This window comes from Triticum urartu, chromosome 1A (genome assembly GCF_056163025.1).
Source record: "Triticum urartu cultivar PI428250 chromosome 1A, HENAU_Tu73, whole genome shotgun sequence".
Classification (NCBI taxonomy): domain Eukaryota; kingdom Viridiplantae; phylum Streptophyta; class Magnoliopsida; order Poales; family Poaceae; genus Triticum; species Triticum urartu.
Genome location: NC_141873.1, coordinates 436,487,860 through 436,548,807, shown reverse-complemented (window position 1 = coordinate 436,548,807; position 60,948 = coordinate 436,487,860). Strand labels below are relative to the sequence as shown.

General features: G+C 45.7%; 2 protein-coding genes across 2 annotated transcripts; both read right to left on the bottom strand.

The window, feature by feature from the left end:
* Window positions 1-2,888: 2,888 nt before the first annotated feature.
* Window positions 2,889-20,994, bottom strand: LOC147991589 (uncharacterized). The gene is made up of 2 exons (XM_087538736.1): window positions 20,781-20,994; window positions 2,889-3,964 (listed from the first exon to the last, which is right to left on the bottom strand). The coding sequence occupies exons 1-2, from the start codon at window positions 20,992-20,994 to the stop codon at window positions 2,889-2,891; spliced, it is 1,290 nt and encodes a 429-aa protein (XP_087394862.1).
* Window positions 20,995-33,331: 12,337 nt separating this feature from the next.
* On the bottom strand, window positions 33,332-34,451 carry LOC147991588 (uncharacterized). The gene has a single exon (XM_087538832.1). It carries the CDS (start codon window positions 34,299-34,301, stop codon window positions 33,597-33,599), a length of 705 nt encoding a protein of 234 aa, XP_087394958.1. The 5' UTR covers window positions 34,302-34,451; the 3' UTR covers window positions 33,332-33,596.
* Window positions 34,452-60,948: the final 26,497 nt, after the last annotated feature.

Here is a 60,948-nt window from a genome sequence, read left to right as displayed (position 1 = left end):
GAAAACCGATCGGTTTTCCGTCGGTTTTTTTCTAGTTTCGGTTTTTTTAAATAGATCGGTTTTTCCGGTTTATTTAAATAGTGAGCGTTCGTCCGTTCGATCGTTCTAGCGAACGTTCGTCGTTTTTCTTTTTCTCAGATTAAATCCGTGATTTTTCTGATCGCGATTCCTGATCCGATTTTCGTTTTAGTTTAACTTTTCGCCCGTTTATCGGAATCAGGCGATTCAAGCGCCTGGAATTTTGTCTCGAAACCCTCTATCTGTTTAACCAACTTAAACAAGATTTTGCTACTGTAAAATTTGCACTAGATCCAGATTAGTAGAACGAAGTTGTTTTCTTTCGCCGTTTGACTTTCGTTGCTTCGTTCGATTTGATTCTTTTTGCCAACCGGAGTTCTTAAGTTGAACCTTCTGGTTAGATCTCTTATTTGCGTTTTACCCGTGAATTAGATGAGTACTTATTGTATGCTTGTTTGTTTGTCTGCGATAGAATACCCGGAGTGCGCCGCCTGTTACTTCGAATCTCTAGGTTTCGCGGATCATCAGCAAGGCAAGGAACACTTTGATCATATTTTTCCTACTACCCAGTTTTATTGCATTAAATCAATCCTCACACATTGCATGATTAGGATCTAATTAAATTGTGGGATGGAAAGTAGTTGAGGTAGTACCTATTACCTGTTTATTATCAAATCTTTGAGAGTTACTTCTACGTTTGCTTATTATGCCATGCTATGCTAGTAGACGTGGATTGGGTGAGTGATATCCATGACAGATGTGAGTTTGTTAATTAATGGTTTATCTAAGGTGGCAATTTAAACACACATCTGGGTGGATTGAGGCACCTGGGTATTCCAGGACTTGCCTGTTTTCTTTTGGACCGCCACCCAGGCTCAAAGGGATCATGAGACTATTCATACTAGAAACTTCCGTGTGCAGCCACAAGCTATTATGGGCTCTAGCATAGTTGACTAAGTCGTGCGAACTCTTACAGTGGTAGACTAGCAGATGTAGGGGATGTAGGTGGTACGGTCTACCCGATCGTAAGATGCTAGTGCTTCTGAAAGACTATGTCTCGGTCATCCGTCTTCTCAAACACCATGTAGTGCGAGAAACCAAACGGAGGCGATCGAGTCTTGTGGGGAAAAGTGCGCAAACCTCTGCAGAGTGTAATAAACTAATCATGATTAGCCGTGTCCCCGGTTATGGACATCTTGAGTATCTAGTACCTGGATTATCATGTGAATCTCAACATGTTACTCTAAATTAATTTTATTGGGTTTTATTTAATGATGATGCTTAATTGGGATTGAGAATGCTGTCAACCATTCTCAATGTTTAACAACTACCATGATAGATACATAAATTTTATTCCTTTGAAGTAGGGAAAAATTGGCTTTACGCAAAACTGTAACCATAGAGCTTTTCACCAGCCAAATATGCATATAGTATAGCTGTTTCATTCCATTACTCTTTATGTGTTACCTTGCCAGCATATTCCATGTGCTGACCCGTTTTTTGGCTGCAACGTTAATGTTGCAGACTTTTCAGACGATGATTAAGGAGTTTTTAGGTCGTGGTTCTATACTCAGTGATGCCGTTGGAGTTGATGGACTCACTTATCTTCCAAGCCTTCCGCTGTTATCGTTATTAGATGGCCTTAAGCCATATTTATTGTAATAAGTTCTCTATGAGACACTCGATGTAATAAGTGTATGATTGTTACTCTGCTATAAATTCTCCGAGTACTGTGTGGTGTCAGCATTACTGATCCAGGGATGACACCGGAGCACAGAGATCAGACTGTTTGAGGTCTGGTCGCTACAGCAAATCTGAAGCTCACCAGCTCTCGGATGCCGCGACGATGGCTGACGCGCCATGGGAGTGACCGACGTGCGCGTGATGAGACAGGGTGGCCTCCACGTCGTCGGCCCCGATGACAGCCACAACCTTCTTGGCGTGCGTGGCGCGATGGGAGTACCCCGTGGGAATGGTGTCGACGACGAGCGTGACGATGGTGTCAATGACGAGCATGGCGATGGTAGCGAGCATGGCGACGAGGCCGGCGAACAGGAACTTCTGCCACGGCCCGTCGACCCCCGCCGCGAAGGCCTTGACGGAAAAGAACATGTTCGTGTCCAGGCTCAGCGGCAAGAACCTCTGCCGCAGCGACGGGATGGCGCAACCCACCGCGCTGGCCACAAGGATGCATGAGACGATGACAGACTGTCGGCCGTAGCCCTTGTGAGCTCGTGCGCGAGCTCCTCGCCTTACATGGGATGCGGCAATGGGCGGCGGTAGGCAGGTGTGCCGGGGAGGGGGCCGACAGCGGGCGGGGGTGCTGGGGAGGAGGGGGTAGAGGTGGGCGTGGGCGAGGTGGGGAGGGGGGCTGATGGCGGGCGAGGGTTCGAGGAGGGGGGCGGCGGTGGGCGGGGGTGCCAGGGAGAAGGTGGGCGTGGGTGAGGGAGCGCCAGAAATTTTACTCCAGCGCCAATCGACTGAGTATATTGATGGAAATGGTTAGGGCCGGAGTATAACTTTTACTCCATTCTACAGATTGAGGATTGGTTAGGTGCACGTTAGAGGAGTAAAACTAATTTTTTACTTATCTAAGAGCAACTCCAACGGGCCGACTCAAACGGACGGCGCTTTTGTCCGTTTTTGTCTATCTGGGTCGGCCCGGCGGACACAAACGTCCAGCGCCGTGTTTGGGTCGGCGCGAGCGCCCAACACTGGCCCGACCCATTTCATCGGCGCGTCAAAAAATGTATTGTAAGCATTTTGAAAATAAATACATGCATTTAATTAAACATAAAAGCCGGCCACGAAGGCCGGCGAAAGTCCACATTACATTAACTAAAATACTAAAAACTAGACAACGCGCTGCCCTAGGCGTCCTCGGCGGCGGCGGCGGCGGCTGCGTCGGGACCGGTGAGGTCGATCAACGTCGGCGCAGGGCCGGCCCAGGGGAACGCCGTGTTCCAGACGGCGGTGATGTCGGGCTTTGCCGCTGCTGCCTGCGCCGCCGCTGCCTGGGCCTGGCGCGCCTCCTTTTCAGCCTCGCGCTCGAGCATCTGCAGGTGCTGGCCCTCCCGGAGGTCCTCGGCAAGCCGAACGCGGCGCCAGTGGGCGAGGTAGGCCGCCTCCTGCTTCTCCATCGCCCCGAGCCAGATCGGCGGAGCGCTGACCCACTCGCGGACTACTCCGGTCCAGGAGTAGCGCTCGATGTAGGCCGGCTCCTCCGGCTCGGCTTTGGGCGGGGACGACGGGGCCACCGGCGGCACGACGCAGTCGCCCGCCGCGGAGAGGGCCATGGCCTCCGCCATGGCAGCCTCGAAAGCCGCCTCGTCCGCCTCCCTCCATCGCTCCTCCTCCTCGCTCTCCTTGATGGCCGCCTGGTAGGTGGCCTCGGCCTCCTGATCCTCGTCGCGGACGACGAGCGCGGGCGGCGGCAGGCTGTGGTCGACGCCGCGGACGCCACGTCGCCTCGCCTCCTCGTGCTCGATGGCGAACCATCGAGCCCAGTTGAGTGAGTCGACGGCGAAGCGCGGGTCGGCGCGCTGCTCCTCGCTCAGCAACGCCCGCCGGCGCCGCACCTCCTCCGCATGGGCCCTGGCCGTCCGCGGCGCCGCCGGCACTGGGATCCTCTCCGGATCCAAATGCCAGTCGTGCGGCAGCGTCACGTCCGGGTACGGCAGAGGCACGCGGTGGTGCCGGTGCCACTCGGCCTGGTGCAGCGGCACGCTGATGCGCTGCCTCTGCCGGGGAGCGCGCGCCGGCGGGGGGAGGGCGGGGAGGGAGGGGGAATGGCGGGCGGGGGCTTTGCCCTTGCGGCTGCTGCCGACGCCGGAGAAGAAACCCTTGCTGGCGGTGACTAGGGTTGTCGCCGGCGTGGGGGCAGGGGTGGCCAGATGGGGAAAGGGGTGAGTGGTAGTGGATGAGGACGGCCCCGCCGCACGCCCGGCTTAAAAAAAGACGACCGCCGTCGCTGACGCATGAGCCCAAGGTGGACGGTTGTCATAAATTATGTTGACCGTAGCGGTTGGACAGCCACTTGGTGAGGACGCGGCGGACGGCGAGGAGACGCGTGACGCGTCTGCTTCGCGTCCGCGCCGACGCATTCTAGGCGCAATTTTGAGCCGGAAATGGATCGACGCGGACGCCGGGCAGACACGATTTGAGTTTGGGTCGGCGCGTTGGACCGGCATTTTTGTCCACGCCGACCCAAACGGACGCGGGCGAACGAAATTGATCGCTCTATTAAAATTGCTCTAACGCCGGATAGGGGACCGGTTAGAAATGCCCCCGAAACGAACACACCAACCAACGGAGATGCCAGCCAGCCAGTCGCACCGGCCTGTGTGAACCAAGCGGATAAACTCCATCATGCCCCGCCGACCTGAGCAGAGCAAAGCACGCTCCCCGACATGAGATCGCCCATGGATGCCCCGATCCACCACCACCGTAGCAAAGGTACAAGAAAGTGCAGAGGTTTGATGGCATGGAGTGCAGAGATGAGCTGGGTCGCGCGTAGAATGTCCAACGACACGACACGACATGCAATAGCAACCTTGCCGCGGAATGGTGGCCGAAACCGGTACGGCCGGCCCGAGCACGAGTGCTTTGCCTCCTCTCATCGCACAAAGTTGCTAATTAAGTTGACCTGAGAAACACAACTCGTTGGACCTTTTGACAGTCCTGCTCTTTGGAGTACTCCCGGTATTCCCAAGTCCAAAAACCCTAATCATATATTTTTTTCAAAAGACAAGGTAAAAAAGACACAATGTATATCAATCATGTTGCAAATTAAAAACACGAATATAAAAAAAGACAAATCCATCTGTGAATAGTTGCTAATTCAGTTGTAAATCTGGAAGATTTGTTTTGCAGGAAGTAAATTCAGTGATTGACGAAATTACCGTTGGATTTGTCTTTTTTGTTTCCCGGGCTATATGTTGAATTTGAAGTCGATACTTTTTGACATGATAGAAGCATGTAATATTGGTGTTGTGTTTTTTTAATAATCTATAATAACCTTAAGATGAGCCAAAATGCATTGATGCGCCGGAAGAAATAGGTGTATTGGATATAGTCCAGGTTTTTTAAGCAATGAACATAACTTTATTTATCAAATACCACAGTTTGTGAGATACAACGAGGGTCGTGAGGTTGAGTAAGCCACACATGGCGCCCCTGAGATAAATTAAGGATATAGTCCACGTTGATGGTAGAGGTATGAGGTTGATCCACGCATGGTCCAGGTTTTGTCGCACGTTTGCCATGTCAGCAGGGTTCAAAGGCCTCAACTGATGGTTAGCTAGCAGTGGGAGATCTTGCACACTTGGTCACAATTCAAGATTCAATGGCCTCAAGCGCTGGTTAGCACTCAGCGCTAGTGGCCACAATAATGGAAGATTCTCATTTGGTTCCGGAAAACGTCACCATACAACATCTCGCTTGTCTCCTGCACAATTTTTAGCCACTTCAAATGAAAGGGACACAGATGCAAATGCTTATACTGCATAATAGAATATTAGAAAAAAATTGCTACAGTTGCATAATACTTCTTTAAGAATAGGGCAACTTTGCCTATATAAATATGGTAGGTATAATGAAAAAAAAACTCCCTTCATTCAAAAATATAAGATGTTTTGGACATTTTAATATGATCTATGTCCAAACTGAAATGAGTGAACAAACATATTAAAATGTGTCTATAGGGTAACGCTATTCTAAGCGTGAGTGTAGAATAGCTTATTCTACACCCCCTAGTAGCGCTAGGTACAAAATCTAGTAAAACGGTGTACAAAATGTAGTAATTCGGAAAAGATTTTTTTATCATCTATGTTTGTCATTTACTACATTTTCACGAAAATTACATTTTACATAGTGTGTTACTATATTTTGTATATACCGTTACTGGGGTGTAGAATAAGCTATTCTACACTCACGCTTAGTTTAGCGTTACTATATACCATTTCGGACACCTAGGTGCCTGGGCACCTTACCTACAAATCATTGGATTACGCTGAGATATGTGCACTTGTACTAGTACTAGAGCGTTTCATTAGGAAAGAATTATTTGCTAATTATTGCTTGATATGAGACACTTAATGCCCACATTAGAATGGAAACCGAGGATGAATAATTAATGGTCATATGCATGGCATTTTTTGCGGGAATATGCATGGCATTGGTACGTGGACTTTTCTACAGAGAACAAGAATTCGTATTGTATTGATGTTTTATACCTTTTTGGAGAAACGTATGTCACATGACACCATATTCATGTTATATGTTTGGAGAAAATAGTTTGTCCGTAAAATATCTTTGGTACATATACATATCCCCAAAAAAGTATATCATTATTAGGTATGTCCCCATTAAAACTATATTATTTTTGGATATGTCTTCAAGGCATATACATGTACTAAATAATGAGTTTGTGTGTACAATATCTTAGGTATATATACATACCCTATATATTAGGTATATGTAAATTATACAATTTTGGGGTATATCTCGAGCATCAGTTACAGGTATGTCTCAACAGAATATACGTGTAATAAAAAATAGTGTTCGGGTATGTAGCGTCCAAAGTATATCAATTTTGTTTATATCTACAAAGCATGCGTATAATGAAAATGGGTATGCCGGCATTATGTCTTAGGTCAACATAGACATGGGAAAAAATTATGTGTGGGTATTGGCACGAAATGTGCATTCCTAAAACTAAAAAGAATCATGTGTGGGTATTTGTGCGCATGAAACAAATCATCTGTGGGTATCAGCATGCATCATATTTTCCTAAAGGTAAAATAATAATTCGGGTCACATTATATTATATGGTCATCTTATTTTGTATAGAAATATTAGGCGTTAAAAAGTGTGACCCGGCCGTATATTATTTTGTCGTATCTGATACCTAAAAAATCAGAGCGTACATACATACCCTTTTTGTTTGGAAAGAAATCATTGCTAGGAAACAATAGTATATTTGTTTTCTGGAAAGCAATCAATGAGGGCTGATGATTGTAGTGCATGCAAATAAATTTGGAAAGTCATTTTGTTGTGTATTATATATCATACACTATAAATGTGAGTTGCCATATAATGGGTCTAGGTGCCCCAGACAATTTACCTATATATATATATATGATTCACAAAAATGATAGAACATCTTATATTTGTGAACGGAGGGAAAAGAATTGATGCCGAATGGAGGGAATATTTGATAGATTTAATGTTCACTCCGTCCAAATGTTTTCCTTTTAGCTTTTACCATGTAGAGGTTTGTACCAGAGGTATTGCTTTTGTTTTGTGTCAATATGTACAAGAGATATAGTTAGACAATTTTATCAAAGAAACGTCCATGGTTGAAATTTAAGGAATGTTTGCGTATATATTTTATTTTATGTATTTAAAACATGCTTATGTGAATTCACATAAGTACACATTAGAATGGTATAAAAATAATTTGCTTGAATTTAATATGGAATAAATAAATAAATACTGATTAACATAAGTATTTCATGTACTTAGGTAATTTTGTATATAATATGGTATACATTTATTTCTACCAAAGACATTTTTATTTGAAAGTAGGAAATAGTTGTAACGCTCACGATGCGGCTATTGTTGGGGAACGTAGCAAAATTTTAAAATTTTCTACGCATCACCAAGATCAATCTATGGAGTTATCTAGCAACGAGGGAGAGGGGAGTGCATCTACATACCCTTGTAGATCACGCGCGGAAGCGTTCAAGAGAACGGGGTTGATGGAGTCGTACTCGTCGTGATCCAAATCACCGATGACCTAGCGTCGAACGGACGGCACCTCCGCGTTCAACACACGTACGGTTGGAAAGACGTCTCCTCCAACTTGATCCAGCAAGGGGAAAGGAGAGGTTGATGAAGATCCAGCAGCACGACGGCGTGGTGGTGGAAGCAACGGTGATCTCGGCAAGGCTTCGCCAAGCTCAGGGAAAGGGAGGAGTGTCACGGGAGGGAGAGGGAGGCGCCAGGGGCTAGGGTGCGGCTGCCCTCCCTCCCCCCACTATATATAGGACCCCTAGGGGGGCGCCGGCCCTAGGAGATGCAATCTCCAAGGGGGGCGGCGGCCAAGGGGGGTGGAGTACCCCCCAAGCCAAGTGGGTGCCCCCACCCCTAGGGTTTCCAACCCTAGGCGCAGGGGAGGCCCATGGGAGGGCGCACCAGCCCACTAGGGGCTGGTTCCCCTCCCACTTCAGCCCATGGGGCCCTCCGGGATAGGTGGCCCCATCCGGTGGACCCCCGGGACCCTTTCGGTGGTCCCGGTACAATACCGATTACCCCCGAAACTTTCCCGATGGCCGAAACTCGACTTCCTATATATAAATCTTCACCTCCGGACCATTCCGGAACTCCTCGTGACGTCCGGGATCTCATTCAGGACTCTGAACAACTTTCTGGTTACCGTATACTAATATCTCAACAACCCTAGCGTCACCGAACCTTAAGTGTGTAGACCCTACGGGTTCGGGAGACACACAGACATGACCGAGACGACTCTCCGGTCAATAACCAACAGCGGGATCTGGATACCCATGTTGGCTCCCACATGCTCTTCGATGATCTCATCGGATGAACCACGACGTCGAGGATTTGATCAATCCCGTATACAATTCCCTTTGTCAATCGGTACGTTACTTGCCCAAGACTCGATCGTCGGTATCCCAATACCTCGTTCAATCTCGTTACCGGCAAGTCACTTTACTCGTACCGTAATGCATGATCCCATGATCAACCACTTGGTCACATTGAGCTCATTATGATGATGCATTACCGAGTGCGCCCAGAGATACCTCTCCGTCATACGGAGTGATAAATCCCAGTCTCGATTCGTGCCAACCCAACAGACACTTTCGGAGATACCCGTAGTGTACCTTTATAGTCACCCAGTTACGTTGTGACGTTTGGCACACCCAAAGAACTCCTACGGTATCCGGGAGTTGCACAATCTCATGGTCTAAGGAAATGATACTTGACAGTCGGAAAAACTATAGCAAACGAACTACACGATCTTTGAGCTATGCTTAGGATTGAGTTTTGTCCATCACATCATTCTCCTAATGATGTGATCCCGCTATTAATGACATCCAATGTCCATAGTCAGGAAACCATGACTATCTTTTGATCAACGAGCTACTCAACTAGAGGCTCACTAGGGACGTGTTGTGGTCTATGTATTCACACATGTATTACGATTTCCGGATAACACAATTATAGCATGAACAATAGACAATTATCATGAACAAAGAAATATAATAATAACCATTTTATTATTGCCTCTAGGACATATTTCCAACAGTCTCCCACTTGCACTAGAGTCAATAGTCTAGTTACATTGTGATGAATTGAACACCCATATAATCCTGGTGTTGATCATGTTTTGCTCTAGGGAGAGGTTTAGTCAACGGATCTGCCACATTCAGGTCCATATGTACTTTACAAATATCTATGTCTCCATTTTGAACACTTTCACGAATGGAGTTGAAGCGACGCTTGATATGCCTGGTCTTCCTGTGAAACCTGGGCTCCTTGGCAAGGGCAATAGCTCCAGTGTTGTCACAGAAGAGAGTCATCGGGCCCGACGCATTGGGTATGACTCCTAGGTCGGTAATGAACTCCTTCACCCAGATTGCCTCTTGTGCTGCCTCCGAGGCTGCCATGTACTCCGCCTCACATGTAGATCCCGCCACAACGCTTTGCTTGCAACTGCACCAGCTTACTGCCCCACCATTCAAAATATACATGTATCCGGTTTGTGACTTAGAGTCATCCAGATCTGTGTCGAAGCTAGCATCGACGTAACCCTTTACGATGAGCTCTTCGTCACCTCCATAAACGAGGAACATATCCTTAGTCCTCTTCAGGTACTTCAGGATATTCTTGACCGCTGTCCAGTGTTCCATGCCGGGATTACTTTGTTACCTTCCTACCAAACTTACGGCAAGGTTTACATCCAGTCTGGTACACAGCATAGCATACATGATAGACCCTATGGCCGAGGCATAGGGGACGACACTCATCTTTTCTCTATCTTCTGCCGTGGTCGGGTATTGAGCCGTGCTCAATCTCGTACCTTGCAATACAGGCAAGAAACCCTTCTTTGACTGATCCATATTGAACTTCTTTAATCTTGTCAAGGTACGTACTCTGTGAAAGACCAATGAGGCGTCTCGATCTATCTCTATAGATCTTGATGCCTAATATGTAAGCAGCTTATCCAAGATCCTTCATTGAAAAACACTTGTTCAAGTAGGCCTTTATGCTTTCCAAGAATTCTATATCATTTCCCATCAACAGTATGTCATCCACATACAATATGAGAAATGCTACAGAGCTCCCACTCACTTTCTTGTAAATGCAGACTTCTCCATAAGTCTGCGTAAACCCAAACGCTTTGATCATCTCATCAAAACGAATGTTCCAACTCCGAGATGCTTGCACCAGCCCATAGATCGAGCGTTGGAGTTTGCACACTTTGTCAGCATTCTTAGGATCGACAAAACCTTCCGGCTGCATCATATACAATTCTTCCTTAAGGAAACCATTAAGGAATGCCGTTTTGACGTCCATTTGCCATATCTCATAATCATAGAATGCGGCAATTTCTAACATGATTCGGACGGACTTCGGCTTCGCTACGGGTGAGAAAGTCTCATCGTAGTCAACCCCTTGAACTTGTGAATAACCCTTAGCGATAAGCCGAGCTTTATAGATGGTTACATTACCATCCGCGTCTGTCTTGTTCTTAAAGATCTATTTATTTTCTATGGCTCGCCGATCATCGGGCAAGTCAGTCAAAGTCCATACTTTGTTTTCATACATGGATCCTATCTCGGATTTCATGGCTTCCAGCCATTTGTCAGAATCTGGGCCCGCCATCGCTTCTTCATAGTTCGAAGGTTCACCGTTGTCTAACAACATGATTTCCAAGACAGGGTTGCCGTACCACTGGTGCGGAACGTGTCCTTGTGGACCTACGAAGTTCAGTAGCAACTTGATCTGAAGTTTCATGATCATCATCATTAACTTCCTCTCTAGTCGGTGCAGGCACCTCAGGAACAATTTCCTGAGCTGCGCCACTCTCCGGTTCAAGAGGTAATACTTCATCAAGTTCTACTTTCCTCCCACTTATTTCTTTCGAGAGAAACTCTTTCTCTAGAAAGGATCCATTCTTGGCAACAAAGATCTTGCCTTCGGATCTGAGGTAGAAGGTATACCCAATAGTTTCTTTAGGGTATCCTATGAAGACGCATTTTTCCGACTTGGGTTCGAGCTTTTCAGGTTGAAGTTTCTTGACATAAGCATCACATCCCCAAACTTTTAGAAACGACAGCTTAGGTTTCTTCCCAAACCATAATTCATACGGTGTCGTCTCAACGGATTTCGACGGAGCCTTATTTAAAGTGAACGCGGCAGTCTCTAAAGCATAGCCCCAAAATGACAGCGATAGATCGGTAAGAGACATCATAGATCGCACCATATCCAATAGAGTGCGTACGATGTTCGGACACACCATTAGGCTGAGGTGTTCCAGGCGGCGTGAGTTGTGAAACTATTCCCAATTTCCTTAAGTGTGTGCCAAATTCGTGACTCAAGTATTCTCCCCCACGATCTGATCGCAAGAACTTGATTTTCCTGTCACGTTGATTCTCAATCTCACTCTGAAATTCCTTGAACTTTTCAAAGGTCTCAGACTTGTGTTTCATTAAGTAGACATACCCATATCTACTCAAGTCATCAGTGAGGGTGAGAACATAACGATAGCCACCGCGAGCCTCAACACTCATTGGACCGCACACATCAGTATCTATGATTTCCAATAAGTTGGTTGCTCGCTCCATTGTTCCTGAGAACGGAGTCTTGGTCATTTTACCCATGAGGCATGGTTCGCACGTGTCAAATGATTCGTAATCAAGAGACTCCAAAAGTCCATCTGCATGGAGCTTCTTCATGCGTTTGACACCTATGTGACCAAGACGGCAGTGCCACAAGTATGTGGGACTATCATTATCAACCTTACATCTTTTGGTATTCACACTATGAATATGTGTAACATTACGCTCGAGATTCATTAAGAATAAACATTCACCAGCGGAGCATGACCATAAAACATATCTCTCATATAAATAGAACAACCATTATTCTCGGATTTAAATGAGTACCCATCTCGAATTAAACGAGATCTTGATACAATGTTCATGCTCAAAGCTGTCACTAAATAACAATTATTGAGGTTTAAAACTAATCCCGTAGGTAAATGTAGAGGTAGCGTGCCGACGGCGATCACATCGACCTTGGAACCATTCCGGACGCGCATCGTCACCTCATCCTTCGCCAGTCTCCGCTTATTCCGCAGCTCCTGCTTTGAGTTACAAATGTGAGCAACCGCACCGGTACCAAATACCCAGGAGCTACTACGAGTACTGGTAAGGTACACATCAATTACATGTATATCACATATACCTTTAGTGTTGCCGGCCTTCTTGTCCGCTAAGTATTTGGGGCAGTTCCGCTTCCAGTGACCACTTCCCTTGCAATAAAAACACTCAGTCTCAGGCTTGGGTCCATTCTTTGACTTCTTCCCGGTAGCTTGCTTACCGGGCGCGGCAACTCCCTTGCCGTCCTTCTTGAAGTTCTTTTTACCCTTGCCTTTCTTGAACCTAGTGGTTTTATTCACCATCAACACTTGATGTTCCTTTTTGATTTCCACCTCCGCTGATTTCAGCATTGAATATACCTTAGGAATGGTCTTTTCCATCCCCTGCATATTGAAGTTCATCACAAAGCTCTTGTAGCTCGGTGGGAGCGACTGAAGGATTCTGTCAATGACCGCGTCATCCGGGAGATTAACTCCCAGCCGAGTCAAGCGGTTATGCAACCCAGACATTTTGAGTATGTGCTCATTGACAGAACTATTTTCCTCCATCTTACAACTGAAGAACTTGTTGAAGACTTCATATCTCTCGACCCGGGCATGAGCTTGGAAAACCATTTTCAGCTCTTCGAACATCTCATATGCTCCGTGTCTCTCAAAACGCTTTTGGAGCCCTGGTTCTAAGCTATAAAGCATGACGCACTGAACGAGGGAGTAATCATCAGCACGTGACTGCCAAGTGTTCATAACGTCTTGGTTCTCTGGGATGGGTGCGTCACCTAGCGGTGCTTCTAGGACATAATCTTTCTTGGCAGCTATGAGGAGGATCCTCAGGTTCCGGACCCAGTCCATATAGTTGCTGCCATCATCTTTCAGCTTGGTTTTCTCTAGGAACGCGTTGAAGTTGAGGGCAACATTAGCGTGGGCCATTTGATCTACAAGACATAGTGTAAAGATTTTAGACTAAGTTCATGATAATTAAGTTCATCTAATCAAATTATTCAATGAACTCCCACTCAGATAGACATCCCTCTAGTCATCTAAGTGAAACATGATCCGAGTCAACTAGGCCGTGCCCGATCATCACGTGAGACGGACTAGTCAACATCGGTGAACATCTTCATGTTGATCGTATCTTCTATACGACTCATGCTCGACCTTTCGGTCTTCCGTGTTCCGAGGCCATGTCTGTACATGCTAGGCTCGTCAAGTCAACCTAAGTGTATTGCGTGTGTAAATTTGGCTTACACCCGTTGTATTCGAACGTTAGAATCTATCACACCCGATCATCACGTGGTGCTTCAAAACAACGAACCTTCGCAACGGTGCACAGTTAGGGGGAACACTTTCTTGAAATTATTACGAGGGATCATCTTATTTAAGCTACCGTCGTTCTAAGCAAATAAGATGTAAAACATGATAAACATCACATGCAATCAAATAGTGACATGATATGGCCAATATCATTTGCTCCTTTTGATCTCCATCTTCGGGGCTCCATGATCATTGTTGTCACCGGCATGACACCATGATCTCCATCATCATGATCTCCATCATCGTGTCTTCTTGAAGTTGTCTCATCATCTATTACTTCTACTACTATGGCTAACGCTTTAGCAATAAAGTAAAGTAATTACATGACGTTTATGTTGACATGCAGGTCATAAATAAATTAAGACAACTCCTATGGCTCCTGCCGGTTGTCATACTCATCGACATGCAAGTCGTGATTCCTATTACAAGAACATGATCAATCTCATACATCACATATATCATTCATCATATCCTTTTGGCCATATCACATCACACGGCACATGCTGCAAAAACAAGTTAGACGTCCTCTAATTGTTGTTGCAAGTTTTTACGTGGCTGCTATAGGTTTCTAGCAAGAACGTTTCTTACCTACGCCAAAACCACAACGTGATATGCCAATTTCTATTTACCCTTCATAAGGACCCTTTTCATCGAATCCAATCCGACTAGAGAGGCAGACACCCGCTAGCCACCTTATGCAACTAGTGCATGTTAGTTGGTGGAACCAGTCTTACGTAAGCGTACATGTAAGGTCGGTCCGGGCCGCTTCATCCCACGATGCCGCCGAATCAAGATAAGACTAGTAACGGCAAGTAAATTGACAATATTGACGCCCACAACTGCTTTGTGTTCTACTCGTGCATAGAAACTACGCATAGACCTAGCTCATGATGCCACTGTTGGGGAATGTAACATAATTTTAAAATTTTCTACGCATCACCAAGATCAATCTATGGATTCATCTAGCAACGAGGGAGAGGGGAGTGCATCTACATACCCTTGTAGATCGCGCGCGGAAGCGTTCAAGAGAACGGGGTTGATGGAGTCGTACTCGTCGTGATCCAAATCACCGATGACCTAGCGCCAAACGGACGGCACCTCCGCGTTCGACAAACGTACGGTTGGGAAGACGTCTCCTCCAACTTGATACAACAAGGGGAAAGGAGAGGTTGATGAAGATCCAGCAGCATGACGGCGTGGTGGTGGAAGCAACGGTGATCTCGGCAGGGCTTCGCCAAGCTCAGGGAGAGGGAGGAGTGTCATGGGAGGGAGAGGGAGGCGCCAGGGGCTAGGGTGCGGCTGCCCTCCCCCCACTATATATAGGACCCCTAGGGGGGCGCCGGCCCTAGGAGATGCAATCTCCAAGGGGGGGGCCAAGGGGGGTGGAGTGCCCCCCAAGCCAAGTGGGGCGCCCCCACCCCTAGGGTTTCCAACCCTAGGCGCAGGGGAGGCCCATGGGAGGGCGCACCAGCCCACTAGGGGCTGGTTCCCCTCCCACTTCAGCCCATGGGGCCCTCCGTGATAGGTGGCCCCACCCGATGGACCCCCGGGACCCTTCCGGTGGTCCCGGTACAATACCGATTACCCCCGAAACTTTCCCGATGGCCGAAACTCGACTTCCTATATATAAATCTTCACCTCCGGACCATTCCGGAACTCCTCGTGATGTCCGGGATCTCATTCAGGACTCCGAACAACTTTCGGGTTACCATATACTAATATCTCAACAACCCTAGCGTCACCGAACCTTAAGTGTGTAGACCCTACGGGTTCGGGAGACACGCAGACATGACCGAGACGACTCTCCGGTCAATAACCAACAGCGGGATCTGGATACCCATGTTGGCTCCCACATGCTCCTCGATGATCTCATCGGATGAACCACGATGTCGAGGATTCGATCAATCCCGTATACAATTCCCTTTGTCAATCGGTACGTTACTTGCCCGAGACTCGATCGTCGGTATCCCAATACCTCGTTCAATCTCTTTACCGGCAAGTCACTTTACTCATACCGTAATGCATGATCCCGTGATCAACCACTTGGTCACATTGAGCTCATTATGATGATGCATTACCGAGTGGGCCCAGAGATACCTCTCCATCATACGGAGTGACAAATCCCAGTCTCGATTCGTGCCAACCCAATAGACACTTTCGGACATACCCGTAGTGTACCTTTATAGTCACCCAGTTACATTGTGACGTTTGGCACACCCAAAGCACTCCTACGGTATCCGGGAGTTGCACAATCTCATGGTCTAAGGAAATGATACTTGACATTCGGAAAAACTATAGCAAACGAACTACACGATCTTTGAGCTATGCTTAGGATTGGGTATTCTCCATCACATCATTCTCCTAATGATGTGATCCCGCTATCAATGACATCCAATGTCCATAGTCAGGAAACCATGACTATCTTTTGATCAACGAGCTAGTCAACTAGAGGCTCACTAGGGACGTGTTGTGGTCTATGTATTCACACATGTATTACGATTTCCGGATAACACAATTATAGCATGAACAATAGACAATTATCATGAACAAAGAAATATAATAATAACCATTTTATTATTGCCTCTAGGGCATATTTCCAACAGCTATATCTCCTACGTGTCGAAGCATGACTTAGAGGCATAACCGCATTGTAAGAAATGTCGCAAGTGAGGTAATCTTCACACAACCCATGTAATACATAAGGGAAAGAGATACATAGTTGGCTTACAATCGCCACTTCACACAATACATGAATAAAGCATTACATCATCCAGATACAATCAAGGTTCGACTACGGAACCAAAATAAAAGAAGACTACCCCAAATGCTACACAGATCCCCGATCGTCCCAACTGGGCTCCACTACTGATCAACTGGAACGAAACAACACTACGAACAAGGTCTTCATCGAGATCCTCCTTGAGCTTGGTTGCGTCACCTGCACGGTATCATTGGCACCTGCAAGCTGGTTTTGGAAATATCTGTGAGTCACGGGGACTCAGCAATCTCACATCCTCGCGATCAAGACTATTTAAGCTTATAGGTAGGGTAAAAGGTATGAGGTGGAGCTGCAACAAGCACTAGCATATATGGTGGCTAACATATGCAAATGAGAGCGAGAAGAGAAGGCAAAGGCATGATCGATAAAACTATGATCAAGAAGTGATCCTAGAACAACCTACGTCAAGCATAAATCCAACACCGTGTTCACTTCCCGGACTCCGCCGGAAAGAGACCATCACGGTAACACACGCGGTTGATGCGTTTTAATTAAGATAAGTTTCAGGTTTTCTACAACCGGACATTAACAAATTCCCATTTGCCCATAACCGCGGGCACGGCTTTTGAAAGTTCAAATCCCTGCAGGGGTGTCCCAACTTAGCCCATCACAAGCTCTCACGGTCAACGAAGGATATTCCTTCTCCCAACACAATCCGATCAGACTCAGAATCCCGGTTACAAGACATCCTCGACAATGGTAAAACAAGTCCAGCAACACCGCCCGAATGTGCCGACAAATCCCGATAGGAGCTGCACATATCTCGTTCTCAGGGCACACTCAGATAGGTCAAGCTACGAGTAAAACCAACCCTCGAGTTGCCCCGAGGTGGCCCCTGATGTCTACTACACAACCTTCTTCGTGTAGACGTTGTTGGGCCTCCAAGTGCGGAGGTTTGTAGGACAGTAGCAAATTTCCCTCAAGTGGATGACCTAAGGTTTATCAATCCGTAGGAGGCGTAGGATGAAGATGGTCTCTCTCAAGCAACCCTACAACCAAATAACAAAGAGTCTCTTGTGTCCCCAACACACCCAATACAATGGTAAATTGTATAGGTGCACTAGTTCAGCGAAGATATGGTGATACAAGTGGTATATGGATGGTAGATAAAGGTATTTGTAATCTGAAAATATAAAAACAGCAAGATAACTAATGATAAAAGTGAGTGTAAACGGTATTGCAATGCGTTGAAACAAGGCCTAGGGTTCATACTTTCGCTAGTGCAAGTCCTCTCAACAATAATATCATAATTGGATCACATAACTATCCCTCAACATGCAACAAAGAGTCACTCCGAAGCCACTAATAGCAGAGAACAAACGTAGAGATTATGGTAGGGTACGAAAACACCTCAAAGTTATTCTTTCAAATCAATCCGTTGGGCTATTCCTATAAGTGTCACAAACAACCCTGGATTTTTTACTAGAATAACACCTTAAGATACAAATCAACCAAAACCCTAATGTCACCTAGATACTCCATTGTCACCTCAAGTATCCGTGGGCATGATTATACGATATGCATCACACAATCTCAGATTTATCCAACCAATATAAAAGTACTTCAAATAGTGCCCCAAAGTTTCTACCGGAGAATCAAGAACGTGTGCCAACCCCTATGCATAGGTTCATGGGCGGAACCCGCAAGTTGGTCACCAAAACATACATCAAGTGGCACGTGATATCCCATTGTCACCACAGATAAGCACGGCAAGACATACATCAAGTGTTCATAAAAGACTCAATCGGATAAGATAACTTCAAAGGGGAAACTCAATTCATCACAAGAGAGTAGAGGGGGAGAAGAAACATAAGATCCAACTACAATAGCAAAGCTCGGGATACATCAAGATCGTGCCATAGATGGAACACGAGAGAGAACACGAGAGAGAGAGAGATCAAACACATAGCTACTGGTACATACCCTCAGCCCCGAGGGTGAACTACTCCCTCCTCGTCATGGATAGCGCCGGGATGATGAAGATGGCCACCGGAGATGGATCCCCCCTCCGGCAGGGTACCGGAAAGGGGTCCCGATTGGTTTTTCGTGGTTCTGGAGGCTTGCAGCGGCGGAACTCCCGATCTATCTTCTGTTCTGGAAGTTTTAGGGTACGTAGGTATATATGGGTGCAGGGAGAACGTCGGTGGAGCTACGGGGGCCCCACGAGGCAGGGGGGCGCGCCCAGGGGGGAGGGCGCGCCCTCCACCCTCGTGACCGCCTCGTGGCTCTTCTGACATGGGGTCCAAGTCCATCAGGTGGGTTTCCTTCCAAAAATAACTTCTCCAGTTGATTTCGTTCCGTTTTGACTCCGTCTGATATTCCTTTTCCTCGAAATACTGAAATAGGCATAAAACAGCAAATCTGGGCTGGGCCTCCGGTTAATAGGTTAGTCCCAAAAATAATATAAAAGTGGATAATAAAGCCCAATATTGCCTAAAACAGTAGATAAAGTAGCATGGAGCAATCAAAAATTATAGATACGTTGGAGACGTATCAGCCCCGCAGGCTGCCCATTTCGGACCAACACTCAGAGGAGCACTGGCCCGGGGGGGGGGTTAAATAAAGATGACCCTTGGGCAGGCCTACCCAAGGGAAAGAAAAGGCTAGGTGGCAAATGGTAAAACCAATGTTGGGCATTGCTGGAAGAGTTTTATTCAAGGCGAACTGTCAAGGGGTTCCCATTATAACCCAACCGTGTAAGGAACGCAAAATCCGGGAACATAACACCGATATGACGGAAACTAGGGCGGCAAGAGTGGAACAAAACACCAGACATAAGGCCGAGCCTTCCACCCTTTACCAAGTATATAGATGCATTAATTAAATAAGAGATATTGTGATATCCCAACAAAATATACAAGTTCCAACATGGAACAAACTCCAATCTTCACCTGCAACTAACAACGCTATAAGAGGGGCTGAGCAAAGCGGTAACATAGCCAAACACCGGTTTGCTAGGACAAGGTGGGTTAGAGGCTTGGCTTAACAATATGGGAGGCATGATAAGCAAGTGGTAGGTACCGCAGCATAGGCAAAGCAAAAGAGCGAGCAACTAGCAAGCAAAGATAGAAGTGATTTCGAGGGTATGGCCATCTTGCCTGAGATCCCGCAAGGAAGAAGAACGAGTCCATGAAGAAGGCAAACGGACGTAGTCGAACGAATCCTCACAACACGACGTTACCGGATTACCGAGAAGAAGTACACCGGAAAGAAAGCAAACAACATAGTAAACAAACATCACATAAGCATGGCACGATGCGCAAACAAGTATGATGCATGCCGGTTTAAAGAGGCATGGCATGGCAAAGTGCACAAACAAAACTACAACTTAAGTGGAGCTCAATATGCAACGGGTTGCATATTGACGAAACACCACAATCCATTATTTAGTTCGATCTCGTTTATGTACCCAACAATATTAAATGTTGTTAAACATGGTAAGAGGGTGAAGCAAAAGAAAACTACCTATCTAGCCAAGTTTAAATGAGGCCGGAACAACAAACAACAATTCCGATAAATCCCCATATGCATATATTAGGTTTGGTACTGTTCTGTCCTAAACACAATTTTAGGGTTGTTAAACATGCAAATTAAAGCCACCATGTTAAACTAGGCATTTTTCTACCCCATTTACATATAAAGTTTGTTAGGTTTGGAACTACGGTTATTTAGTTATGATATAAATCATTTTAGCATGGCATAGGAGCAAATTTAACCAAACAACATTTTAAACATTTCAAACATGCATGAAAGTTGCATATTATGAAACTAGACGCAATTCTAAGCATCTTTCATATTTAAAGTTTTTACATATGATGCACGGATTGAGAGTTACGATATGCATGGACTAGAGGGGCTATACTGTAAATCTGTTTTACTGGATTAAATAGCAAATTCCCAGGCGTTGAAAAAAATATACGCAGGCTGAAACATAGGTCGGCACAACAATACACAGGGGCGGGGGGCTGCTCACCCATGGGATTCAGCCCATTGGTGGAGGAGGCTTGGCCGGATCGAGCGGGCACACTGGGCCTGGTCAAACGCGCTGGGTCTGCTGCGTCCGACGACTCGACCAGATCGAGCGTGGAGGCAGTCAACGGAAGTGAGACTCGACGCGGGGTGAAGCAGAAAGAGGATCCTCGGTTCAGGCGAAGCAGAGTCAGAGACGGTGGGGAGCTCTCCGGCGAGGGCGCAGCTTCAACGGCGACGCAGAAGAGGCAGGGGAGGTCGACGCGGTCGTCTCCCTCGAAAAGAAGACGCAACAGCTGGACCGGTGCACGACGACGCACGGGACTCCGGCGACGAGGCCTTGACGGCGATGCAGGGACGGGAAGTGGCGGGACTGTTGGACAACGACGAGGCCGCAGCGGAGGGCGACGAACTCGAGGCGGCTGACAACGGAGATGGCCGTGCTTGACGAATGGTGGCCGAAGGCGGCAGCGGTGGCGGATGCAAGAGTCGACGCGGTGCTGGACATGGCCCGAAGCAGAGGAGGCAAGCAGGGCGGCGGTGGTGGACTCGGGGCGTTCCTGGACGGCGACGAAGCAGAGGAACGACAACACTGCATGGCGGCGGAAGCTTCTGCTGCTGCTGCTCCAAGAGGGGAAGAGAGGTCAGGGAGGCAGAGAGAGCTTCGGCGAAGGAGAGAAAAAAATGGCAGGGCGGTGAGGACGGCCTGCTGGTTCGTGCGAGGAACGGAGCAACTCCGGCGAAAATCGGACGCCACGGCAGACTCCAACGAATTGGCGGGGCGACAGGTCGAGGTCGAGGGGCTCCTCCCCTCGATCTAAACAAGAGCGAGGGAGCAGGGAGGAGCATGACGATGGCGTGCTCCTCTCCTCTAGATCGAGCGAACCAGTGGCACGGGGACGAGGGGCTCCGCGGGCAGGAGCTGCGGCTTCGGAGGCTCCAACCAGTGAGGAGACAGGAGGGAAGTGGGTGAAATTTTTGGATCTGGCTGGTGTTGTGTGGTTGGCTCGATGTGGACTCCGAGGAGGATTTAGAGAGAGGGTGGCGGCGGAAGAAGTGGATGGATGGGACAACTCTCCTCAAAATTAGGGTTGCTTTCTATATATATGTTGTTGGATTAGGTTAGGGGGGGCATTCGGTCCGTCCGATCATAATCGGGCGGTCGAGAATAAATTGGTTAGGGAGTCCAAATAACAAAATGGAGACGTTTTGTAGATGTTTGGGGATGATCCGGATCCAACGGTGACAACTGTCCGGGTTGGGTCCGGGACAACTTTCGGACACGTGCGAGGGGTCGATGCACTGTGCAAAGAGGGAGTAGGTGGTTTGGCAAGAGGGAAATCGGTAACCCGATTGGTCTCGGAACGGTCAACGAAGGAGAGGGGTATGATGGCTCAGAAGAGAGATAAGAGAGATGTCCGACAGTAGTTTCCGGAGACCGAAAACGTCCAACGTTTTGACCGGCTATAATGCCGCTATAAGTTTAACGGTTAGGCTATCAAACGAGCTCTGAATGCGATGAAACTTGGCAGGCGGCCTACCTACAACATAACAAGACCACACGCCAACTCTCATCCAATTATGAGAACATTTTCCGGCCACTTATAAAATAATATTTCGGAGGTGCCGCAGGCTCATGCAAGTGTGGTTGGACTCAGAACGGACAACGAAAGGAACGGGGAGGCCGGGACGGATGTAAGTTTTGAAAACATGATGATGCAATGCACATGATGACATGATAAGATGCAACACGCAAGCGAATGACATGGCAACAACAGCGAATAATTGGAAGACACCTAGCGCAACGGTCTCGGGGCGTCACAACACTCCACCACTACGAGAGGCTCTCATCCCGAGATCTAGGATGGCACCGGAGGGAAAAAGGAAGAGAAAGAGAAGAGGTAGAACTAAGTTGCTTCTTTGACAAACGAGTGAACCACGAACCTTGCGAGGTTGAGCAAATTTGAAAGAAATAATACAACGAAGATTAATAAAGTTGAAAACCTCCGTTAGAAACGAGGAACAAGGAACATCACGAGAACCCTTTAGGTTGAAAGACATGAGAAAAGGGTTGCAATGGACAAGAAGTACATCCAAGCACTCCGGTAGAAACGAGATGTACAAGGAACGATAAGGATCAATAGCGATAACACTCCGGTTAAAACAAGATAGAGAAGGAATAAGACTGATGTAATTTGGGCAGCACTCCGGCTATAAATGGAAGGAATTGAACATGAACTTGACAAGATGAGAGGATACTTGATGAAATCAACAACATACTGCCTCCGGAACTATTAAAAGAATAGCACAAGGGGTAAGAAAGATTTCAGACGGCACTCCGGTTGAGAATGGAGGTAAAACTTGACAGAATGGGAAGAACTTGGAAAGAGGGCATGACACTCCGGTTAAATGGATAAGCACGAACAGAACATGATTTTTGACAAAACGAGATGATGGGTGAATATAGCAACAAAACAATGCCTCCGGATGAAGGAATAAAAGGTAGATCATCGGAACAAAAGAACGGAGAATAAAACACCATCTTCTAACTCAAATGAGCTTGAAAAGCATCTTGAAGAGAAAGGTCGAACAAAATTGTTGAAAAAACCAACAACAAAAGAATAAACTTGAAATGGGCTTAACGAATACATCTCAAATTATGAGGAGACAACCTGCCACTCACGGGAAAAAGAATTGGATTGATAAGAACAAGGAGACGAGAAACTATTTCACCGGGAGTACAAATGAAGAACTTGGGTCGCTTATAAGCACCATAAATAGCAACAATCCTTAGGGAAGGTTTTAGGTGAAGCATGACACAAGATAACTCCAACGAAGAGGTTGATGGATTTAAAATACCTCATTCTTAACAACATGTGAATCGTGAAACATGAACTCAAATTATCAAGAATGACATAATACCACCTCCAATGATACGGTAGAAAGAATTGCACTCCGGATTGCAAGATGAAGAATACTTGAGCTCCTTAGAAAAGAATCTCGATGAAAACTTTGAGAAGGAATTAAATCCTTGATGAACCATCATGTAGAACCTTCATGAAGAACTCCGGTAACAAAAGGATGATCAAACGAGAGGAAAGAGAAGTTGAAAACATAAGGTGAAGCCTTGGGATGATTTAGATGACTCTCCGCGACGAGAAAAAGTGGAAACTTGGAATACCGGGAGAAAAGATAAATCATCTCAGACCGAGAATGTGATATGGTGAACCACTCCGGAAAAAGAAATTTAATAAACTTGATGAAACAAGAATAAGAATTACATTATGCTTATCCTTCACCAATTAAATTGATGACAACCAACGGATTTGGCATATTACTTATTCTCATAGAAAAGATTAAGAGAGATATAACATAAACTTGAGAATGTCTTCCACGAACCACCGTTAGGATTTGAAAGAACGAAAGAATTGATATGATAAACGAAGGAAGAAGAAACTTGGAAGAAGCACCGTAAGAATTGAAAATGAACGAAGAGAAGATAAAGAAACACCGGGAAGAATTATGAAATGAACGAAGATACTTGAGGGGATTTGATACATGAGGACGAATAGATCGCGAACTTATCAGAGAATATTTGAATGATGCACCGGTAAGATTGGAGAATGATAACTGAAAGCTGAGAATGAATAAACCTGAATTAATGGACTCCGGATAACAAACTGAGAAGACTCTTGAATTGCTTCGGATGGGTGAAAAGAATTCCCACAATCGAAAATAATTATGAGAGGATGGCAACCGGCTAGAATCACGAATCTTGAAGAGAATGGAGCAAGATTAAAGAGAAACTCTTCTTCGGTCTTCAAAATCCGAGAATGACGACAAGAAACACCACCATGAATTATTTAGACACTCCGGAAGAATCAAAACGAAGAGGTTGAGCCAACGATGAAAAGAATTCGACAGATCTTGGAGAAAAACATAAGACTGATGATAATTCATTCTTACGTCAACTTCAAAAAGAATTTTTGAGGATATCTCCGGGAGAATTAGAAGAGTCAGGTAAGATCCTGGAAAAAGACCTGTGGGTTAGGGCCCACTCAAAAGGAACACCGTTGAAAAGGTCGCTTGGAAGATAGATTGCACCGGTTGAATTAAAAGGCTTGAATGAGAGAACATCCTCGAAAGATCTTGAACGAATGCAGAGTGGAAACACGAATCTTCTGAGATATCTTTAGCACTTCAGAACAAAAGAATAGCAAGCGGGGAATGGTTAAGAGGTGCACCGGCATGAGAAAGCATTTGAAACAAGGAAAAGAATATGATCAACACAGAAAACTTGAATTGAATCCACCGGAGAAGAAAAAGGAATGACGAATGATGAACTAGAAGCTCCGTTAGAATCTTCATTAGAAGCACTGGATAAGAACATTGATTGAAAAGAAAGAAGAGACTTCATAATCATAAGATAGATACTTGATTAAGACATCTTAGTCCTCGAAGAAAAAGGGTGGGAGGGCGGGAAAACAAAGGCAAGCTTGGGGCGGATGAAATGAACACCGTTGAGAAGAGCTGAGATTGGATCTTGCAAATAGGAAAAAAATGATAGGATCATCTTGAAGAGAATCACACTGGTTGGAAAGAATTGACGTGACAATCACGATGATCATCAAGTATTGGTATTCACATAGAAATATGAGAACACCGCTTAGGAAAGGTATGGAATCAACATTTGACTTTGAAGCAACTCGAATACCACAACTCAAAAACAACACAAAGGATTGGCTTGCAGAATAAGCCGGAACAAACATATGATAGAGATTTCGTCCGAAGTTTTCGTGGTGGGGCCTACACAGGCTCGATCGTACAACACCATCATGTACAAGGCAGTGCACATGACATACGAAGCATCCCCGAGTCGGCATAGCCAAGGACTCTTTAAGACAGAATGAGACCACTGTAAAACCAACCGTGGATAGGCGGACCACTAGACATCGAACCCCAATTTCATATCATACATCTGTCGGAAAGATATCCTAAGAGCTACTTGAATTCCCACTTATAAACTCCCGAAATTTTCCGGTTATGCAATCAGGTGTTGGGGATACAGGGGAAGCATAATATCTCACCCAAACTAACAAATCCTACATCCAGCTGTATCCATCCTTCAACACATAACCAAGAAACCTTCGGAAATCGTTTACCTCAACCTTCGAAAAGCATCTGTTATACGAGTTATGGCAATACTCCCGAACTCCCGCCCCAGTACTGGGTGGCGTCAAGGTTATCTCACCAACAACTGCATAAAAGAGATTTTCGATGTCGGCGAACTCAGGTATTCCAGAACTGCGACGATAAAATTGTGACGACAACACCTCAAAGCTCAACTCCCTGGGACACTGCCACAACCCCTAAATGTCAGGAGGCACCAAGAACAATGTTCTCGTCACAAAACCATCGAAATGATTCCAAGATACCCGTGTGATCCTAAATTTTTTTAGTGGAATTTGAGAAGAGAAGAGTCAAAACTCTATGCCAGGATGCCTCACTAGAGCGACGAAGGGACTGAGGAGTAAAAATAAGTCCTACTCTCCAATATATATAATCCTAAATGACTCAAAACATTTTTCTAGACTCAACAACGCCAACGATTCGATCAAGCAGGGGGGCTCCTAAAGTCGGGGAAGGCTCTGATTACCAACTTGTAACGCCCACGATGCGGCTATATCTCCCACGTGTCGAAGCACGACTTAGAGGCATAACCGCATTGTAAGCAATGTCGCAAGTGAGGTAATCTTCACACGACCCATGTAATACATAAGGGAAAGAGATACATAGTTGGCTTACAATCGCCACTTCACACAATACATGACTAAAGCATTACATCATCCAGATACAATCAAGGTCCGACTACGGAACCAAAATAAAAGAAGACTACCCCAAATGCTACACAGATCCCCGATCGTCCCAACTGGGCTCCACTACTGATCAACTGGAACGGAACAACACTACGAACAAGGTCTTCATCGAGCTCCTCCTTGAGCTTGGTTGCGTCACCTGCACGGTATCATCGGCACCTGCAAGCTGGTTTTGGAAATATTTGTGAGTCACGGGGACTCAGCAATCTCACATCCTCGCGATCAAGACTATTTAAGCTTATAGGTAGGGTAAAAGGTATGAGGTGGAGCTGCAGCAAGCACTAGCATATATAGTGGCTAACATACGCAAATGAGAGCGAGAAGAGAAGGCAAAGGCACGATCGATAAAACTATGATCAAGAAGTGATCCTAGAACAACCTACGTCAATCATAACTCCAACACCGTGTTCACTTCCCGGACTCCGCCGGAAAGAGACCATCAGGATAACACACGCGGTTGATGCGTTTTAATTACGATAAGTTTCAGGTTTTCTACAACCGGACATTAACAAATTCCCATCTGCCCATAACCACGGGCACGACTTTCGAAAGTTTAAATCCCTGCAGGGGTGTCCCAGCTTAGCCCATCACAAGCTCTCACGGTCAACGAAGGATATTCCTTCTCCCAAGACAATCCGATCAGACTCGGAATCCCGGTTACAAGACGTCCTCGACAATGGTAAAACAAGTCCAGCAACACCGCCCGAATGTGCCGACAAATCCCGATAGGAGCTGCACATATCTCGTTCTCAGGGCACACTCAGATAGGTCAAGCTACGAGTAAAACCAACCCTCGAGTTGCCCCGAGGTGGCCCCGCAGGCTACCCATTTTGGACCAACACTCAGAGGAGCACTGGCCCGGGGGGGGGGGGGTTAAATAAAGATGACCCTTGGGCAGGCCTACCCAAGGGAAAGAAAAGGCTAGGTGGCAAATGGTAAAACCAATGTTGGGCATTGCTGGAAGAGTTTTATTCAAGGCGAACTGTCAAGGGGTTCCCATTATAACCCAACTGTGTAAGGAACGCAAAATCCGAGAACATAACACCGATATGACGGAAACTAGGGCGGCAAGAGTGGAAAAAAACACCAGGCATAAGGCCGAGCCTTCCACCCTTTACCAAGTATATAGATGCATTAATTAAATAAGAGATATTGTGATATCCCAACAAAATATCCATGTTCCAACATGGAACAAACTCCAATCTTCACCTGCAACTAACAACGCTATAAGAGGGGCTGAGCAAAGCGGTAACATAGCCAAACAACGGTTTGCTAGGACAAGGTGGGTTAGAGGCTTGGCTTAACAATATGGGAGGCATGATAAGCAAGTGGTAGGTACCGCAGCATAGGCAAAGCAAAAGAGCGAGCAACTAGCAAGCAAAGATAGAAGTGATTTCGAGGGTATGGCCATCTTGCCTGAGATCCCGCAAGGAAGAAGAACGAGTCCATGAAGAAGGCAAACGGACGTAGTCGAACGAATCCTCACAACACGACGTTACCGGATTACCGAGAAGAAGTACACCGGAAAGAAAGCAAACAACATAGTAAACAAACATCACATAAGCATGGCACGATGCGCAAACAAGTATGATGCATGCCGGTTTAAAGAGGCATGGCATGGCAAAGTGCACAAACAAAACTACAACTTAAGTGGAGCTCAATATGCAACGGGTTGCATATTGACGAAACACCACAATCCATTATTTAGTTCGATCTCGTTTATGTATCCAACACTATTAAATGTTGTTAAACATGGCAAGAGGGTGAAGCAAAAGAAAACTACCTATCTAGCCAAGTTTAAATGAGGCCGGAACAACAAACAACAATTCCGGTAAATCCCCATATGCATATATTAGGTTTGGTACTGTTCTGTCCTAAACACAATTTTAGGGTTGTTAAACATGCAAAGTAAAGCCACCATGTTAAACTAGGCATTTTTCTACCCCATTTACATATAAAGTTTGTTAGGTTTGGAGCTACGGTTATTTAGTTATGATATAAATCATTTTAGCATGGCATAGGAGCAAATTTAACCAAACAACATTTTAAACATTTCAAACATGCATGAAAGTTGCATATTATGAAACTAGACGCAATTCTAAGCATCTTTCATATTTAAAGTTTTTACATATGATGCACGGATTGAGAGTTACGATATTCATGGACTAGAGGGGCTATACTGTAAATCTGTTTTACTGGATTAAATAGCAAATTCCCAGGCGTTGAAAAAAAACATACGCGGGCCAAAACAGAGGCCGGCCCAACAATACACAGGGGCGGGGGGCTGCTCACCCATGGGCTTCAACCCATTGGTGGAGGAGGCTTGGCCGGATCGAGCGGGCACGCTGGGCCTGGTCAAACGCGCTGGGTTTGCTGTGTTCGACGACTCGACCAGATCGAGCGTGGAGGCAGTCAACGGAAGCGAGACTCGGCGCGGGGTGAAGCAGAAAGAGGATCCCCGGTTCAGGCGAAGCAGAATCAACGACGGCGGGGAGCTCTCCGGCGAGGCGCAGCTTCAACGGCGATGCAGAAGAGGCAGGGGAGGTCGACGCGGTCGTCTCCCTCGAAAAGAAGACGCAGCAACTAGACCGGTGCACGACGACACACGGGACTCCGGCGATGAGGCCTTGGCGGCGATGCAGGGACGGGAAGCGGCGGGACTGCTGGACAGCGACGAGGCCGCAGCGGAGGGCGGCGAACTCGAGGCGGCTGACAACGGGGATGGCCGAGGCTTGACGAATGGTGGCCGAAGGCGGCAGCGGTGGCGGATGCAGGAGTCAACGCGGTGCTGGACATGGCCCGAAGCAGAGGAGGCAAGTAGGGCGGCGGTGGTGGACTCGGGGCGTTCCTGGACGGCGACGAAGCAGAGGAACGGCAACACGGGGCGGCGGCGGAAGCTTCTGCTGCTGCTGCTCCAAGAGAGGAAGAGAGGTCAGGGAGGCAGAGAGAGCTTCGGCGAAGGAGAGAAAAAAAAGGGCAGGGCGGTGAGGACGGCCTGCTGTTTCGTGCGAGGAACAGAGCAACTCCGGTGGAAATCGGACGCCACAGCTGACTCCAATGACTTGGCGGGGCAGCGGGTCGAGGTCGAGGGGCTCCTCCCCTCGATCCAAACGAGAGCGAGGGAGCAGGGAGGAGCATGACGATGGCGTGCTCCTCTCCTCTGGATCGAGCAAACCAGGGGCACGGGGACGAGGGGCTCCGCGGGCAGGAGCTGCGGCTTTGGAGGCTCCAACCAGCGAGGAGACAGGAGGGAAGTGGGTGAAATTTTTGGATCTGGCTGGTGTTGTGTGGTTGGCTCGATGTGGACTCCGAGGAGGATTTAGAGAGAGGGTGGCGGCGGAAGAAGTGGATGGATGGGACAACTCTCCGCAAAATTAGGGTTGCTTTCTATATATATGTTGTTGGATTAGGTTAGGGGGGCATTCGGTCCGTCCGATCGTAATCGGGCGGTCGAGAATAAATTGGTTAGGGAGTCCAAATAACAAAAAAGAGACGTTTTGTAGATGTTTGAGGATGATCCGGATCCAACGGCGACAACTGTCCGGGTCGGGTCCGGAACAACTTTCGGACGCGTGCGAGGGGTCGATGCACTCTGCAAAGAGGGAGTAGGTGGTTTGGCAAGAGGGAAATTGATAACCCGATTGGTCTCGGAGCGGTCAACGAAGGAGAGGGGTTTGATGGCTCAGAAGAGAGAGAAGAGAGATGCCCGACAGCAGTTTCCGGAGACCGAAAACGTCCGACATTTTGACCGGCTATAATGCCGCTATAAGTTTAACGATCGGGCTATCGAACGAGCTCCGAATGCGATGAAACTTGGCAGGCGGCTACATAGAACATAATAAGACCACACGCCAACTCTCATCCCATTCTGAGAACATTTTCCGGCCACTTATAAAATAATATTTCGGACGTGCTGCGGGCTCATGCAAGTGTGGTTGGACTCAGAACGGACAACGGAAGGAACGGGGAGGCCGGGACGGATGTAAGTTTTAAAAACATGATGATGCAATGCACATGATGACATGACAAGATGCAACACGCAAGCGAATGACATGGCAACAACAGCGAATAACTGGAAGACACCTGGCGCAACGGTCTCGGGGAGTCACAATAGTTAATAATTAGTCTAGCATGTGCATGTCAAATGTCAATAAACAAATTAACTTCATCCATGGAATGGTTCTACAAAGCAAAGCTGGAAACATAAATACATAGTAGTCAACTAGTAAACTTATAACTTGTTTATTTACGTTTGTGCGTTAATAATGCTAGTGTAAATTTCTTCCTTATTTGTAGAAGTGCAAAGGTCATATTAGCTCCAAACAATGTTTGACAAAATCTTACTTTCTAACTACACTCCGAGTGCTCCACCTTGGACTATATCTTAGTATTGATATCTAGGCAAAAATCTAACGTGACACTATATTTAAGGGATTTTTGTATTCGTGCCCCTAGTTGGATCACGCTCGACTAATTTGCCCTTATTTTTTCAACAATTGCGGTTTTGCCCAGCTCACTTCACTCGCCTTGTGTTTTTGCCCTTCCGGGGCGGTTCCGACCAGTGAGCAGTCGCCTAGGGGCAAATCAGTCGAGCGTGACCCAACTAGGGGCACCAATACAATTGTTCCTATATTTAATGAGGAGAAAGAGTGTTACCATATCATTATGGCAATTTTGGCTGAAAAAGCGACTCTAGCAGAGTCGCCATCCCGCCCTCGATCACTATAATTTTTAGAGGAAGCTCCAAACCAAGCCCGCTGGCCTTCGCATTTGGTGACTATGGTGCATATTTGTAGCGCACTCCATCCCAAAACGGTTTGGCGTGAGGGACCTTTCCCCTTCCACTGTTCTTTTCGTCCGCGCAGCCGCCTCCCCTGCCTCGTTGTAGCGTTGCCTTTCACCACTTTGGCTCGTCCCCAGCCCCTGCTAATGATGGCATGGACGGTGCCTTGACCCCTGCGTCCAATTTCATTGTTTTGGAGTCAGATCCCGCGCCTCCTATGGCTCGGACAACTCACACACCTTCTGCGTTTCTGATAGTCTGGCACCACCGCCTAGGCTAGTACCTCATCCACCATGGTTGCGAAGAATCTGACGCGGACGTAGCGAAGGCTATGACGCCACATTGAGGTTGTGGCCTCCCCCCGCCAGAGCTACTACGGTCCTCTGCGAAGGGACCAAAGAAGAAGACGAGGAAGGCCCTCATCCCCCCCTCCTCGCTTCCTTGTGCCGACTAGCGGAACTATGGCGCCTTCCAGTCATACGTCGGACCATAAACGACAATGAGGTATAAAACAACAATCGTTTTCCTTGCATTCTTTTTTTTGTTCAATTGAATGCGGGATGATCGTGGGAAATTGCTGGCAAATGTGCAATGTTTGCGATGTAGCACTAATTTTATGAATTTGGGGAATCAACCTTGGACGATGGATCATTTCTCAATAGTATGATTTGTGATTTTGGGACAAATAATGTCGATTTCAAGGGCACAACATTCTCGCTTGTTTCAATTTGAGTCTTTCGGCTCATCGAAGAAGAAGGCAGTTTGGGGAACAAACTTTAAGCCCAATGAGGATATTCCGCTTGTCATGGCATGGGAACATATATCTCTCAATGCGGGCACTGAGAAAGTCAATCAAGCGCAAAGCATTGGAAGCACAATGAGGATCGTTTCAAATATCATCTTGGGTGGAGAACAGATTGTTCCCTCAAATCTCTCACGAACTGATGGGGCATGATCCAAGAGATTTGCAGCCACTTGGAGGGTTGTTTGGAGAAAGTGAAGCACGCTCCTCCTAGCGGTGTCACCATAGACCAATATGTAAGCAATTTTATTGTTTTTTGATTGCCACATTTTCATTACTTTGAACATTCTCATAATTTTGAGCATTTGTTTGTTTTAGGTTAACTTAACCAAGAGAGGTACCAATAAATGGCCAAGTCGAAGAAAAATTGTTTGGCCTCCATCATTGTTGCAATTTGTTGGAGTGATGATGGCAATCCAAAAGCTGGGAAGTGCAACAATTCCTCTCTTGAGATGGACGACGGTGAAGATGATGATGGTGTTGGAGAGGAAAGAGAAAGGTGCCCAAAAATCCCACTCCGGCGTACAACATAGGTGGGCCTGACGGGAGGAAGACTGGAAAGGAGAAGCTCATGAGAGAAGGAGAGGTGGAGGCGATAAAAAAAATATAGATGAGTTGACAAAGGCAAGAAAGTATATGAGAAGAGAAATTAAGCAAAGCTAGAGATGGAGGAGAAGGAGAACCAAGAGAAGAGGGCGAGATGGGATGCTATGCAAGAGAGCATACGGCGTCAGGAAGAGATGGTGGCATGTAGGCTCCAAAATCAGCAGAAGATGGAGGCGCGTAGGTTCCAACTTAAGGAAGATCAAATGAGGGAACAACACATAGTCAAGCATAAGTGGCTCATCATGTTGGATCCGAGCCAAATTGATTCAGTGGTGCGGGATTTTTGGGGGAAGGCGTGAGATGTGATCATACGCTCCATGAACCTCAGTCAATGGCACAACACACCCGGAGAAGGATGGGATGGTGCACTCGGGGGCAACATGTGACTTGCATATTTTTGTGCTGGTTTAAATGTTTTTTCATGAAACTTGTCAAAAACTATGTGCATATTTGCTTGGCGTGCTAAACATTTACATTTGGAGGGAATCAAAGTGTTTGGCTTGAAAATAAATAAATAAATAAATAAATAAATAAATAATGAAGGTGAAGATATGACGACTCTGAGTTTGCGTGCCGCCTGCGTAGACTCCAAATGCAAATGGAGCACGCCTCATATGCATTGTGGCGATCGCACATACGATGGGGATTCTGCTAGAGTTGCCCCAAGAGACACTATTAGCCATTAGTTTGTTAAAAATGAACTACTCTTAATAATTTGGAGCATCTTAGAAGAGCTCCTAAAGATAAGTTTACTGAAGTTAGAAAACAGACATGCTCATTCACGACAGAAATCAAGGACCTGCCATTTTTATACTCTTTCAAACCACTCACCCAACAAATATTGCTGCTTCTATGTACAAAGTGTGCCACTGCAATCAGCAGCGACATAATAAGAACAGTTTGATCAGGCGAGCTTGGTCGAAGGTAGTAGGCAGGAAGGAAACTAAAGATGAGAGGTAACCGAAAGAAATCGAAGACCGAAAGTGTTCGAGATCATCCGTTCTAAGTGCAGATCTGGAGATGGAAGAAGAAGGCTTTGTAGTTCAGGTGGTGGCCACCCAGAAGGCGGCAGCCTGCTCCTGCTCCCATTTGATGCTGCACCTCGCCGCCGTGGCGCCACTGTCCACCTTCAGGCACCGCTCACGGCGCACGTACTTGGGGACCACGCACGCCTGCTGCTGCTGCTGCTGCTGATCGATCTCCTCTGCCTCATCTTCCTCTGCTTCTTGCGCTTCTTGTTGGCTGCTGCACGCGGCGGCGGCATTGCAGCCGGCGCAGGGCAGGAGGCGGAGCCGAAGACGCCCGCCGCTCCGCTCGGCCTCCATTCCGGAGGTCCGCACGGCGTACACCTCCAGCCGCCCGCCGCGCCGCTCGTGGACCATGCGCATGCGGGTCGCGCCAGCCGCCAGCGTCGTCAGCGGCGGCGGCAGCACGCGCGCCCTCGGCTCCGTCGGCTCCACCTTGGTCTCCTCCTCCTCCTCCTCCCTGTATTTCCTCTTCCGCTCCACGCCCTCGAAGGGGCCGTCGTCCGCGGCTGGGTCGACGCCACCGGTCTCGCACCCGAGCGCCTCGGTGCATATCTCCAGGTTCCGCTTCATGCCGTACCGGTACGTCGGCATCTTCTTGGGAGCGAACGGCAGCGCCAGCGACACACGCCGAGGCTTCGCGGGCTCCTGGACGGCGAACAGAGAGCCCCAAGGGCCGGCGGCAGGGAGCTGCGGCGGCGAGTCGAGCAGCGAGTTAGCCATGGCGAAATGGAGACACGGTGGAGGTGACTGTTGGTGTGATTGGAGCGAGGTAGGCTGGCCTAGGGGACGCCGGCCGGAAAGAGACGCCACGAGAAGGAAGTGGAGTTGGAGGATTTGCAGTGGGACGCAGGTGCAGGTGCTGGCTGTGTGTGTTGTGGGGAAGAAGAGAGCAGGTGCCACTGGTTTATATAGGGCAGAGGCCGGGGAAGATGGTAGTTGTCGGTTGGAACATATTCCGCTGATGGTAATGGGCATACACATGGCTCTCCGGCTCCGATTCCATTCTCTTCGCAATACATGGAAGAAAACAAAAGAAGGAAAGAGCATTCCCAGGGATGGAGTAGTAGTGGCTGCTGCTGCGTGCCACCCTGGCCCGTAAGGGCAGGTCGCCCTCACCGTGCTTTGCAATTAGGCTGACGATCGATGCTTTGTCTGTGTGGTTAAGGGGCATGCGTAATGCTTGATAAGACAGTTTTAGCTTAATCTTATTAGGGCATCCAACACCAGCCCTCAAACCTCCCACAATTCTTTGGACTGCGTTGTCTGTATCGCGAAAGTCATCCAAGGCTGACCGGAGCGGTCCGGACGCGATTTCTTCAGCAAACCGAAGACAAACATGGGGAAGGTTTGTGGGAGTCCGGGCCAATCCCAAGCCCGCTTCTGACCGTCCTGGCCCGCCACCCCCCTCTCGCGCGCATTCCCCGCCTATCGCCAGCTGTCCCGTTCATGCCACTGTAGAGCGCGCCGCTCAACATTGAAGACGGCTCAGGGCAGACGCGACCTCTCATTGCCTCTGTCATTGAAGCGGCGCGCCAGCCGAGGACGCCACCCCGCTACACGTCCGGCTGAAAAAGCCTCCTCGCTGCATTCAAAGGCCTCCAATAAACCCACGTGAAAACCGAGAAATCTACTCCAGCCACACGGGCATTCATGAGTGGGTCGGCATTAAGCGAAACGCTGGCCGAGCTCCTCCCGTTTGCCCTCTATTTAAATGAGGCCAGACACCGGGCATCGCACCCATCTGCCGCTCCCCCATCTCCTCCTTCATCATTTTCTCCATTCTTCCGATGGCTTCCGAAGAGTAGTTCTCCGGCATACAAGCGGTCTGGGTGGCCCGCCGAGTATTGTAAGTATTGGAGCGCATCGACGATTGTTTCAAATGTTATCTTGGGTGGAGATCAGATCGTGCCCTCAAATCCCTCACAAACCAATGGGGTATGATTGAAGAGACGGCCGTTTGAACGGTTGTTTGGAGCAAATGAAGCACGCTCCTCCTTGCTAGCGGTGTCACCATTGACCAACATATAAGACTTTTTTTGATTGCCACATTTGCATTACTTTGAGCATTCTTATCATTTTTTTTATCATTAGTTTGTTTTAGGTTAACTTAGCCCAAGAGAGGTGCCGATAAATGGCCAAGTCGAAGGGAAAATTGTTTGTCCTCCAACATTGCTAGAATTTGTTGGAATGATGATGGCAGTCTAAAAGTTGGCACTACTGGGAAATGACTTATAGGTGAAGCCAAATGAGTGTCGGGCGAGGCGGGGCACCTGCCACAACTATTTATAAAAACAATCAGTGGCGGGTAGCAAAACTTGCCCGCCACAACTAATAGGCTAACTATGGCGGCCAGAACTCATGACCCGCCACAGGTATAATCTCCCGAGCGGGACTTGTTTGCGTAACTCAGCAGTGACGGGCTCTATCTAATGCCTGCCACAGGTAGATGACCAAGCAGTGGCGAGCGTTATCTAGCAACCGCCACTAGTTATCCTTGCTAGATGTCCACTTTTGTTACAACATAGCTGTGGCGCTTGCTCGTTACCGCCCGTCGCAACACAAACATGTTTTATCAACCCACACGCACCCTGGCTTTCCTCCCACTCACTTCACTCACCCTAACTCTACCCCATGGATCTCGCTCTCGGCGCCGCCGTCGCCTCTTCCTCGCCGTCCACTTCGCCGGCCCCGCCGGCCCTGCCATCCTCTTGGCCGCCCTCGTTGGCCCCACTGTCCTCTCCGCCATCCCCGTCGGCCACGCCGTCCTCTTGTCCGCCCCGTCGACCCCTTCGCCCTGTTCGTCGCCCTCGTCGGCCCCGCCGTCACCGCTACATAGGATCTGATATGATCTCGTCGTCCCCGCCATCACACACACCAACGGCCGCGGCTGCCACCAACACCCACGGCCGTGGCCGCCACCCACATTGGTAGGGGAGCTAGGGTTAGAGTTAGGAGTATGTGGGTTAAGGGGTTACGGCTAGGGTTTGAAGATCGTAGATTGCTTGTGTTTCGTATTGTGTTCTATTACTTTTTGTTGTTGGTAGGGTTATGGCTAGGGTTTGTAGATCATAGATTGCTTGTGACTCGTATTGTGTTCTGTTACATTTTTTGTTGGTAGGGTTATGATTAGGGTTTGTAGATCATAGATTGTAGGCACTTTCTTATTCGTAGGTTGTTTACAGGGATTCATAGTAAGAGCCCAAATTTTAATGTAGTGCTGTTGATATTGTTAGTTTATTCTTGAAGGAAATATGCCCTAGAGGCAATAATAAAGTTGTTATTTATATTTCCTTATATCATGATAAATGTTTATTACTCATGCTAGAATTGTATTAAACGACCTTAGTATATGTGTGAATACATAAACAAACAGAGTGTCCCTAGTATGCCTCTACTTGACTAGGTCGTTAATCAAAGATGATTAAGTTTCCTGAGCATAGACATGTGTTGTCATTTGATGAACGGGATCACATCATTAGAGAATGATGTGATGGAAAAGACCCATCCGTTAGCTTAGCATTATGATCGTTTAGTTTTATTGTTATTGCTTTCTTCATGACTTACACATATTCCTCTGACTATGAGATTATGCAACTCCCGAATACCGGAGGAACACCTTGTGTGCTATCAAACGTCACAACGTAACTGGGTGATTATAAAGATGCTCTACAGGTGTCTCCGAAGGTGTTTGTTGAGTTGGCATAGATCAAGATTAGTATTTGTCACTCCGTGTATCGGAGAGGTATCTCTGGACCCTCTCGGTAATGCACATCACTATAAGCCTTGCAAGCAATGTGACTAATGAGTCAGTTGCGGGATGATGCATTGCGGAACGAGTAAAGAGACTTGCCGGTAACGAGATTGAACTAGGTATGAGGATACCGACGATCGAATCTCGGGAAAGTAACATACCGATGACAAAGGGAATGACGTACGTTGTTATGCGGTTTGACCGATAAAGATCTTCATAGAATATGTAGGAACCAATATGAGTATCCAGGTTCCGCTATTGGTTATTGACAGGAGATGTGCCTCGGTCATGTCTACATAGTTCTCAAACCCGTAGGGTCCGCACGCTTAACGTTCGATGATGATTTGTATTATGAGTTATGTGTTTTGGTGACCGAAGTTTGTTTGGAGTCCCGGATGAGATCACAAACATGACGAGGAGTTTCGAAATGGTCGATAGGTAAAGATTCATATATTGGAAGGTTATATACGGACACCGGAATGGTTCCGAAGAGGTTCGGGGATTTTTCGGAGTACCGGGAGGTTACGGGAACCCCCCGGGATAGTTAATGGGCCTAATGGGCCATAGTGGAGGAGAGGAGGCAGGCCACGGGAGGTGGCGCGCCCCCCTTGCCCAATCCGAATTGGACAAGGGGAGGGGGCGCGGCCCCCCTTTCCTTCTCCCTCTGCCTCCTTTCCATTTCCCCTCTCCGATGGAAGGAAGGGGGGAATCCTACTAGGAACGGAGTCCTAGTAGGACTCCCCCCTCATGGCACACCACCCCTGGCCGGCCACCTCCCCCCTCCTTTATATACGGGGGCGGGGGGCACCCCAAAGGCACACCAAGATTTTTCTTAGCCGTGTGCGGTGCCCCCCTCCACAGTTTACTCCTCCGGTCATAGCGTCGTAGTGCTTAGGTGAAGCCATGTGCGGATCACATCACCATCACCGTCACCACGCGGTCATGCTGTCGGAACTCTCCCTCGACCCTGTACTGGATCAAGAGCTCGAGGGACGTCATCCAGCTGAACATGTGCTGAACACGGAGGTGCCGTATGTTCGGTACTTGGATCGGTTGGATCGTGAAGACATTCGACTAGATCAACCGCGTTACCTAACACTTCCGCTTTCGGTCTACGAGGGTATGTGGACACACTCTCCCCCTCTCGTTGATATGCATCTCCTAGATAGATCTTGCGTGATCGTAGATTTTTTTTTGAAATTGCATGCTACGTTCCCCAACAGTGGCATTTGAGCCAGGTCTGTGTGTAGATGATATGCACGAGAAGAACACAAAGAGTTGTGGGCGATAATAGTCATACTGCTTACCATCAACGCCTTACTTTGATTCGGCGGTATTGTTGGATGAAGCGGTCCGGACCGACATTACATGACCGCGTTCTTGGGACTGGTTCTACCGACATGCTTTGCACACAGGTGGCTGGCGGGTGTCTGTTTCTCCAACTTTACTTGAATCGAGTTTGACTCTGGCCGGTCCTTGTTGACGGTTAAAACACCACACTTGACCAAAAATCATTGTGGTTTTGCTGCGTAGGTAAGAACGGTTCTTGCTAGAAGCCCGTAGCAGCCATGTAAAACTTGCAACAACAAAGTAGAGGACGTCTAACTTGTTTTTGCAGGGCATGTTGTGATGTGGTATGGTCAAGACGTGATGACATATAAATTGTTGTATGAGATGATCATGTTTTGTAAAATTTATCGGCAACTGGCAGGAGCCTTATGGTTGTCGCTTTATTTTATGAAATGCAATCGCCATGTAATTGCTTTACTTTATCACTAAGCGGTAGCGATAGTCGTAGAAGCAATAGTTCGCGAGACGACAACGACGCTACGATGGAGATCAAGGTGTCAAGCTGGTGACGATGGAGATCATGACGGTGCTTTGGAGATGGAGATCAAAGGCATAAGATGATGATGGCCATACCATGTCACTATTTTGATTGCATGTGATGTTTATTCTTTATGCATCTTATTTTGCTTAGTACGGCGGTAGCATTATAATATGACCCCTCACTAAATTTCAAGGTACAAGTGTTCTCCCTGAGTATGCACTATTGCTACAGTTCGTCGTGCCGAGACACCATGTGATGATTGGGTGTGAAAAGCTCTACGTTCACATACAACGGGTGCAAGCCAGTTTTGCACGTGCAAAATACTCGGGTTAAACTTGACGATCCTAGCATATGCAGATATGGCCTCGGAACACTGAGACTGAAAGGTCGAACGTGAATCATATAGTAGATATGATCAACATAGTGATGTTCACCATTGAAAACTACTCCATCGCACGTGATGATCGGATATGGTTTAGTTGATATGGATCACATGATCATTTAGATGACTAGAGGGATGTCTATCTAAGTGGGAGTTCTTTAGTAATATGATTAATTGAACTTTAATTTATCATGAACTTAGTACTTGATAGTTTTTTCATATCTATGTTGTTGTAGATCAATGGCCCCTGCTACCGTTCCCTTGAATTTTATGTTGGAGAACGCAGTATTTAAAAAAAAATCCTACGATCACGCAAGATCTATCTAGGAGATGCATAACAACGAGAGGGGAGAGTGTGTGTGTCTACATACCCTCGTAGACCGAAAGCGGAAGCGTTCAGTAACGTGGTTGATGTAGTCGAACGTCTTCGCGATCCAACCGATCAAGTACCAACGCACGACACCTTCGCGATCTGCACACGTTCAACTCGGTGACATCCCTCGTACTCTTGATCCAGCTGAGGCCGAGGGTGAGTTGCGTCAGCACGACGGCGTGTTGACGGTGATGATGAAGTTACCGACGCGGTGCTTCGCCTAAGCACTACGACAATATGATCGAGGTGGAAAACTGTGGAGGGGGGCACCGCACACGGCTAAAGATCAACTTGTGTGTCTTTGGGGTGCCCCGCTCCCCCGTATATAAAGGAGGGAGGAGGAGGAGGCCGGCCTAGGAAGGGCGCGCCTATAGGGGGAGTCCAACTAGGATTCCCAATCCTAGTTGGAGTCCCCTTCCTTTTCCAAGAGGTGGAGAGAGGGACGGAGGAGGAGAGGGGGGCGCCGCCCCCTCCTAGTCCAATTCGGACCAGCCCATGGGGGGCGCGCTGCCTCCCCTTGTGGCCCTTCTCTCCTTTCCACTAAAGCCCAATAAGGCCCAATACTTCCCCCGGTGAATTCCCCTAACTCCCCGGTTCTCCGAAAATAACCCGAATCACTCGGAACTATTCCGATGCCCGAATATAGCCTTCCAATATATGAATCTTTAACTCTCGACCATTTCGAGACTCCTCGTCATGTCCGTGATCTCATCTGGGACTCCGAACAAACTTCGGTCACCAAATCACATAACTCATAATACAAATCGTCATCGAACTTAAACGTGCGGACCCTACGGGTTCGAGAACTATGTAGACATGACCGAGACACATCTTCGGTCAATAACCAATAGCGGAACCTGGATGCTCATATTGGCTCCTACATATTCTACGAAGATCTTTATCGGTCAAACCGCATAACAACATATGTTGTTCCCTTTGTCATTGGTATGTTACTTGCCCGAGATTCGATCGTCGGTATCCTCATACCTAGTTCAATCTCGTTACCTGCAAGTCTCTTTACTCGTTCCATAATGCATCATCCCACAACTAACTCATTAGTCACATTGCTTGCAAAGCTTATAGTGATGTGTATTACCGAGAGGGTCCAGAGATACCTCTCCGATACACTGGATGACAAATCCTAATCTCGATCTATGCAACTCAACAAACACCTTCGAAGACACCTGTAGAGCATCTTTATAATCACCCAGTTATGTTGTGAAGTTTGATAGCACAAAAGGTGTTCCTCCGGTATTCGGGAGTTGCATAATCTCATAGTCAGAGGAACATGTATAAGTCATGAAGAAAGCAATAGCAATAAAACTAAACGATCATAATGCTAAGCTAACGGATGGGTCTTGTCCATCACATCTTTCTCTAATGATGTGATCCCGTTCATCAAATGACAACACATGTCCATGGTCAGGAAACATAACCATCTTTGATAAACAAGCTAGTCAAGTAGAGGCATACTAGGGACACTCTATTTGTCTATGTATTCACACATGTACTAAGTTTCTGGTTAATACAATTCTAGCATGAATAATAAACATTTATCATGATATAAGGAAATATAAATAACAACTTTATTATTGCCTCTAGGGCATATTTCCTTCATTTTAATGCGTTCCTAGAGAAAGCTAAGTTGAAAGATGATGGTAGCAACTACATGGACTGGGTCCGTAACTTGAGGATTATCCTCATTGCTGCACAGAAGAATTACGTCCTGAAAGCACCTCTAGGTGCAAGACCCGCTGCAGGAGCAACTCCGGACGTTATGCATGTTTGGCAAAGCGAAGCTGATGACTACTCGATAGTTCACTGTGCCATGCTTTACGGCTTATAATCGGGACTTCAAAGACGTTTTGAACATCATGGAGCATATGAGCTGTTCCAGGAGTTGAAGTTAATATTTCAAGCAAATGCCCGAGTTGAGAGATATGAAGTCTCCAACAAGTTCTATAGATGCAAGATGGAGGAGAATAGTTCTGTCAGTGAACACATACTCAGAATGTTTGGGTACCATAACCACTTGACTCAGCTGGGAGTTAATCTTCCTGATGATAGTGTCATTGACAGAGTTCTTCAATCACTGCCACCAAGCTATAAAGGCTTCGTGATGAACTATAATATGCAAGGGATGGAAAAGACAATTCCCGAGCTCTTTGCGATGCTAAAGGCTACGGAGGTAGAAATCAAGAAGGAACATCAAGTGTTGATGGTTAACAAGACCACTAGTTTCAAGAAAGGGGGCAAAGGGAAGAAGGGGAACTTCAAGAAGAACAACAAGCAAGTTGCTGCTCAAGGGAAGAAGCCCAAGTCTAGACCTAAGCCTGAAACTGAGTGCTTCTACTGCAAAGGGACTGGTCACTGGAAGCGGAACTGCCCCCAGTATTTGGCGGATAAGAAGGATGGCAAAGTGAAAGATATATTTGATATACATGTTATTGATGTGTACCTTACTAATGCTCGTAGTAGCGCCTGGGTATTTGATACTGGTTCCGTTGCTCATATTTGCAACTCGAAACAGGGGCTATGGATTAAACAAAGATTGGCTAAGGACGAGGTGACGATGCGCGTGGGAAATGGTTCCAAAGTCGATGTGATCGTCATCGGCACGCTACTTCTACATCTACCATCGGGATTAGTTTTGATCTAAATTTAATTGTTATTTGGTGCCAGCGTTGAGCATGAACATTATATTTGGATCTTGTTTGATGCGAGATGGTTATTCATTTAAATCGGAGAATAATGGTTGTTCTATTTATATGAGTAATATCTTTTACGGTCATGCACCCTTGATGAGTGGTCTATTTTTGTTGAATCTCGATTGTAGTGATACACATATTCATAATATTAAGCCAAAAGATGCAAAGTTAATAATGATAGTGCAACTTATTTGTTGCACTACCGTTTAGGTCATATTGGTGTAAAACGCATGAAGAAACTCCATGCTGATGGGCTTTTGGAATCACTTGATGCTTGCGAACCATGCCTCATGGGCAAGATGACTAAGACTCCGTTCTCCGGAACAATGGAGCGAGCAACTGACTTGTTGGAAATAATACATACTGATGTATGCGGTCCGATGAGTGTTGAGGCTCGCGGTGGGTATCATTATTTTCTAACCTTCACAGATGATTTGAGCAGATATGGGTATATCTACTTAATGAAACAACCGTACTTTATTAGATATGGTGCGATATATGATGTCTCTTACCGATTTACCGCTATCGTTTTGGGGATATGCTTTAAGACGGCTGCATTCACGTTAAATAGGGCACCATCTAAATCCGTTGAGACGACACCATATGAACTGTGGTTTGGCAAGAAATCTAAGCTGTCGTTTCTTAAAGTTTGGGGCTGTGATACGTCTTCAACGTATCTATAATTTTTGATTGTTCCATGCTGTTATATTATCAATCTTGGATGTTTTATAATCATTTTATAGTCATTTTGGATCATTTTTTGGTACTAACCTATTGACATAGTGCCAAGTGACAGTTCCTGTTTTTCCATGTTTTTTACATCACAGAAAACAAATATCAAATGGAGTCCAAATGCCACGAAACTTTACGGAGATTTTTTATGGACCAGAAGGAACATGTTGGGCCTTGGTTGCACCTGGGAGGAAGTCCCGAGGAGGGGACAACCCACCAGGGCGCGCCAGGAGGCCCAGGCGCACCCTGGTGGGTTGTGCCCACCTCGGGTGCCCCCCGGACCGCCTCTTTGCTCTATATATACCCCAAAAATACCAGAACCCTAGGGGAGTTGACGAAATATTCATCCAGCCGCCGTAGAGTCCAGAACCACCAGATCCAATCTAGACACCATCTCGGATGGGGTTCACCACCTCCATTGGTGCCTCTCCGATGATGCATGAGTAGTTCTTTGTAGACCTTCGGGTCCGTAGTTAGTAGCTAGATGGCTTCATCTCTCTCTATCTCTTGATTCTCAATACAATGGTCTCTTGGAGATCCATATGATGTAACTCTTTTTTGTGGTGTGTTTGTTGGGATCTGATGAACTTTGAGTTTATGATCAGTCATATCTTTTTATATCCATGAAAGTTATTTGAGTTTATTTGATCTCTTATATGCATGATCTCTTATAGCCTCGTATTTCTTCTCCGATATTTGGGTTTTGTTTGGACAACTTGATCTATTTATCTTGCAATGGGAAGAGGTGCCCGGTAGTGGGTTCGATCTTGCAGTGCTTGATCCAAGTGACAAAGGGAATCGACACGTATGTATCATTGCTACTAAGGATAAAAAGACGGGATCTATATCTACACAATAGATAAATGACATCATGTCATCGTTATTATTGCATTACTCCGTTTTTCCATGAACTTAATACACTAGATGCATGCTGGATAGCGGTCGATGTGTGGAGTAATAGTAGTAGATGCAGGCAGGAGTCGGTCCACTAATCTTGGACGTGATTCCTATTTAATGATCATTGCCTGGATATCATCATAATTATTCGAGGTTCTATCGATTGCCCAACAGTAATTTGTTTACCCACCGTTTGCTATCATTCTCAAGAGAAGCCACTAGTGAAACCTACGCCTCGGGTCTTCTTTCTCATATATTTGCTTGCGATCTACTTTTACTTTGCATTTTTATTCAGATTTATTAAACAAAAAATACAAAAATACTTTGATGTAGTTTATTTTATTTACGATCTATTATCTCAATCTACTACAAATTTCTGGCATCGTTACCCGAAAGGGATTGGCAACCCCTTAACACGTCGGGTTGTGAGGTGTTGTTATTTGTGTGCAGGTGTCGTTTATGTTGTGTTGCTTGGTTCTCCTACTGGTTCGATGACCTTGGTTTCTTCACTGAGGGAAATACCTACCGTCGCTGTGCTGCATCATCCCTTCCTCTTTGGGGAAATACCGACGTAGTCCTAGCAGACATGAGCTTTTTGGCGCTATAATCAGAGAGCAATCAAAAGGAATTTCTGGCGCCGTTGCCAGGCAGGATCTTCAACATAACCAGGTTCCTAATCACAAATCTCATCTCCTCACAATTTACATTATTTGCCATTTGCCTCTCGTTTTCCTCTCCCCCGCTTCACAAAAATTTGCCGTTTTATTCGCTTCTCTTTTCCGCTCGCCGTTTTCTTGCCGGATCTGTTTTTGAGTGCAATCTTGTTGTGTGGTCATCATGACTCAAGAGAACATCAAGTTATGTGATTTTTCAAATACCAACAACAATGATTTTTCGGTATACCTCTATGGCGTGCGGTAGTACTGCTCAAGGGAGCGGTAGTACCGCAGGGGCCAGCGGTAGTACCGCTCCTGGTGAGCGGTAGTACCGCTGCCTCTAGCCCACAACGCTGGCGCGCACGGAAGTAGGCACGGAAGTAATTTTTTACTTCCATGTCCTACGCCGTAGTACCGCTCCTGGTGAGCGGTAGTACCGCTGCCTCGTGTCCTGGCGCTGTTGCGTGCGGTAGTAGCTAGGCGCGGATGTAATTTTTTACATCCGCCCTTACGCGGTAGTACTGTGCCGACTTTTTCTCATAGTTACCTCCAGCGGTTGTAGGCACAACAGTTTTTCTTTTCATCCGTGGTCGCCCGCTAGTACCGCAAGGGCAAGTGGTAGTACCACTCCTGCAGTAGTACCGCCCTGTTGCCCCTTTGTAGTGTTGTTTCATTGGGCTTCTGCTGCCCTAGCGGTAGTACCGCTCGTAGGAGCGGTAGTACCGCTCTGTGCGGGCTGTGAGCATAACGGTTCGATTTTCCCCCTCCTATAAAAGGGGGTCTTCTTCCCCAATGAACTTTATCCTTTGAGCTCGTGTTTTCCCCCATTGTTGACCTTCTTCGAGCTTACTAACTCTCAATCCCTCCATGGATTCTTGCTAGTTTTTGAGGGAAAAGAGAGAGGAGATCTAGATCCACACTTCCACCAATCACTTTCTCCTCTATGTGAGGGGAACCCCTTGGACCTAGATCTTGGAGTTCTTGGTGTTCTCCTTCTTGTTCTTCCTCTCACTTTCCTCCCTAGCATTAGTTGCTTTGGTGGGATTTGGGAGAGAAGGACTTGGGCACTCCGCGTGCCCTTGCCATTGCATTTGGTGCATCGGTTTGAGTTCTCCATGGTGATACGTGGAAGTTACAAGTTGAGAAGCTTATTACTCTTGGGTGCTTGGTACCCTTGAGCTTGTTCCTCTTGGGTGCTTGGGCGTCCTAGACGGTTGGTGGTGTTCGGAGCTCAACCATTGTGGTGTAAAGCTCCGGGCAAGCGTCGGGGTCTCCAATTAGGTTGTGGAGATCGCCCCAGGCAATTTGACGGGTTTCAGTGACTGCCCCCAAGGGTTGCCAAAGTGTACGGGTTCGGTGACCGCCCCCAAGGGTTGCCATTTGTACGGGTTCGGTGACCGCCCTCAAGGGTCCCTTAGTGGAATCATGGCATCTTGCATTGTGCGAGAGCGTGAGGAGATTACGGTGGCGCTAGTGGCTTCTTGGGGAGCATTGTGCCTCCACACCGCTCCAAACGGAGATTAGAATCCGCAAGGGTGTGAACTTCGGGATACATCATCATATCCGCGTGCCTCGGTTATCTCTTACCCGAGCCCTTTACTTATGCACTTTACTTTGTGATAGCCATATTGTTTCTTGTCATATATCTTGCTATCACATAGTTCTTTATCTTGCTTAGCATAAGTTGTTGGTGCACATAGGTGAGCCTAGTTGTTGTAGGTTTTATGCTTGACAAATTAACCGCTAGGTTTATTCCGCATTTGTTCAAGCCTAACCATAATTATTTTAAAACGCCTATTCAGCCCTCTCTAGGCGACATCCACAATCTTTCACTTGTGATATTAATACTACTTTGCTGAATCTTGTTATGACAGACCAATTTTCTGGTACTCCTAATGAGGATACCGCGTCCCATCTCATAACTTCGTGGAATTATGGGATATGAAAAAGAAAAAAGATGTGGACAATTATGTGGTCAATATGAAATTATTTCCGTTTTCTTTGCGTGATTCTGCAAAAATTTGGTTCTCTTCTTTGCCTCGCAATAGTATCGATTCTTGGAACAAGTGCAAATATGCTTTTATCACTAAGTATTTTCCTCCCGCAAAAATTATTTCCCTTAGAACCCAGATCATGAATTTCAAGCAACTTGAACATGAGCATGTTGCACAATCTTGGGAAAGGATGAAAATGATGCTAAGGAATTGCCCAACTCATGGGTTAAATCTTTGGATGATCATACAATTTTTTTATGTGGGATTGAATTTTGTTTCTCGTAATCTTTTAGATTCCGCCGCGGGTGGTACGTACTTTTATGGAAACTACTTTGGGTGAAGCCACCAAATTGCTTGATAATATTATGGCAAATTATTCACAATGGCATACTGAAAGAGCTCCTACTAGTAAAAAAGTTAATTCAGTTGAAGAAATTTCTTCTTTGAGTGAAAAAGTTGATGCTCTTGTGAAATTGGTTGCTAGTAGAAGTGCTCCTATTGATCTTAATGATATTCCTTTGTCTACTTTGATTGAGCAAAATAGTGATGCCATAGATGTGAATTTTATTTCTCAAAATAATTTCAACAACTCCTAGGCCTTTTCCTAGTAATTCCTCTAATAATTATGGTAGTTCCTATGGAAATCAATCTTATTATAATAATAGGAAAACCTCTTATCTTGAGAATAATATTAAAGAATTTATCAATACGCAAAAGGTTTTCAACACTTCCATAGAAGAAAAGTTGAGTAAGATTGATGATTTGTCTAGAAGTGTTGATAGATGCTCATGATGTGGAAAATCTCAAGATGAAATTTTTTGTGCCTAAGGTTGATGAATCAATTAAATCTCTTTATGTTTCTATGGATGAAAGTAAGAAAAGAACCGCTATGCTTAGAGCTAAAAGAGAATTTTTAGAAAAAGCATTTTCTAGTGATTTCTTTCACGAAAGTGATGAAGATCTTAAAATGATTGGTGTTTCTTCTATTGATTCCTTGTTTAGTAAAGTTAATATTGATGAAAAAGGGATTGGAGAAGAGTCAACTTTAGGTAGAAGGTGTCCCAATATTTCGGAGGGTGAAAATCTTGTTGAGAAAATTGATGAAAGTGGGTTTGGAGAGGTTAAAACTTTAGCTAGTGATGTGCCCACTCTTTTGGACTACAAAGACTTTAATTATGATAGTTGCTCTTTAATTGATTGTATTTGTTTGTTGCAATCCATGATAAATTCACCCAATGCTTATGAACAAAATAAAGCTTTTACTAAACATATAGTTGATGCTATGATGAAAGCTCTTGAAGAAAAATTGGAATTAGAAGTTTCAATTCCAAGAAAATTGCATGATGAATGGGAACCTACTATCAAATTCAAGATTAAAAATTACGAGTGTTTTGCTTTGTGTGACTTGGGTGCTAGTGTTTCTACAATTCTGAAATCTTTATGTGATGTGCTTGGTCTTACTAATCTTGAAGAATGTTCTTTGAATTTGCACTTGGCGGATTCTACTATTAAAAAGCCTATGGGAAGAATTAATGATGTTCTTATTCTTGCAAATAGGAATTATGTGCCCATAGATTTTATTGTTCTTGATATTGACTGCAATCCGTCTTGTCCAATTATTCTTGGTAGACAGTTTTTACGCTCTATCGGTGCAGTGATTTATATGAAAGAAGGCAAAATTAAGTTCCAATTTCCTTTGAGGAAGGGTATGGAACACTTTCCTAGAACTAGAATTAAGCCACCTTATGAATCAATCATGAGGGCATCTTATGGATCTCGAACCAAAGATGACAAAACTTAGATCCTTGCTTTATGCCTAGCTAAGGGCGTAAAACTATAGCTCTTGTTGGGAGGCGACCCAATGAATAAAATTTAGTTTTGCTTTTTGCTTCCTGTTTTTGTGTGTTAACACAATTATGCTACTGTTATGATTGTGTGTTTTTATGTTTTAATTAGTGTTTGTGCCAAGTAATGGCTTTAGGATCTTCTTGGGTGATAGTTGTTTGATCTTGCTGAAAAAATAGAAACTTTTATGCTCACAGAATTAATTTTAGTTTTTTTACCAGAGATCGATAAAATACTCATTCCACTTGCAGTAGATCAATATACAAATTCCTCAGGGCGTCTTAGTTTTTCAGAATTTTTGGAGTTACAGAAGTATTCGAAATAGTTAGATTGCTACAGACTGTTCTGTTTTCTTTGTGTTGTATGCTTATTTTGATGGATCTATGGTTTTCTTTGATGAGTTTTTGCCATAGAAAAGTTGGAATACAGTAGATATAATACAAAAACAAAATATGAATTGGTTTGATACAACAATTATAGTAGTGGTTTGTTATTCTTATACTAACGGATCTCACGAAGGTTTTGTTGAGTTTTGTGTGATTGAAGTTTTCAAGTTTTGGGTTATCTTACGATTGATGAAGGAAGGATGGAAGAGCCTAAGCTTTGGAATGCCCCGGCATCCCAAGCTATTATCCAAGAATGAGCAACAAACTAAGCTTGGGGATGCCCCCGAGTGGCATCCCCGCTTTCTTCCAACAACTATCGGTATTTTACTCGAGACTATATTTTTATTCGTCACATGATATGTGTTTTGCTTGGAGCGTCTTGTATGATATGTGTCTTTGCTTGCTTTAATTTGTGTTTTGAGTCATCAATCCTTGCTGGACAAACCTATTTTAGAGAGCCAAAATTATGTCATGACTTGTTAGAATTGCTCTCTATGCTTCACTTAAATCCTTTATGAGCTAGGACTTGAACTAGTGCTTCACTTATATCTTTTTGAGCACGGTGTGATTAGTAAATTTTTAAGAAATTCTCTCTTGCTTCACTTAAATTATTTTGAGAGAAAGAAAATTTGTTATGCTCATGATCTTCACTTATATTTGTTTGAGCTTATGAAAAGCAACACAAGAAAATTAGTCCCAAAGTGATAGATATCCAAGAAGGATAAAGTAAAAGAAAAAAAATGTCATGAAGACCATTGGACAGAATAAACTTCATTCTTACTAATAGTTTTGAGATATGATGATGTGATATGTGAGTTATGTTGATGAGTAATTATGCTCTAGTAGGAATATTGGTGTTAAGGTTTGTGATTCCCGAAGCTAGCACATATAGTCTCTCGTTATGCTATGATGTTGGAGCATGATTTATTTTTGATTGTATTCCTTATGAGTGGCGGTCGGGGACGAGCGATGGTCTTTTCCTACCAATCTATCCCCCTAGGGGCATGCGTAGTAGTACTTTGCTTCGAGGGCTAATAAACTTTTGCAATAAGTATATGAGTTCTTTATGACTAATGTGAGTCCATGGGTTATACGCACTCTTACCTTTTCGCAATTTGCTAGCCTCTATGGTACCGTGCATTGCCCTTTCTCACATCGAGACATGGTGCAAACTTCGTAGGTGCATCCAAACCCCGTGATATGAACGCTCTATCACACATAAGCCTTATTATATCTTCCTCAAAACAGCTACCGTAGCTACCTATTATGGCTTTTCCATGGCCATTCTGAGATATATTTCCATGCAACTTCCACCGCTTCCGTTTGATGACTTGAGCATTCACTGTCATATTGCTTTGCATGATCATATAGCTAACATAGTAGTTGTGGCTCAGCCACCGTTCATCATTTTTCATACATGTTACGCTAGATCATTGCACATCCTGGTACATGCCAGAGGCATTCATATAGAGTCATAATTTGTCATAGGTATCGAGTTGTAATTTTTATTTCTTTTGAGTTATAAGTAAATGGAAGTGTGATGATCATCATTATTCATTTTTAGAGCAGTGCCCCAGTGAGGAAAGGATGACGGAGACTATGATTCCCCCACAAGTCGGGATGAGACTCTGGACAATGAGAGAAAAAGAAAAGAAAAAAAGAAAAAAAGAAAAAAAAGAAAGAAAGAAAAAAAAGAAAAAAATAAACAAAGAGAGAAGGGGCATTGTTAGTATCCTTTACCACACTTGTGCTTCAAAGTAGCACCATGTTTTTCATATGGAGAGTCTCCTATGTTGTCACTTTCATATACTAGTGGGATTTTTTCATTATAGGATTAGATGCAGACCCACTTAGTTTTCATATTGAGCTTTCATACACTTATAGCTCTTAGTGCATTCGTTGCATGGCAATCCCTACTCCTCACGTTGATATCGATTGATGGGCATCTCCATAGCCCGTTGGTTAGCCGCATCGATGCAAGACTTTCTTATTTTTTTTGTCTTCTCTATATTTACCCCTATCATCATACTCTATTCCACCCGTAGTGCTATATCCATGGCTTGCGCTCATGTATTGCGTAAGAGTTGAAAAAGCTGAAGCGCGTTAAAAAGTATGAACCAATTGCTTGGCTTGTCATCGGGGTTATGCATGATAAATACTTTGTGTTAAGAAGACAGAGCATGACAAGACTATATGATTTTGTAGGGATAACTTATTTTAGCATTGATATTTTGAAAGACATGGTTGCTTATTGACATGCTTGAGTATCTAAATTATTATGTCAACACTAGAATATTGCTTTGAATCACATAAAAAGTCCAAATGTCCATGCTATAAAGAAAATAATATGATATGGCATGTTAAACATCACTCCACATCAAAAATTCTGTTTTTATCACTTACCTACTCGAGGACGAGTAGGAGTTAAGCCTGGGGATGATGATACATCTCCAATGTATCTATAATTTTTGATTGTTCCATGTTGTTATATTACCAATCTTGGATGTTTTATAATCATTTTATAGTCATTTTATATCATTTTTTGGTACTAACCTATTGACATAGTGCCAAGTGCCAGTTCCTGTTTTTTCCGTGTTTTTTACATCATAGAAAATCAATATCAAACGGAGTCCAAATGCCACGAAACTTTATGGAGATGTTTTTATGGACCAGAAGGAACATGTTGGGCCTTGGTTGCACCTGGGGGGAGTCCTGAGGAGGGGACAACCCACCAGGGCGCGCCAGGACGCCCAGGCATGCCCTGGTGGGTTGTGCCCACCTCGGGTGCCCCCCAGACCACCTCTTTGCTCTATAAATACCCCAAAATTACCAAAACCCTAGGGGAGTCGACGAAATATTCATCCAGCCGCCGCAGATTCCAGAAACACCAGATCCAATCTAGACACCATCTCGGATGGGGTTCACCACCGCCATTGGTGCCTCTCCGATGATGCGTGAGTAGTTCTTTGTAGACCTTCGGGTCCGCAGTTAGTAGCTAGATGGCTTCATCTCTCTCTCTCTCTCTCTTGATTCTCAATACAATGGTCTCTTGGAGATCCATATGATATAACTTTTTTTGCGGTGTGTTTGTTGGGATCTGATGAACTTTGAGTTTATGATCAGTCATATCTTTTTATATCAATGAATGTTATTTGAGTTTCTTTGATCTCTTATAGCCTCGTATTTCTTCTCCGATATTTGGGTTTCGTTTGGCCAACTTTATCTATTTATCTTGCAATGGGAAGAGGTGCCCGGTAGTGGGTTCGATCTTACGGTGCTTGATCCCAGTGATAGAAAGGGAACCGACACGTATGTATCGTTGCTACTAAGGATAAAAAGATGGGATCTATATCGACGCAATAGATAAACGGATCTTGTCTACATCATGTCATCATTCTTATTGCATTACTCCATTTTCCCATGAACTTAATACACTAGATGCATGCTGGATAGCGGTCGATGTGTGGAGTAATAGTAGTAGATGCAGGCAGGAGTCGGTCTACTAATCTTGGACGTGATGCCTATGTAATGATCATTGCCTGGATATCGTCATACTTATTTGAGGTTCTGTCAATTGCCCAATAGTAATTTGTTTACCCACCATTTTCTATCTTTCTCGAGAGAAGCCACTAGTGAAACCTACGGCCCCCAGGTCTTCTTTCTCATATATTTGCTTGCGATCTACTTTTCCTTTGCATTTTTATTCAGATTTATTAAACCAAAAATACAAAAGTACTTTGCTGCACTTTATTTTATTTATGATCTATTATGTCAAACTATTACAAATTTCTGGCATCGTTACCCGAAAGGGATTGACAACCCCTTTAACACGTCGGGTTGCGAGGTGTTGTTATTTGTGTGCAGGTGCTGTTTACGTTGTGTTGCATGGTTCTCCTACTGGTTGGATAACCTCGGTTTCTTCATTAAGGGAAATACCTTCCGTCGATATGCTGCATCGTCCCTTCCTCTTTTGGGAAATACCGACGTAGTCCTAGCAGACAGGAGCTTTTCTAGCGCTATAGTCAGAGAGCAATCAGGTTGCGATGCTTATGTGAAGAAGCTTCAACCTGATAAGCTCGAACCTAAATCGAAGAAATGTGTCTTCATAGGATACCCAAAGGATATTGTTGGGTACACTTTCTATCACAGATCTGAAGGCAAAATATTCGTTGATAAGAATGGATCCTTTCTAGAGAAGGAGTTTCTCTCGAAAGAAGTGAGTGGGAGGAAAGTAGAAATTGATGAGGTAATTGTAACTTCTCCCGAATGGGAAAGTAGTTCATCACACCAATCAGTTCCAGTGATCCCTACACCAATTAGTGAGGAAGCTAATGATGAAGATCATGAAACTTCAGATCAAGTTACTACCGAACCTCGTAGATCAACCAGAGTATGATCCGCACCAGAGTGGTACGGTAATCCTGTTTTGGAAGTCATGTTACTAGACCATGATGAACCTATGAACTATGAGGAAGCGATGATTAGCCCAGATTCCGCGAAATGGCTTGAGGCCATGAAATCTGAGATGGGATCCATGTATGAGAACAAAGTGTGAACTTTGGTTGACTTTCCCGATGATCGGCAAGCCATAGAGAATAAATGGATCTTCAAGAAGAAGACTAACGCTGACAGTAATGTTATTGTCTACAAAGCTCGACTTGTTGCAAAAGGTTTTTGACAAGTTCAAGGAGTTGACTACGATGAGACCTTCTCACCCATAGCGATGCTTAAGTCTGTCCGAATCATGTTAGCAATTTATGATTATGAAATTTGGCAAATGGATGTCAAAACTGCATTCCTTAATGGATATCTTAAAGAAGAATTGTATATGATGCAACCAGAAGGTTTTGTCGATCCTAAAGGTGCTAACAAAGTGTGCAAGCTCCAGCGATCCATTTATGGACTAGTGCAAGCCTCTCGGAGTTGGAATATACGCTTTGATAGTGTGATCAAAGCATATGGTTTTATACAGACTTTTGGAGAAGCCTGTATTTACAAGAAAGTGAGTGGGAGATCTGTAGCATTTCTAATATTATATGTGGATGACATATTGTTGATTGGAAATAATACATAATTTCTGGATAGCACAAAAGAATATTTGAATAAGAATTTTTCAATGAAAGACCTCTGTGAAGCTGCTTATATATTGGGAATCAGGATCTATAGAAATAGATCAAGACGCTTAATTGGACTTTCACAAAGCACATACCTCGATAAAGTTTTGAAGAAGTTCAAAATGGATCAGTCAAAGAAAGGGCTTGCCTGTGTTACAAGGTATGAAATTGAGTCAGACTCAATGCCCGACCACTACAGAAGATAGAGAGAAAATGAAAGTCATTCCCTATGCCTCAACCATATGTTCTATCATGTATGCAATGTCGTGTACCAGACCTGATGTATGGCTTGCTATAAGTTTAGTAGGGAGGTACTGTCGTGGTTTTGTCACGGCAGATGTCCTCATGAAAGGACTTAGTCGTGGAGCCATCGCAACGGGTTAGCTTGAAGGGGTTAAAGCAGACACAGGGACGCAAGAGAGTTTATACTAGTTCGGCCCCTTCGATGAAGGTAAAAGCCTATGTCTAGTTGTGATGGAATTGATGGGGTTTCGATGACTAGGGAGCAAACAAGCTTCGCCTAAGTCTCGAGTTGTTGTCTGTTGTCTTGAACCGCCGCCGGGTCGTCCCCTTATAGACATGGGTGACGCCCGTCGGTTTATAGAGTCCCAACACCGGCTCATATAAGTGTACGGTTTGGTCTCTGCTTATTCCTAACTTACAATACAAGTTTACATACCGACGCCAGTTTACGGCTACAGGCCTTAAACCGATCATGGGCTTTAAGCCCTCATCTACCTTCATGGGCTTTAACATACTTAACTACTGATGAAGTTAACCCGGCCCAGATAGGCCGGTCTATGCCCAGTAGTAATATCCCCAACATTAGGCCCCAAATTGATTTGAACAGGTTCATGTCAATCCTTTAGCAAAAACTTCATCTTCAACCTCTTCTTGTTGTTTGGTGAACTGCCGTGATGTCATCTTCTCTGATTATTGTAAACCAGAGTGACGTCATCTGTCATAAAGAAACTATCCATGATACCTTCTTGTTTAATAGATCTGCGACAATCGAGGCGACAACTCCGTTTCCAAATTCGCGGCCCCTTGATTCTCGCGCCTGACACATGTCCCTTTCTTTATAAATAGGACCAAAGGGTCATTTCTTTTTTTCCCTTCGTGCCCTTCTGCTTCGTCTTCCTCGCGTCGCCTAGCTTCGGAGCTCCGCCGCTGCCGTCAACTATTGCACCAACCTTGGCTGCTGCATCACCCTGAGCGTACCAGAGCACCGCGGCGACCTTCCGCGTCTTCCTTAGCTCCGGTAAGTCTTCTATCTTTTTCATTATAGATCTGTTCTAGGGTTTCCATGCTCTCTAGTGTTCATCGTCTGCTCCTTGTTCATATGCTAGATCTTTAGACGAGTCTGTGAATCTTTGCTTTTGTGTAGCAGTAGTTTTTACCCTCTGTTTTCACTTTCGCATATTAAGACCATAGATCTTATCCGTAGCGATGGCTCATTGATTCGGCACTGCTCCTTTTGGGCCTTGAATTTTTATCTCTTTTATGAACATGTTCCAGATCCAACGCTGTAGTATAATCTTGTGAAACCTGTTTTTGCATACTTAGGGCGTGTTCGGAAGTCCTCCGCACTCCCTGCTCTGCGAACTCCGCGTGAGAAGTTAGGCCGAACACTCCGTGCTTCCTGGAGCCAGCTTCGAGAAGCTGTACCGAGCCCTAGTGCAACTTGAACGAGTTTACGAAGCTGGGTTTTCACAGCTTCACGAGCTTCTTGGAAATGCGGAGTTTGCCCAAATTACGCGTCATGCCACCGCCAAGTGAGTCACGTACCGGTTCGTGTGATCCTGATTCTTTTTCTCGCTTGCGGTCCTCACAGTCGTTGGATTAGGCAGCGTGAACGCATCCTGACGGCGCTCATAGGGTTCCTCCAAACTGGGCCAGGCCCAGTGTCTCTCCTACTCTCCCCGAGCAGGCCTTAGGCCTCTTTTCCTATTAAGTTGGATGGGCTTTAGACTGGCCTAGCAGGCTGCTAGTCCGCCTAGCGTGGGGAGGAGCCGGACGCGGTACCGAACGATCCTGGCTTCTCGCTTGAGCTGGAGCCCGGCGCGCAGCTGAGAAGCTGTGGAGTTGAGCGATGCGGAGGACTTCCGAACACGCTCTTACTCATCTGTAATCTCGACTGTTTCAATGTTTAGACCAGGCGGTTTAACTTTGTAGAAAAAATTGCCAAACCAGTATATACCATTAGTCCCCTTGTTGAACCACCAGATGCTATTGCTTCATAAAACTCCGGTTTAGATAGAGCTGTCTCCGGTTTAACATTGTACATACTAGTGTACTTTAATCAATGCATTCTTGAACCGGAATCACCTATCTTTTAGATTTCATCATGGCCAAGCAAGTATATGAGTGCAATTGGGTTCCTTCTCGCGTCACAGAGACTCAACTGAATAATTTAGTCCTGATCGGCGCTTTAGGCAGCAAAAACACCATCCATTGGAGGGTCCCTGGCAAAGAATGCCCTCCCACACCTCAAGAAGGAGAGGTCGTCATTTTCGTAGATCACTTAGCCCGGGGCTTTAAGCCGCCCAGTTCTAAATTTTACCGGGATGTTTTGGCCGATTTTCAACTCCGCCCACAAGACACTGGCCCCAACTCTATTACAAACATGTGTCACTTCCAAGTGCTCTGTGAAGTTTTCTTTCAAGAGGAGCCGACAGTTGAGTTGTTCAGAGACTGCTTCCATCTAAACCGTCGTACTGAGTTTACTGACGGTTCTAATACGGAATTGGGTGGAGTGGCGATTCAGAAAAGGAAAGAGGTCACATATCCTCACGCCAAACTGCACAGCCACCCCAAAGAGTGGAATCAAACATGGTTCTATTGCAAAGACACTTCCCCTGCTGGTGAAAATCCTTTGCCTGGCTTTCGTCCAGAGCGGCTTAGCAATACACACCCCTTTCCGCAAAGGTTGACTGCCAAGGAGAGAAGCAAATATGATCCCCAACTGTCCAAGCTCCGAGCCTTCATGGCCAACGGTTTAACAGGGGTTGACCTTGCTCGCTGTTGGATATCGTGGAGCATACTGCCCCTTAGTCAGCGCTCTGGTTTGATGTGTGAGTATACTGGTAGTGTTGATGACCCACTGCGACATGCTAACATCCAGCTCACCGACAAAGAAATCACAGAAGCTGTGAATAAAATGTTGAATGAACCGGAACACATCTGTGCTCGAACCGGCCTGCTTCCCTTCTGTGCCACCAACAAACCGCCAGCTGTAAGAGTTTGATTTTTCTTTTTACTGAACCTGTTATTGATATACTGGTCATTGTTTAATATCAATGTCTGTTTAAACAGGGCGATGATCCGTTTTGGAGCAAGAAGCTTCCACAGGAGAAGCCAGAAAAAACAGACAAACCGGAAAGACCAACCCGGCCAAAGACTAAAGTCGTGAAACGGCCTGCTCATAAGAAGAAAACCACTGCATCTTCTGATCCGGCCCCTGATGATGATGTGGGTAATCCGGACCTTGAGGTAGAGCTTGACTCACTTGGCTTATTTTTCATACGCCTTATTGATGATGACATTTGTCAGGATGATGCCGAAGCCAGCCATGCTGATGCTGCAGAGGTAATTACTCTCTCTTCCGATTCAAACCCTTTGCCGTCACTAAAAATCCGTCAGGCAAACCAGAAGGTTAAATTTTCTCATCCTCTTGCTTACTTGGATCCCAAATTTCTTATGAAGACCCAACAACACGAAGCTCGCCGCACAACCCGGCATAGTGGCCAGGTAGTTACCTCCGCCGGTTTACCGAACAGTCCGGTTCGGAAACGCCGTTACGAGGTCTCTAATTTGCTTGTCAGTGCTTGTCCTAAAGCGGGCTGTTTTCGTCAACCTCTTAATCCATTTGACTCCGATTATCAGGTTACTTCCCACTCATCCTCTGGTGAGTCATCGGCTACTCAGCTGCCACCGCTCAAAAAGGTGCTTGGGTAAGCTATACTTATCATAATATTTCTGGTACATCACCTTGGAACATATGCTGTATTTGACTTTGTTATTCCTTTCAGGGCCAAGCCTAGGCCGAGCAAGAAGGCTCGCCTGGATAAAGCGGCCGAGGAGGACGCCGTCCCTGAACCGGGTAAAACACCAGATCTTGAAGCGGCTATTCATGAAGATATACCCAATCATCCACCACAACAGGATGACGATTTTATTGCTGAAGAAAGGCCTATTGACACCTCAGGCCCTGTCAACCGGCCCACAAGTCCCATCTGGATTGAAAAATCCACCGGTCCATCCAAGCCTACTGATAAGCCAACGGCCCCAGTGCAAACCAGCGATGCCAAGGATGATGAGGTTGTCATTACTGGCATTGGTCGCACAGAGCCAGGCAATCCTGTTGCTTTATCCAGACACACTGCCAAGGAAGAATTTGCTGCTATTGGCAAGGGAAAATGGAATGCTGCTCTAAACGCCCAAGATCTCCATTCCGGCTATCTGAACCGGCTATACACCAGCCGGGACTATGAAGCTGGTCTGGTTAATATGATGAAAGAGAAATATGAGGTAACTTCCATATGCTTATCTGCGTATATACTTCAATCTGTCAACTCTCCTAGCCCCCAAGGGACGGTTTAGAATCTCCGTTCAAACCGGGACTTGTCAATGCAGACTTCAATATTTTCTAAATTTGCTGATATAGCCCCCAAGGGCCGGTTCAACTTAGTATAGTTAAACCGGGACTTTAGGTAATCAAGATTGTAGCAGCAATATTAACTGAACAAATAGCCATTAGCCCCCAAGTGCCACGTTGAATACTTGTATTTAGCTTGGGACTTTTCTGAATAATTGAAGAGAAAATATGCATTAGCCCCCAAGTACCAAGGGCATAACTTGTTATGTGGTTGGTACTTCAATTCTTGTACCGTTATCTGAATTGTATGACTGCCTATATGCAGGCTGAGCTGAACAAAAGGGAAAACCAGATCACTGATCTGCAAGAAAATCTGAAGTGCCAACAAGCTGAAACCTCCAAAGCAAAAGAGGAATTAACCAGCGCTTTAAGCGACATGGAACAGCTTAAGGAGGGCTTCAAGAAGAAGCGGGCGGATTGGGCCACTGAAAAATCCGCTTTAACCAAACGAGCAGAAGATGCTGAGGATGCACTGAAACCGGTGGTGGACGAGCTGACCAGCATAAAGTGGCAAGTGCATGCCATGACCGCTGCTATCTTTGTTAACCCTTTGTAATATTTCAGGGACACGCATTGGTCACTTGGGGTCAGATGTGCGGAAGAAATTGAAAGCCGCCTACACATTGACCGAACAACTGTACATTGGTGCACAGCGGATCATCTCTGCTGCATCCCACAACAATCTGGCGCCCACTTTGATTCAGGACACTCTGAAGAGACTGTCGATGCTTCCTGCCCGGTTTGAAGAGCTGAAGAAATCCGCTGCTCGAACCGGTGCGATCAATGCCTTAATCCGGGCAAAAGCTTGGGTGCCGGATTTTGATCCTGTTGAAGCGGCTCAGGGCTATCCCAACTTGAAGGAAGACGGGTCAGAGTTTAGTGAAGTGGATCTGCGAGTAATAAACCAGGAGGTGCGTCCGCTAGCTTGTCAATTGGTTGAAGAAGCAGACTTGTCTCATTATCAAGCCCAATATGACAACCAAAACAAGCGAGTAGCTGCACCAATTCCTGAAGCGGAAAATCTTATCCCTCCAATCCGTAAGCATACTTACGCTCCCGATATTGAACCGTCGTTACTGATCCATGATGAAGCTGTCTTTCAAGCATTAATGGGAATCGACTGGACAACTGTTGATTTCCAGCCGCTGGGTAGAGAAGTTGAAGTTGAAGCGGCGCGGGATGACCCACAACCATCAGGACAGGCTGGTGACCAAGCTTGATCCGGAAGCCGGTTTAAACTGCTTCTCCTTTGCGAAAAAAACAATGATCTTATTTTGGGCACCGTGTTGCCTTGTAATAGGCTAGCTGATACTCTTGATTTTGATATGCCTTCGTGCATAATTACTGCAACTTGTTCTTCCTTTGGGTGATGAACTTTCCAAAGTATTTTCTGCAATACAAAAAATCTTAAAGCGCCACCGCGGTTGTACCGTCAGGCGGAGTATGATGTCTGCATATCAAAATATCTGAAATTTAAGCATATGATCAAATCTTTGGGATACATAATATCGGCCATCGTTGGGCATGAAGTTGGCTTGGCCAATCTTGAAGCGGAGGTTTATAAACGCACACTGTTAGAGGAGATAGCAGCTCCTGTATATATCTAATGCCGGTTTACCATGTAAGCCATGCCGGGTTATAATAAAACACCGTGTTAGTCCGAAATAGGATGTTAATAAAAAATCAAACCGGGCAAATAGTCTCCGGATTAAAAATGGACCGTGTTCCGTCAATTGACAGTTTGAACCGGTTTAAAACTTTGTCGGTTTAAAAAAACCCAACAAAAAGAAAGAAATATCTATCAAAGAAAATTGTGAAGGAAAGGCAATGATAAAACCGTTTGCAAAAAGAGGCTTATTTGAGCCGATCAGATGGCGGTACCATGGTCGGACACGACCAAGCTCCCGATAGGTGTAGCTATGGTTCAAGTCAGCCAGGTCCCCAAATGAAACCGTGGCATTTATGCCGATCAAAAGGCGTGGCAATGGTTTGGGTTCGACCAAGCCCCCAAGTGATTCTGTGGCCTTAGGCCGATCAAGAG

Coding starts and splice junctions, on each gene's coding strand:
- LOC147991588 (XM_087538832.1), bottom strand. CDS start 34,301: ATGGCTAACTCGCTGCTCGACTCGCCGCCGCAGCTCCCTGCCGCCGGC.
- LOC147991589 (XM_087538736.1), bottom strand. CDS start 20,994: ATGTCCAGCACCGCGTCGACTCTTGCATCCGCCACCGCTGCCGCCTTC. Junction 3,965..20,780: donor CGTCGTGCACCGGTCCAGCT/GTTGCGTCTTCT, acceptor TCTTTTTTTAAG/CCGGGCGTGCGGCGGGGCCG.